The sequence below is a fragment of the Dasypus novemcinctus genome, chromosome 29 (genome assembly GCF_030445035.2).
Source record: "Dasypus novemcinctus isolate mDasNov1 chromosome 29, mDasNov1.1.hap2, whole genome shotgun sequence".
Lineage (NCBI taxonomy): Eukaryota > Metazoa > Chordata > Mammalia > Cingulata > Dasypodidae > Dasypus > Dasypus novemcinctus.
This window is the reverse complement of record NC_080701.1, coordinates 2,815,514-2,887,602: the sequence shown is the minus strand read 5'-3', so window position 1 is coordinate 2,887,602 and position 72,089 is coordinate 2,815,514. Positions and strand designations below refer to the sequence as shown.

The 72,089-nt window shown below is 42.6% G+C and overlaps 1 protein-coding gene across 4 annotated transcripts; it reads right to left on the bottom strand.

Annotated features, from left to right (window-relative positions):
- Positions 1–27,002: 27,002 nt before the first annotated feature.
- Positions 27,003–57,262, bottom strand: ZFP42 (ZFP42 zinc finger protein). 4 transcript variants are annotated; one of them, XR_011647743.1, is made up of 3 exons: positions 57,010–57,262; positions 28,804–28,877; positions 27,003–27,608 (listed from the first exon to the last, which is right to left on the bottom strand). XR_011647743.1 is itself a non-coding variant. In XM_071212611.1 (2 exons), the coding sequence occupies exon 2, from the start codon at positions 53,261–53,263 to the stop codon at positions 52,370–52,372; it is 894 nt and encodes a 297-aa protein (XP_071068712.1). In that variant the 5' UTR covers positions 53,264–53,356; positions 56,194–56,300; the 3' UTR covers positions 49,805–52,369. The 4 variants fall into 4 exon arrangements, 2 of the variants coding, with proteins under 2 accessions (XP_071068712.1, XP_058145774.1); XR_011647744.1 differs by lacking the exon at positions 57,010–57,262 and adding an exon at positions 56,194–56,309; XM_071212611.1 differs by lacking the exons at positions 27,003–27,608; positions 28,804–28,877; positions 57,010–57,262 and adding exons at positions 49,805–53,356; positions 56,194–56,300.
- Positions 57,263–72,089: the final 14,827 nt, after the last annotated feature.

Here is a 72,089-nt window from a genome sequence, read left to right as displayed (position 1 = left end):
GGGTCAAATGGGAAAGTTTGATTATGAAGGTGTATTAGATAAATGTCTCGATATTCGTTGTTCCTGAATATGAAAATGCAGGGCTGTTACATAGAAAATGCCCTGATCTTGGGAGATGCTCACGGAAGTATTTGGGGGAAATGTCGTGATGCTGCAGCTAAGCCATTCTGCCCCTGCTGAAAGTGTGGTTACATATAGTGTGTGCGTGTGTGTGCAGGTGTGAGAGGCTTGTGCAAGCACATTAGAAGCATGTGCGTATGTGCAGAGGGAGGAAAAGAGAAAGACGCTGCAATGCAGCAAGATGGTAACAACTCGTGAATTTGTATAGAAAGTTCATGTGTATTCATGGTACTAGTCCAGCAACTTTCTATCAGTTTGAACATTTTAAAATAAAGTATTGGGGGCGTAATTGAAGGGCCTGTGCCTCCCATACACGTCCCTCAAATCAAATTCTTTCGAGAATCAGAAATATTTTGCTGTGTGTTTGTGGCTAAATTACTAAGGCTCTGCCAGATACTGGAGGAAGGATTTTTGAAGTAAAGAAAGATTAAGAGAAGCTGAACTGCGCTAGTCAATTTCCGTCAGCCCGGCCTGGAGAAGGAAAATGATTCATACAAACCCCCCTTCCTTTCTCCCCTCCGTCCTCCAAAAAATAAAACGAAAGAAAACGCAGGAAACCGAAGCCTCAGTTTGAAATGAAAAATGAAAAACAACTTCCTGCACACATTTTCCAAAAAGTTCCAGCTCTTTCATTCACTTGTTACATTTATTGTCTCATTAACGAAACATATTCTTTCCCGCGACACACGTCAACCTCACGATATTGTTCACTGTTACACTTACACTTCGCAGATATTTTAAATGTTTCTGCTCTGAATTTTGTCCTGATTGGACCTAGCATAACTTAGCTGTAAATGAAATGAACGCGATGGCGCTCGCCCTTCATTTCTCATTCCTCTGGATGTTTTTCAGTCCTGGAGCTTTTTCCACCTCGAGCTGTGACGCATCAGGGTCTAGAACCTCTGCGTCTTGTCGGGGCTGCCCGTGTGTGGATGGAAAACTCCAGGCTCTGCAGACCAAGGCCTGGGTGTTCAGGCAGTGATGTCCATTCCTCCGGCCAGGGTGGAACCAGCGCCCCAGGACAGGAGGGCTCCTTTCCAAATGACGTCAGACAGACGGTGGAAGTTTAGCTATGGGATTCTTCACAGAAAACCTCCAGAAAGGACCTCGGTTTCAGATTTCATGAGCCATCTTAAAATTTTTTTCATCTGTATACAAAAGTTGCAATATTTCAGAAAATCAAAGGAATGTTACAAATTTTGCAAATTTAGCCCTCTCTATTCCCTGATGGCTTTTTGAAACAATTTTTTTTCTGATTACAAAGTTAGATTTTTTCCATTTAAAAAATTTGTATTAACAGGAAAAATAAAAATGGGAACTTCCACATAATACCACCATTCTGAGACAGAACTGTTAGTGTCTCACCAATGTATTATTCTAAAATCTAGTAAATACAGGAAAAGAATAAAGCATTTATCCAGCCGTTGTGTATGAACCATCCCTCAGGAAAACTAACAGATTAATTCCAGGTCAAATCCTTGACGTATTTGTTGTCAATCTTTCTAATTCCTTGGTAATCAAGTTACATATTGCCCTCTACAGACTGCTTTAGCTGTGTTCTATAGATACCAGTATGAGAGGTTTTCATTGTTTTCATTGTTCAAGGTCTCAGTTCTTCAAAATGACCCTCACTTTGCTCTTGGGTGCCTGGCTCTTTTTTTTTTTTTTTCAATTGAGGTAACATATGTACAATGTAACATCTCCCCCTGACAAGTTCCAGTTCAGGGCTGGCAACTGCTTCCCAGGTTGTGCTTCTGTTACCACCATCCACTGCCAAAGCTTTTCTATCACCTACAACAGACTCTGTCCCCATCGAGCAGGAGCTCCTGTTGCTCTCCCGTCACCCACCCCCGGTACCGTGCTCAGGCACTTTTTAAAAAAAAAGAATTTATTTATTTCCCCCCACCCCCTTGTTGTTTGCACTGGCTATGTCTTGTTTGTCTTTGTTTCTTTAGGTGTAACGGGCACTGAACCTGGGACCTCCAACGTGGGAGGAGGCGCCTAATCGCTTAAGCCGCCTCTGCTCCCTGCTTTGTTGCGTCTCTCGTCATGCTTTTCCTCTTGTGTCCCTTGTTGCTTCATTTTGTTTGTGTCAGCTCACTGTGCCTGTGTGTCGCCCCAGCTTGCTGTCTTCTTTAGAAGGCACCGGGAATCGAACCACAGGCCTTGTGTGTGGTAGGCGGGAGCCCAATCGCCCAAGGCACATCTGCTTCCCTTAGGTGCTTTTTTTTTTTAAAGGTTTATTTTTTATTTATTTCTCTCCCCTTCCCCGCCCCCCATTGTCTGCTCTCTGTGTCCATCGCTGTGTGTTCTTCTGTGTCCGCTTGGATTCTTGTCAGCAGGCCCTTAGGTGCTTTTTGATAGCATGTTGTTAATTTTCTAGACAATCTTTTTAAGTCATCATGGCTGAAGATTTTAAATTTATTTCTTTATCTTAAACCCATAGTCTGATGATATTGATCTTTGAAATACCTTGAGGCTTTCTTTCTGGACTTGTACATGGCCCACTTTTTAAAAGTATTCTCTGCGTACTTGAAAGTCTAACTTGTTTTCTCTTTTTGGTGGGCATAAATCCTTCTAGAGCTAATATTTCCGACACTATTTACTAGGGGCTCCTTTGTAAATGTAGACTCGCCTTGCCTGGGTCACGTCCTACGGTGCCGGCCAGGGCTCCATGCTGTCCACTGCGCAGGAGCTACGTCCAGGGAAGGCTGGCGCCCGAGCGTGGCAAGTCTGCAGACCCACAGGGGTGCGGCAGTGGGCAGGGGTGAAGCCCATCACAGGGAGGGGCTGCGTCTCGGCCACACAGGCGGCTGCGTGCCGAGGAGGGGCCTGGGTCCCCAGAGGCGCCGTGTGCATCGCAGGGCACAGCGGAGCCCAGGACGGGGCGGCCAGCAGCCAGCCCAGAGGCCGGCCTTCAGCAAGGGAGCGTCGCCCGACGGCCACCTGACCCGGACACTGCCCAGCTCACACTGGCGCGAATAGCCCCCCTGGTTGACCTTCTGCGTTTGGCGGTGTTGGCTTGGGCAGCCTAGAACGTTTGGCGGTGTTGGCTTGGGCAGCCTAGAACGTTTGGCGGTGTTGGTTTGGGCAGCCTGGAACATGGACTGACTTTACTTGGGGAAATGACCTCTGCGGCTATAATCAGTTAAGGTAAAATAAGGTCATCGTGGAGTAGGGGAGGCCTGTAATTCACCCGGTGAAGAGGGGAAAGGCCACGTGGAGCCACGGCAGATGGGGCCACGCGTGCCAGCAGGACCCCCCACCATGGCCAGCCGGCAGAGGCCAGCGAGGGTCCCTGAGACTTCAGGGGCGGCGGCCCTGGGTGCTGGGCTCTGCCTCCAGCCTCCCATGTGTGGGCCTCTGTCACGGGAGCACCGAGAGGCCGGTGCAGCTCCTGCTCTGAGCGCGCAGGTGGACGCCAGGTGCCCAGGGCAGCACCCCTCTGCCCCCATGTCCTCCCACAGGGAGCCTCGTGGGAAGACAGGCTCAGGCAGCGAAACCTCCAGCAAGGGCCCCTGCAGTCCTCACGCAGCACAGAGGGTCCCATGAGCAGGGGAAGGGACCCCGAGGCCGGCGTCCCGGGTGGGGACGGGCAGGTGGTGGCTCTCCACGCCACCCGGGCCAGGAGAGGCAGGTCACTGCCGTGGGGAGTTTATCCCTGGGCGGGGAGCTGCGCTGGGAGTACCTGGTCCCTGGCCGGGGGGCTGCGCTGGGAGTACTGGGGCGGCTTGTTCCTGCTGCTGGGTTTAGCGTCAGGCCTTGTCCCCAGGCTCCACGCCTCCCCAGGGCTGTGGGTGGAAAAGCCTGGAACACCAGGCACACTGGAAGAGCAAAGGACCCGGAGATGTGCCAGAGGCTTCCGCAGCCACGGACCCAGCGACGCTCACTGAACAGTAGATTTACCCCCTGGACCTGCTCTCCCTCTTGTCTGATCTTTAAACATTTTTATTCTGAAATTGTTTCAAATTCACAAGACAGTTGCAAATGTCCACCACAGCTTACCTTTTCTCGGAAAAATCTTCGGTTTGCAGGATAAGTCAGGCTTACTGTGGCAGAAAAAAATCCTAGCGCTGTCTTGTTCTAACTGCAGCGAGCAAACATGATGCTTTCAAGGTCCTCTAGATTGAGGTCGGAAAAATATGTTTAATCTTTGCAGGAAAACAACCATAACAATTTCACCACAGAGAAAGAATGCTAGAGGGCGAAAGAGCTCAGTGGTTGAGCGCCTGCCTCCAGGTTCAGTGCCCAGTACCTCCTAAAAAAAATTCAAACTAGAATGTGAAAGAACTTCCTGCCCAGAGTATGCATACATACAGGTGTTCAGTGATAAGAAAATAGGCAACACGGGGTAACCGATGACTATGGAAATTCCTAGTCACTTTTCTGAAGGAGCCCATACAGCAGGGAAGAGGTTTCTGGACACATGGGAACAGGCTAATAGCTCATGATTCTCATTTTAAACGTTGGTAGTGCAGCCTAAACTGTCTCTTAAAGAAAAATAAAAGCACATTACCTCTGATACCTGGGCTGCTATGTCCCTCTCCGCCCTAGATTGCATATCTGACAATATCAGTTATCTTTTGCTGTGCAATAAAACTTTCTAAAACAACCATTGCTCACTTAGCTCATGATTCTGAGGGTCACCAGAATGGGCTGGGCTGAGCAGGCACCCTTCCTGCTGGCGTTGGCTGAGCTCACGCGTGCGTTTGTCGTCAGCCCGGCTGGCACTCATTTAGCAGGTGTCTGGGTGTTGGCCATCTATTGTTCTGAGTTTTTTTAAGATTTTTTTATTTATTCCCCACCCCCACCCTATTGTTTTGCACTCACTGTCTGCACCCTGTGTCTGCTTGCTGTGTGCTCTCTGTGTCTGCTCGTCTTCTCTTTAGGAGACACCAGGAACGGAACCCGGGGCCTCCCATGTGGGAGAGAGGCACTCAATCACTTGAGTCACCTCAGCTCCCTGCTTTATTGTGTCTTTCCTCTTTGTGTCTCCTTGTTGTGTCATCTTGTTGTGTAAGCTTGCTGCTCCTGCCCCTTGCACTGGCTCACTGTCTTGATCGCCTTCTCCAGGAGGCTCTGGGAACCGAACCCAGGACCTCCCATGTGGTAGGCGGGAGCTCAGTCGCTTGAGTCACATCTATTTCCCAGCCATCTATTGTTGTTGTTGTTGTTTTTGTTTTTTATTTCTCTCCCCCCTCCCTCCCCCAGTTGTCTGCTCTCTGTGTCCATTCACTGTGTGTCCTTTTGTGTCCACTTGTATTGTCAGCGGCACTGGAATCTGTGTCTCTTTTTTTTGTGTCATCTTATTGTGTCAGCTCTCCGTGTGTGCAGCGCCACTCCTGGGCAGGCTGCACTTTTTTCGCGCTGGGTGGCTCTCCTTACGGGGCGCACTCCTTGTGTGTGGGGCTCCCCTATGCAGGGGGTACCCTTGTGTGGCACGGCACTCCTTGTGCACATCAGCACTGCGCATGGGCCAGCTCCACATGGGTCAGGAGGCCCGGGGTTTGAACCTCGGATCTCCCATGTGGTAGGCAGATGCTCTATCTGTTGGGCCAAATCCGCTTCCCCAGCCATCTACTGTTGAGGAAATCTCCATTTTCCTTCCCTCTTCTCTTATCCTCTCAGAAAAGAGCCCAAGTTTGTTCACATGCCAATTCTCTGTACTATCTTTGCAACTTACCTTTCAGGTTTAGTAAATCTAATACTATTTCAAAACAAAAAGATTATTTAAATGTGAGAAAAAACTGTATCAGAGCAGAAAGGAAAAAAAGAATGTATTTACTTTCAGTTCTGAAACTCAGTTCGTTTCCTAAACTAGTGCAAAGAGAGATTATCCAAAGAATAAACAGCACCTTGATTTTTACATATAAAGTGAGATATAAGCTGTCTTAAATTTTAAAAAATCATAGAAGCAGAGACTATGACCTTCTTAGGAAAACAGAACAGGGTTTTAAAAAAAATGATGTAACATTTTCCAGTTATATTTACCAAGAAGTTACAAAACAATAAAGGACTATAAATTGATGTCAATTTACAGAAGTTAAGTAGAACTGGTGGGAGACTTGGTGGATAGGGGATTGGTATGAGAGGGAAACATTCTTTCTTTTTTTCATCATAAACCATTCTGTGTCTTTCAAATTTGTATCACATGCCTGCATGTATTACCCACTTTCAAAAAAACAATTAACTGTTGGCTCTGTTTGGAAATAAATATAGCAAATACCCTGTATGTGGATGAAATCCCATCTTTCTCAGCCAAAAATGGCAGAATTGAGATTGGTAAGCTACACAATCAGTGGCCAGGTAAATTAAAAGGGAGAGCAGAATGCATTTTTATGCCTGGCAGAATTTCAAAATTGTCACTACCTCAAGGTCTAACTCATTCCAAATAATATAGCCAACTTTTTTTAAAGCCAAAATAAAACTTCTACAGTCTAGAAACTTTCTATCATGAACATTACCAATTAGAGTAAAAAGGCAATTTGATGGTATTAATATGGTGCTTTAGCAATTAAATGAATTTCATAGTCACAAAATAGATCTATCCCAAAATATCACTGTAATGGCGTGGTGATCTCTCAACAGCAAACTGAAGATCAATGTATACTCAGGCTTCATGTATTTTATAATCAAAAAGGTTTGCCAATTTTCATTAGATTTATAAGAATGTTATGAATGGAAAGATTTTCCAAATTGTCCTAGGTATGATCTTATGTACAGAAAAGTTTTCCAAGACCTTGCAGAAAATCTGTTAGTGTGTAAAACTTCAGTTTCTGAGCAGGTGCTAACCTCATGGCTACTAAATGTCTACGGTTCAGAAGTTCTTAAGATGATGACAATAAGGGAACTGCTAATCTCTCATGACTATTGACCATCATCGAACTCAGAGAATATAGTAGGAATCAGACCAAACAAAGTTAAAAGTTTTTAAGGACTCCTAGGATCTTAAAACTGGAATGGATTTCAGAGATGAATCAATTCCCTTTTTTTCCACAGATGATAAAGCTAACTTAGACGTTAACCTATAGAAAAAAACTGACCGTTCATGATCATTCAGCAAATATTTGGTAAAATAGAACTAGAATCTAAGTTTCTTACCAGGATGCTTTGAGACGTATGTATTTATACCTATTATCTAAATATACAGAAATCATTCACTGATATTCCCAGTAAACTTAACATAAAATATTCTGAATAAAAGAGATATGGAGGTGAGCCAATATGATACAAATGAAATCATGGGAGAAATTTCCAGTCCTAAGAGAAAGGAACAGGAATTAAGAAAGGGAGAAAGAAGACATTTATCTTTTTTAAAAAAAGACAATAAGAAGTACTTAAAAATTTAAAAAAGACATTTATCTACCATCTCATAGAACGAGCCTCTTGATTCCATGACAACTTTGATCCAAAAGTAGGTCCTAAACATTGGCCCTCATTCCCAATGAAATCTCTATTCAGCCATCCAGCGTGGACTATATTATTCTTGATTCAAGTCCATTCCACCCATGCCTCCCACTTCTTACCATGGCTGGATCCAGAAGTCAAGGCTTGGAAATAAGGGAAAAGTGGAAGGCATTTGGATCCAGTTCCAGGAATGATGACAATAATTCCTCTTATTAATAGAAACCCAGGTAATACAAAATAAGACTGGGCTTAAGAACATCTCTTCACCAAATCCTAATTTTCCTGGACCATTGCCATACCTGGAATCATGTTTTTTTTTTTTAATTATCTTTGGCTAAAACAGTTCTTTCCTATCTGGAATGAGTAACAATATTTATAAACCATTTTCACCACTGCCATCTTGCCACAGTCATCCTTAATTATTTGGCTTCTATTCTGAGCTAGTAAGCAGAGTTATCCTTGAATGTTTAACTCAAAAATGCAAACCACGGATCCTGCTAATAAATAGATATACTCATGAATAGTGGTTTCTGAATGGAAGATGCTCATAAAGGACTTCTGAAGTATTCATTAGGGATTTTTTCTTTTAAGGAAAAAGATCTTCCCAGAATTTCTTGTTGCCCTCCTCTTCAATTCTTTAAGAACAAGAAAAATGCACTCAACCATCTCTTAGTAATTCCCTCTCTAGCTTTACATTTTCATTGTAGGGGGTTTGATACTGCCTTTTTATATGTCCATTTTGACTCAGACTCAAGAGTTAAACTTTTTCCTCAAATAAAAGAGGTTCTTTTTTCCCAATCATAAAAATAAACAGAACCCTTCTAGTTATAAATGGAGGCTTGGTTTCATCCTTTTTCATCAGTACAATTTATGATGTACTGAAATGCCACCAAAGCATAATTACGAGTAAAGAAGATGAGAGACTTCAAGGAAACTTTGGACAAAAGGTAATAATGGTTGAGAACTTGAGTCTAACTGTGAAATAAGGCATTGTAAAAAGTCCTTATCTCGAAGGAGTTTATCACATCGTAGGCAAACAAATCTAGTATTAAATGACAACCAGGGAGCAGCTGTGGTTTAAGTGGCTGAGCGCCTGCTTCCCACACGGGAATTCCTGGGTTTGGTTTCCCAAGCCTCCTAGAAACAAACAAGCAAACAAATGAAATGAAAAAAACAACCACTCATGGGAGCCGACGTGGCTCCCTGGTTGAGCACCGGCTTCCCACATGTGAGGCCCTGGGTTTAACCCCTGGCCCCCGTACCTAAAATATAATAATAATAATAAACGAATTGCATTGCAAGCTCCAAGAACGCTGCCAGTTCAAAGCACTGAGGACTAGAGTAGAAAATAAAGTTTCCTGCTGAAGTGAGTTTTATCCCTCCTCTCTCCCATTTGCACTTTTCATAGATAATGATTTTCAGGAAAATTATATTCTTTTACCATGAGTCATGAGAATGCTACAAAGAAAAACCCCAAAAAAATAAACAAAGGTGGTTTATGAATTATTGTAATTTTGTTGGATGTGATAAATGTGTTTGTGTTTTTTTTTTAATTCCTTATTTGTAAGTGATACATATTGAAATATTTACAGATGAAATGATTTGTTTGAAATTTTTAGTAAAATACTCCAAAAAAAAGTTTTTGGCACAATAGATGAGATAAGTAGAGAATATTGATCATTAGCAAAGCTGGTTAATAGGTGCAGGTAGAGTACCATTCAGGCTAATTTTCTGTATGTTTTACAAAAAGTGAAAGAAAAAAAAATCTACAGCAAATGTCTTACTTTATGCAAGCTTAAAGTTAGGAACAAAAATAGGACGTTCTCTGTTACTGTTACTCCTTTGACATCTCTAGAATTAGGCTGTGGAAAAAAACCAGTGGCCTATGCCAATTTCTATTCACCCCTAAATTGTTTATGTATATATATATATACATAGCAGCAACCTAAAATATGAAAACTGGCAAGGAGTTGTGGAGATTGCTAAGTGATGACCCAAGTTCATCTTCTTTTCCTTCTCATGGAGTCTCTGCCTTGCTCTTACTTGTCATTGCAATAGGAGAGGAAGTGGTTAACGTCACATGTGGCTCTGGTCCTCAGGCTTACGTTTCCTTCCCACGAGCCACGAGGCAGAGGTGGTGACAACCAAGGCAGCTGTTCACAGGACAGCAGGGGGGTGGAGGCTGAGGATGGAGGATCCTGAGGCCCCGAATGGCCCCGTGGAGCAGAGGCTCTGGATTGCTCACAGCGCGACTGTGGACATACTTTACTTAAACTGAAGAGTGGGGGTCAGAATTCGTTTTTAGCTTCACCTTTTTGTATCTCGATCACTGGGCAAGAATGTAAGTGCACAGAAACACATCTCCATAAAAAATCTTTGCAATAATTAATATACAGAGGAGCTAAAATATCTTGATACCTACACTAACATATTTGAGTACTCATATAGAAAAATTAAATATTAATTCTTAATGTCCATAAATTTCCTAGGCTGTGTGCATGCATCCATTTTCACATATGCTTCCAAAGACATCTTAATGTATAGCAATTTAAAGAAGCATACTTTGCAGTAATATTTTGGTGGTATTATTTTGATGTTCATTTAATAGTGAACTCTCAATCTAACTTTAACCATGTAACTGCGCTTGGGAATTGAGTTATACCTACTTAATGTTCTAATAAAGATCATTTGAAATTTGGAAAAAAAATATAACCTTTTTTGAGTAAAAGCTTTTTAAATTTGTAAAATCTGGAGAAGTGTATACCAAGTTTACTCTTGGCAGATAATCAAACTTAACTGATAAAATGTTTGACATGTCTTCTGCTACAGTGGGTCAGTCACATAAGGAGAATAATTTCAGAAGGAGAAGAACACCTTCAATTAAACCACCTAATTTCAACTGGAGACTAATTAGCCTGACAGCAATTATTCTGAAAACCCTTTTACATTTCCGCATATAGGAAGGTGCTTCTCATTGGACTCGTCTTGCGCCTATAAGGGGCCTGGGATATCTGGCTGCCCCAGGTACCTACAGGAGTAAGTCCGTCTTGACTAGACGACACAACTTGGAATTGAGAGGACAGTTTTACTGGACAAAACTGTTCGGAGTATTTCGCTATAGGGTTTTAAGTTGATGACATTATCAGACAGGCTTGATTCTCTTTTCCTTGGAATCTCATTAAAATAATGACAAATGTCAGAAGTAAATATTAGGTGGCAATTAGGAGAAATAGTGTCTAAACCGAGAGGTCCATCAGTGAGGCTCTGCTAAGAAACAGTAGAAGGTCCGTGAAAGGCTCTGGCGCAGCATTGCTGCAGGAGGATGCGCTGAGTGTTAACAGGAAGGACAGGACACACCGTCATAGGAAAACAGCGAGCTGCAGAACAGGGGTCTCCCACGCTGCGTGGGCGTTAAAAAAGGAGGAGGAGGCTATTTTCTTCCCATTTTTGAATTATGTCTGTGAATTATTATAGTCCTGTAAACTAATTTAAAAAAGAAGTTGTGCGAAGACGTATCTACAAGAAGAAACATTTAATAAGAAGACTCTCTACTGTGAATGCCCCGGCCAGCGGGGCAATGAACGGGGGCTCGTGGTTGCGTGGAGGAGAATGGTGAGACAGGAGACGCGAGGAATGACAGCGAGACAGGGTGAGGATCAAGCTGTAAAATTTTATTGAGGGGAACAAAGCATTTATACTCTTGGGAAGGGGAGGGGTAATAGGCGGAGGTGGAAGTTAGGGATTGGTTATGGTTGCTACTGACGTGTAGGGTGGGTTTCAGCTTCCCCGCCTTGCGCCTGCGCACTGCCTTATCAGTCTGGGCAGTGGCGGGAAGACGGAGAACAAAGGCCTGAAAGGGAAGAAGAATAAGGAAGTGACAGGACAGATTTGGATTCTGCCATGTTGTGGGACCTGGCATATTGTGAGGAGCTAATTATAGTTTGCTCAAATGAGAGGGTTGGCTCTTCTCTGGCAGCCGTGCTACTGACTCTCGCTGAGGTCGGCATACATTCTTTTTATCGCTCCCAACACTCTACCACCAAGTTAAGTTTATTTTGTCAATGCGTATCTTTTAAATGAAATTGACTGTAATTGGGCTTTTACAGAAATGAAAAAATGGAAGGAGACAAAAAGTAACCTAGTTTCATGGTCTCCTGGGAACTTTTTCAAAAAAGAATACTTCAGAAACTGCCAATTTCTTTAGAGCACTCACTTTCCCTGATGTCACAGATGACATAACTAGCCACTCAGAGCTTTATTTTTCTTTTCATATTACCATTTATCACAGATGAATCAGACTTTCAAGACTGGTTTAACCTCATCACAGCCTTTCAGTTTTTATCGTTCCTCACTGTTTGCTTGTTACCCAGCAGGCTTTGAAAGGAAGGACTTTCAGATTTCTTTATGACACAACGGCTCACCTCCCAGGACACTTCTCAGGCTGAGCAATTGTCCTGCCCGGAGGGCACTAACAGAAGGCTGGGCTGAAAGACTGAGATCGCCTTTCAATCCTTGAGTCACGTCTTCCTAGAAAAACGGGTCCTTCTACCTGGAGCCTCTTCCTAACACCCCAGGTGTTAGACATCACCATATTCTATTTAGAATCAAAGATACCTGAGAGAGTGGCCATTATTTATCATCACAGATACCATCCTGTGCATTGTCGTTCACCCAGGCGAGGAGAGAGCAGGACTGTTGTAGCCGATATTCTGAGGCTGTTTCAACACTTCCTGTGGATATGGGTTTCCTGCCAAGAGGTTTTTGCTTGTTTTTTGCCAGGAAGTTTTTGCCAGGAAATGGGACACCTTGGGGGGGGGAGGGGAAGGAGACCAGGAGGAGATGGCCGCCATCTTGCTTCGCCACATGGCAGCTGGCTTGGTGAGAAAGCACCTCGTATGGTGTCTTGAGCTGCACTTTTTACGGTCTTGGAACTGTGAGCTTTTGTCCCACATAAAATCCTCTTTATAAAAGCCAACACATTTCTGGTACTTTGCCTCGGCACTACTTTGGCAAAATAAAATAGTATCTCACTTGAGAGTCATCAAATATTGTTACCTGGACTTTGTTTCTAGAGATTAACATTCTTTTTCTAATTTGTCTAAAAGAATTGCTTATTTCTAGCCAATCACAGTAAATCAAACAATTGTCCAATTTGTCTTCAGTGATCCACAATTGGCCGAGTCGAGCAGATTTATTTGTACTGAAGAATTTTAAACTAGTCTGGGTAATAAATTCTTTTCAGCAAACCTGAGGAATGAGGACAACACTCTCCAGTCCAATCTTCAACATCAAAACTCAATTTTAAAACATGTTCACAGTTTTTAATTTGTGGGAGGAAGGGTGCCCGGCTTGCCACAGTAGCAAACGGTGCGGCAAGAAGTGATACCGCCTCTGCCCACTGGGCCTAGATAAGGTGACCACGCCTGACTAGGCCTTTGCTGCTAGCGGCTGGCCGGCGCTGCCCTCCCCCTTTTTATCTCCCGCCTAGCCCAACATCCGGCCAGCTCTCACTCCCCCTTTCCCCTTCCCTATTCCAAACCTCTCAGCCAGCCCTCGCTATTTTTTCCGCCAGTCCTGCCCATGTTGCCGGCGTACAGTCTGCCCTCTTCCCCGGTGACTGCTTACCTCGGGGCTGTCTATCAGCTTCAGCTTGTCCACTACTACCCCGTAGCTAGCTCTCCCTATATCTTACTCCTCCCCCTACCCAACTCTATATAACTAAGTGTACTTCCGTAATAAAGCGGACCTGTTCTTGCGCTCAAGCGGTCTCCGTGGTTTTTTCCCCAACCGCGTGTCCCCCACGCCTGGAGAACCGGTGCTCCCCTCGGGAGTACCCCCTGCCGGCGGTTCGGCAGGAGCGAGCCCCCCCCCCTGACTCTTGGGCTGAGCGAGGCTAAGCCCTCCAGCCCGACGGCATTAATTAATCACTCAGATCTGTTGATTTTTAACTAAACATTTCCTATTTGAACTATTATAATGGCCCTGTAACAGCCTCTCCCATTCCAATTCATCTTTCTAAATTTCTTCCATTATGTCATTGTCTGACTCCGAACACTTGAATAAACATTTCTATTATCTTTGAAAGCAGTTCTTTTAGAAGATGAGGCTAGTGGAATATTAATGTATCAACAATCAAGGGCAGGTTAAGTATATTGAGGAATTAATGATTTTGATGAAACTGAAGGCTAGCTTCTCTTCCTTTCCTTGTCTACCATCTGAGTTGGGTTTTTTGGTGAACTCCTTGCCAAATTTCCTTGTAATGGGCTTTAAATGCATCCTCAAACTCTTTGACACCTCTTCCTTCACAGGGGGAGCCCGCTGCCCTTCCCTTTGAGCAAGGCTGGACTTAGGGGCTCGAGTCTGACAAATGGAATACAGTGACCGTGGCGCCTTCCGAGGCTGGGTGGTGGAGAGGAGCACGCTGGCTTGGCTCTCTTGGCTCGCTCACTCCCTGGGAGAAGCCAGTCGCCCTGTCATAAGGACGATCAATCAGCCCTGTAGAGAGGTCCACATGTGTAGATGAACCAACTTTCCAGCACCGTCCTGCCTGCAGTAAGAGCAGCCTGTGAGCAACGTGGAAGCTGATGGCCCAGCCCCAGGGGACATGCAGGCGGTTTCTGCTCCCCATTCTTTTGGTCCTCCCTCTAGAGCCCTCGATGAGCTGTCATCACCGTGCCCTGCCCAAATTCTTGAGCCACAGAAACTGTGAGATAACAGAAGTGTATTACTCTAAGCCAGAAACCTTTGGTGTCATCTACTGCACAGCAGCAGATTACTGATACATTCTTCCTAACTCAGGTTGCCACTGCGTGCCTGGCAGTATGGACTCCAAAATAACTAAGGCAGTTCTTGCCTTCAGTGGTGTCTTGGCCCATTCAGACACCAGGTGTGCGCATGTCGGTGTATATATTTTGCAGTGAAAACTTCTTGTTAAGAAAAACAGGGAACTATAATATGCGTACTTTAAAATTTTAAAAACCATGTGTATTATTTCTTCTAAAAATAATGTCACTAGTGGCATAAAAATATGCATGCCCATTATTAAAAAATGTGTCAAAAATAAATTTTAGAAAGAGGAAATAATCATAAGTTATAAAGTTATACAGTTATACAGTTATAAAGTTAAACATTAGGGAAGAGTTTAACATATTAGTTAATGAAGGAATCAGTAAAATATAACCAGTTCAAAGTAGAATTCAAAGTACCACAGATATATGTCAAATAAGGATTGTTGTAATGAATTTACAAATAGATCCAACAATTGGCAAAACCGATCGATATCCATAGAGCAGTGGTCAAATGCATTCCACTAAACATAATTTGCAGTTCTACAGCAAGAGTTATTTGTGCTAGTATGATTCTGTTTTTCATGACATTGCCATTTTTCAAAGATTTAAGGCCAAATCCTTGTTGGATATACCTAATTTCTATTTGCCTATCTCCTCAAAATTAGATTCATGATAAATATTTTGAAAAGAATACTTCCAAGGTAATGCTAAAACCAATGTCATTTTTGTTGGATGTGTAAATGGTATCTATTTTGTACTGTTAAAAACAATGCTTCAGTGACTCACGTTTCATACTTGTGTGATCAAGTATTTGAAATAGTAGGTCTAAACTTGAACAGGTATGCATATCAAGTGGTGATGTCATTGAAATTGCAGATTATCATAAATTGCAGGTATCTCTAGATACATTAATGAAATAAATCCTGGATAAAGCCTAGGACACTATATTTTTCCTTATCACCCAAGATTGTTCAATTGCTACTGGACTGAAGAGCACATTTGAGAAACACTGATTTTGAGAAAACCACCAAAAATAGGCTTTTTCACTTACATTGTAGTATGGTGTCAATGATATGAACTGATTACGATGGGAAAACTTATAGAGTTGGACTAGAATATACATTACTCCATAACTTATATGTGAGTTTAGAAGGGGAAGCTGACTGTATATAGAATGTTTAGTAAGGTTGATTATAAATATGTGTTAATGGATAGAGTTGATAGTAACACATAAGGAGTATAACTAACATTGCTGATTTATTATATAAAAGTGATTGTGGCTGAAAGGGGTAGTTTAGGGAGGTTAATGTTAATTGAAATATAGGTAGAGGATAATCAGGGGACTATATACTACAGTGATTTTGGTGGTAGATGAGGATTGTCAAGAATTTCCCTCTATTACAGGGTGTCAAGAATATGGTGATACTTGAGAAAAATACAAGTAATTTAACTTATAGCCACAGTTACCAGTAATATGGTAATATTTTTGTAGCAAGTGCAAAGAAGGAACTATATCATTGCAAAAGGTGTCAAAAAAAGAATATTGGATTCAGTTTTAGAGATAAGAGTATGATCGAGATTGTTTTTTGTGTTTTGCTTTTTTCATTTTCTTCATTAAGAAGGAAACCTTCGTCACATCATTTAACCAATCTGTGCTCATGTATTCATCTTTTGTAACACTAGAGAAACAATTGAGTTCGTTTTTAGGATTAAATAAGGTAATTGCCTGGACAAGATTTTTTAAAGCCTCCTTAATTTGTTGAGCTGCCTTTTGTCTGTTATTTCATTTTTTGAAGTTGAAATTAAGTTTAAAAAAGAAGAAGAAAGAAAGGATGGATTGGAATGACCTCACTAGAAGATTAAAATTTGATTTCTGTTTTTCCAAAGTCTCGCCTCCAGTGGAATGAATCACTGGCATTACTTAGCAAGCACTTATGGAGGGCTTACTGGGTGCTAGGCAGCTTGCTCAGTGCTTTACAAATAATAATTCATTTAATCATCCTAATAACCCTAGAAGATAGGTATTATTATCACTCCCATTTTCCAGATGAAGAACCTGAGGCATAGAGAAGTTAAATAATGTTCAAAGACTTGTAGAAAGTAGGTGAGCAGTTGGAATTCAAAGTTCAGAATCTAACTCTTAGCCACTATTCCATAGTTTGACAAAAAAACTTAAAGTTTCTGTTTCTAAATTTTACTCTAGATATCAAGCAATATCATTAATTGGAAATTTGTAAAACTATCTCTTGTTATTTATTTTTTAAAATAGACTTTTTAAAAGCAGTTTTATGTTTACAGAAAAAGTGTGCATAAAGTAGAGTTCCCACACCCCCACTTGACACACACACACGGATTTCCCTATGAATAACTTTGCAATAGTACCAGTGTGACAACTGATGAAACCATATTTTTACACTATTATACTCCACAGTTTACATTAAGCTTCACTGTTTTATATAGTTCTATGGCTTTTTAAATTTTTATTCTGTTAACATATATACAACTTAAAATTTCCCCTTTAACAACATTCACGTATACAATTCAGTGGTGTCAGTTACACTCACAGCATTGCCCTTCCATCACCATCATCCATCAGTAAACCTCCCCTCCACCCCAAACAGATACTCTGTACCATTGGAGAAAGGTTTTTTCAAGTCATTAGCCCATTTTCTAATTGGGCTCATCTTTTTGATTTTGAGTTGTGGGACCCTATATAGTCTGGATTTTAACTATTATCAGATGTGTAGCTTCCGAACATTTTCTCCCATTCTCTAGATCAGAGGTTCTTAACCAGGGATCCATGGGCCCCCATGGGGTGTGTGAAAATATTTCAGGGGGTCTGTGGCCTTGAATTGGAAAAAAATCAATGTATTATCTTTATTTTCTCCGACCTTTAGCTGAAATCTAGTATTTCCTTCACTTATGAATGTATGCAATAAATTACAGTAGTGTTCATTTCATATTACATACAATTGTTGCAGATCTCAAAAAATCGCTTATGCACATCCATACTTTGAAATCTCGGTAGTTGTTAGACGTGATGTTAATTGTCATAAAACTATCGGCGGCTACATTCTGAGAAGGGGTCCATGGTTTTCACCGACTGGCAAAGGGGTCGGTGGAACAAAAAAGGTTAAGAAGCCCTGCTCTAGATTGTCTTTTCACTTTCATAAAAAGTCCCCTGATGCACAAAAGTTTTTAAGGTTGGTGAGGTCCACATAACTACTTTTTCTTTTATTGCTCATGCTGTAGCTTTCTCTCTCTGTTTCTGAATTTCATTCTCTTATAAAGGACTCCAATAGTGGGGTGAAGACTCGTTCTCACTGAGGTGGCCTCACCGTCACTGAAGCAGCCTTGTCAGAAGGTCCCACGTACAGGGGTTCACACCCACAGGAGTAGATTATGTTTTCGAACACATTTTTTCTGGGGCACTCAGCTTCAAACCACCACAACTGGTGAAAGTTCTAAAGATGGTGTGGAAACAGTTGGCAAACCTGGTTTAGGAGCAGTGATTTTATCAGCACTTCTCAAATTCAGTGTAGCAGTACGAGAGCTGGATTTGATCAACTGTAAGCTAGATTGTAAGTAAATTGGTATTAACAATCAAAAGCCAAAATTACAAAATATATGTAAGTTAGACCAGTTATCCTTATAATACTTTGTCCACTTAAATTTCTTGACTTGGAAAAAAAACAGAATAGTTTGAGCTAGTACACATGCATTGGGAAAAAATTGATCTACATGATGCTGTGTAAAGGGATTGGGGAATGACTTTTAGTCCTTGATCCCACTCTCCTCCCAACACACACCTACTTCCTTAAACCCACCCACATGCTTGTTTGAGATTTCATTTTTTTCTTTGGTTTAAGATTTTAGGCTTAAAGTTTCTATGTATTAAGTCAGATAGGAATAAAAAATTGTGAGCAACATTTCCACAAAATGAGTTGAAATTTAATAGATGATGCGCTAAATTAAAATTTAATTAAAAGTCAAAATATTACTCAGAAAGTGCAGCTCTTGGTGGAATATGACATTGGGTGGTCAGAGAGCAGTGGGATTATTCTTAGGATCTTGGGAGGGACACAGGTTGGAAGATGCTGTTGTAAGAAGGATGTGAAAGATGGACAGCCTGCTTGGCATGTAGGTCGTGCGGGACACAGCACTGAAATCCATTCTGGCCTTGGCTTTGAAACATGTCTTTGGAAAGTTCCTTAACTTCCCTATTCCTCTCTTTTCTGGCTGAATTGCTTGTTTTTATAACAGGCGTCTCATTCACTGCTGGTAGACATATAGTTTGGCAGTCATTCTGGCCTTCAGTTAGACAGTACGTGGGTCTTGACTTGTGTTTATAAATCTAGTATCATGCCATGATACTAATTTTCCAGAAAGAGCTTTTTACCTTTGCTATTTATTATCAAGGGAACAGACTCTGAAAAGTTTAATATTAACTTGTAGATTTGTTTCTGGTACAGATGTAAATGATTTCTGCCTAGTAAAAACACATTAACCAGTTCTTTAAAAAATCTAACCGCGCTATCTTGTTAATTTTTTTTTTCTAAGTGCCTACAAATACCAAGTTCACTCTTTGGACTCATAGGTAATGGAAAAGAAAATCCTAAAGGTTCATCTGTGCAAATCGGAAAGGTTTTACTAATTTTAGCAAGTGCTATGCTAAGGCAACAGTGCGCATTCATATCATTTGCTCTTCTTAAAGATCAAAGTTAATGGTATTATATTGTGTCAGATTAGTATAGTGAAAGGGAAGGCGGCTGGCCCAGTAGACAACATGGCGGACAGACAACATGGCGGACGGGCAACATGGCGGACGGGCAACATGGCGGACGGGCAACATGGCCATGAGAGTCCACCCAGTAATCTTTGTAGAAGAAGGCTTCTGAACGACCCTGCAAAACCCCAGCCAGAAGATTCTGTTGGGTCAAGGGAAAGCCCTAGATACCCTCAAAAGGCCTTACCTTTGGCACCCTGAGAACGGGCAGGTGGGGCAACAAATCAGAACAGCAAACAGCTGGGGCCCCTCCCCAACATTATGAAGGGGGAAGAAGAAAGACTTTTAAATGCCCTGACCTGGAGCCCCACCCACACATCTCATTCCCCATCATGCCTGTGGTCCAGGCATCAGACTGTGTACTTTTCTTGTTTTTTTGTTTCTTAATAAACTCTTTACTCCCTTGCCTATCCTATGGCATGTCCTTAAATTGTTTGATGTGACATAAGCCAAGAACCCTAGGAGCCCAGAACCCAGAGCCATCCCATAACAATATTTATTGCAATGGATAGCAAGTGAAAGTGCATTTTCTGCATATGTAAGTTTTACTCTGGAATTTCCTACCTACTCTGTAAGGAAAGTTAAAAGAAGTGGCTCAAACATTTTTTGTTTTCTCAGCACATTGAATATTTCTCCCAAAATTGCATTTCCTCCAAGCAGTAAACATTCCCGAGGTATAAACATGTACTTATCTTTCTTTACCTCCTGCAACAGGTACTTGACTTTGCCCTTGGCTGCATCTTGAAGGCTTTGTCAAATAAAACCTAGCTGGCCTTCATACTTGCAATAAAACAACATTGACATTAGCACTGTAAACTCAAAGTAATGTGTATAACATTTTATTTCCTCTTTATGATAAAAACAAGTCATTTTTTCCCCCTTTCCTTCAGTGTTGGTATAAACAAGTGAACTTGACCTCAAGTATATGTGTGACTTGAAAATATAAAGTAATATGAAAATCTAAATGTACTACTCATTTTCACTAATTTTTAAAGACTCAATAAACAAACAAAAACAAAACAAATGGATAATCAAAGATAAAATATTTGGAAAAGATAGTTTATATTACAAAAGGATTTTTTTTTTCAATACTTTTTGGAGGTACTACCTGTTTTAACAAAAAGACTAACCCAAAATCCATCTAATACTGTATTAATCAGGGTTCTCTAGGGAAACAGAATCAGCAAGGGATATCTGTCAATAGTATGCAATTTTTCTGTAAGAGTCTCTCGTGCAGCCGTGGGGACGCACAAGTCCAGGTTCTGCGGGCAGGTGCAACCAGGGGCTGCAATGAAAGTCCAGTGAAGGTTCTTGACAAGTTCTGGGGGACATTGGCTGTCCAAAGATGAGCTGGGAAATTCTCCCTCAATGCTGGAATCACTTCTCTTTTTCAGGGATTAAACTGATTGGGTTAAGCTTCACTCATTGCTGATGGCAATCTCCCTGACTGATGTAATTATAACCAGCTACCTATGATTTACCACTACAGTAAAGTCCATGGTGACTAAAGTCCATAAATGCCCTTGTATTACAGTCAGCCCAGTGCTTGCTTGACCGAACAACTGGGCACAACTACCTGGCCGAGTTGACACAATAGCCTGACCATCACAGACACAAATACTTCAATGAAAACTATGGTGGCTAGCAGTAAGCACCTATATCATTTAGATCTTCACTTTAGGGCATAAATAACTCAGTGCATAAAGGAAATTTGAAAGATAAAGGGGAAAATATGATTATCTTTATCTGAGCCCCAGAGAAATGATTTATCATGAATGAATCTTAAAATTAGTAGCTCGGTAGAATCCCTGTGTTCAAAAATAAATTCTCCTTACAGAAGAATTTACTTAATAGCAAACTGAAACAATATTTGCATACACATAGAAAGGTGGTACACCGGCCATAACAGAACCAAGAAAACCTGCATTTTTAATGAATCCTAGGTTAAAATTTACGGAAGGTATATTTCAGAATGTATTTTGTTATTGAAATGGAGAGTATTGTCCCCTCATTTGTATCATGACTATGTAATTACATATAAAAGAATCAGAATCTTTCGCTCTTTACTATTATTAAACTAATTTGCTCCTCACCAGATTTTCAACCACACTGTGGAATTTCAGAAACACTGTGGCATGAAGACGTGTCCACAGTGAGAATTGTCGGAGAGTCATGTGTGGGGAAAAGCACCCTGAGCTGGTGTGGGGATTCGAATTGTCCTCCCTGCCTGAGCCCCGTCGCGTGGCTGTGGACAGTCCTGTACCCTCCGGGCCGGGGAGAGTGGGATGAACGAGAACATACAAGACCAAAATAAAACTGTACCTGTGTTTATGCACATACCCTAGACCAGGCTCACGGGCGGGCCTGACGGTGCCGGGGAAATGGCTGTAAGCAGCTCGCCTTCACCTGGCGCACACGCTCCAGCTGCATCAGCAGGTGGAACCGACGAGAACTCGCTTCTCCAGGATGGGCAAGGAGCGTCGGGGAAGGGGCCAGGCTTGAACTTTGTCTTCAGAAGCGTCGATGTGGATAACCGACCTGCAGTTTTAAATATTACTCAATAGGATACACTATCATAATTGCTTGAAAGTGAGGCCTTTTGTCCAAGTTGAAATGAAAATGTAGAATTGTGTCCCTAGTGGTCTAACTAAATTTTCCATTACTGGAAAATCCCTCCGATTTCAAGGTTCAGCCTTTCCTATAATTAATAAACAAACGTAATCGGGGTCACTTGCTTTCCTTTAGTAATTCAGTCAGCTCCTTTCTATCAAATATCCATTTTCTGTCTGGGACTTAGTCTAAGAGGCTTGAGAAAATAGGCATAGGTGTTTTACTTCAAATTTGCCATTTTGATTAAATCCGAATTATTTCCAGTTTTTGCAAACATTCTCCTTTTTTTAAAAGGTTTGTTTCAGGTTTAATTTCATTGTTTCAATAGGTTCTTAATCCTCTAAAACTCATAAAAATAAATATTTATGAATATGTAGCACTATTGTAAAGGTGATTGCACATGTTATTTGATTCTAATCTCACAAAAATATCCTATTATAGAGGTACTGTTACTATTCTTATTTTACTGATAAGAAAACGGAATAGTTGAGAAACTTGTCCCAAATCACCCAGCCAGTAAGCAGAAGAGCCAAAAGCTACAACATGAATCTGGGAGGAAAGCCTTGAAGGCTTCGTAGATTCTGGAATGAAATGGCTATTGGGCCTTCACTTTTAAAGGCCCAACGTTAAATTTTCAGAAATGTCATAGTGCTTATGGGTTTTTAAAAAAATATTAAGATAATTATTTTATGCAGATAAAATATAACTTCAATATGAATACCAAACATATGAAAATGATTTCAGGGTTTAAGTGCATAGGGTTTTGTATATATGTGTGTGCATGTGTGTATATATATAGCCTTCATTATCTTTTGGGCGATCAGAGGCCATTTGTTTCTTCAACCTTGTTTCCGTAATCTAGACGTGGGCATAAACAACGAAGATATTAAGCCTTCAAGGATGAGTCTTTGATGGCAAAAGTATATTTGTAATTAACTTTAGGAAAAGCTTCACATTTGTGTGGTAACTTTAAAAAAATTCTCAGGCCATCACACAGTATTCAATTTAATCCTAAACCCAAACAAAATAAGGCAGGAAGTATTGTTTTTGTTCTACAGATGAAGAAACTAAAGCACAAAAATGAAGTATATACATTCCTCAGTTAGAGGAAAGGGCGGTCAGAAACCCAATTCTCTAGACTCCCAGCCTGAGCCCTTTTTATTCTTCTTTCAAGAGCTTCCTATCTTTGTCATCGGTTGCTTCATTTTATTTTTGTTTTAAGGCACATGTTAGAAGAAGCCGGGACGGCCCCCGCGTCGGCTGTGTGCAGGAGGTGCGGGACTAAGTGGGGTGCCTGCCTGGGAGTTCACGCGGCTTCCCACGTGTTGGGGACGTTGCGGGTGGGTGGTCCAGGAGGCGAGCAGGGCTGACCTGCCAGCAGGGGCAACCAGGAGGCCGCCCCCAGGCCCACCGGTGTGAATGCGGAGCAGAGCGCTGCTCTCCCCCACTCTGACAGGAAAGCCGAGACAAAAACCTTTCAGTGGGGAAGACCGGCCTCAGACCCCCTCGAGAGCTCTGAGCTCGCGGCAATTGTCATGGGTAAGCGGCTGGAGGAAGCTTCTCCGAGGGGCTGGCACACCATTTGCATCTGAATCCCCTGCGGGCAGGTGGACTTCCTGGGGCCACCCTGACCTCCTGAATCAGAATCGCCGTGCCGGAACCCAGGATTACCCTGCATCTGGAGAGGAGCCGGGGAGCAGAACGAGCTGAGGCACGTGGAGTTCCACCGTTAGGAGTCCATCTCCACTCCTCGTGTGGGCTCTGCCCGGTGACGTCCTTCCAAAGAGCAGGAAACAGGCCGGGTGACCTCACGCGGAGAAGCCTGGCGTGGGAACGACCAGCTGCTCAGGCTAGTGGGTGCCCTCGGTGAGAGGTGACGAGGAGGCCACCGGCTCTGTGATCTTCCTCCCCCCAAACCCATTACCCCAGGTAAAAAAAAACAGGCAAACTCCAGGAGGAGGGTGTTGCACAAAAAACAAAAAACAGTACTCAGAACTGTCAAGTTCCTCAAAACCCAGCTGAGTCTGAGAAGCTGTGAGGCCAAGCAGAGCGGAGGCAGCCAGGGCAGGCCCCTTGGTGGGGCAGTGGAGGGAGAGGACACAGGCAAGCCCGAGGGCACGGGAGCAGACGAGGGACTGCAGGTGACAGGAGGCATGCTTCACCAACCTGAGTGCGAGAAAGAGGAGCTGACAGTGACGGCGGGCCCAAGTGTGAAAGTAAAACTCTAAAACCCCTAGGAGAAAACAGGACACATCTTTGCGCTCCTGTGTTAGGTCAGAGCAGAAAGTGCCCAATAAAGTTTTATTGGGACACAGCCCACCCTTTCATTTTTGTATTTTTTATGGCTTTCAGGCTCTGAGGGCTGAGGAGTTAAGGAGTTACAACAGAGGCCACGTGGACCACAAATTTTAGGAGATTTGCGCTCTGGCCCTTCACAGGAGAAGGCTGCCACCTCCCAAGCCACAGGGGTATTTTAAAACGAACGCCAATGCCCAGTCCACTCCAGCTGCTCCCAGGACCCCCCGGGCAGCTCCTGCCACTCCCCCCCCCGCCCCCCCCCCCCCGCCCCCGTCAGGGCTCCCCGCACTGGGATCCTGCCAGCCCCGCAGGCGGCCTTGCCCTGCTGGCCACACACACCACACACGCGGGGGCCACCCCCGCTCTGCGTCCCTGAGCCAGCCTGCACTCCTGAGGCCTCCGTGCCACCGCTCAGCACCTCGGCCTGCCGCCCCATCCGGGTCATGCTGGTGCCTTCTCCAATCCCGGATCATCTCCTAACGTTCATTTTAATTTCCTTTAAAAGTCATCCTCCAACTCTCACCCTTCCAGAAGGTAAGCGCCACAGGGGCAGCGACTGTTGCCTGATAAAGTGCTAAGAACCACGTTTCACGGTGGGAATGCTTCTCGAACATTTCCAGGGGTTTACTGTTTATGGAGACATTATCGCTCATTCCTGTCTGCTTTATCTCTAAGTACAACAACTTGGCTTAATGAGAGCTTCCATTTCCTACAGGCCTGCCTAGAAAATACAGATGGAGAGGCCCATCTGCGCTTATTGTTCCACCTCTGAAGAACCCTGAGCCATAAATTATCACCACAGTATCACAGAGAAGAAAATGAGGACTTGACGGTAGGTGGTAATTTGCTCAGGGCCACATAATTCATTAAATGGTAGACGAAAGACCCAAACTTTCATGTCTTTGCTTAGCTCGGTTATTCACACTCAAGGACCACTAAACTCTAGGCCCTGATCCCCAGTCGCCGCTGGCACAGAGGAGAGCTGGGGCGACGTAATTGTCCCTGAAACATGTGCCAGTCGAGTCTTACTGAGAGTCTCTCATTCCTTTCTGATGATAGCTGGAAAATGAAAGTATTAGGCGCACGGTTCTCCTAAATTAATTATTCACATTTTGAATAGATTGGTAAAGTAACTATTAGTTGATTAATGGGTTTATTAATTAGACAAGTGCAAAATCCCTTTTCCAAAACCACTGGGGCCAGATAGGGCTTAGATACAGAACTTCATGGCTTTTAGGAATGTAAAACAGTATGTATTCCGTCTTTTGGGCCTCCTAAGGGTGATTTGGGGCAGTATCCTGTAATTATAAACAGTAATATTTCTGCAGGAAAACGTGTAACGGTCCTTACTTAATGGAGGGAATAAAGACCATAAAAAGCTCCGCCTGAGTTCTGCCTCCAAATCAGGTTCAGAGAAGGACCTGCCCCAGCTCCCTGACCTGCCAGCTGTGTTTCCCCAGGCAAATTGTTAAACCATGCCATGCCTCAGTTTCCCTATGTGTAAAATTAGCTGTTAATGAGGGGGTGAAGATGTTTCAGGTAATATTTGTATAGATGCGAAGCACTTAGAATTTAGTAACTGGCACAGAGTAAAAGTGCTCAGTCAATGTTGGCTCATATTATACATGTTCTGTGTTCAGATGAGAATAATCAACGGGATTTTTTCAAGGAAAAAAGCCACAGTATGCAATTCTCTGTCAAAATTACAGAATAATATAACTCTTTGTGATATAGGACACTTGTCTTATTTATCTTAATTTGTCATTTACAGAGTAATACCCAAAACAGTTAGGATGTTTTGCAAACTGCTCGGTGTGCCGCCGCACTAAGAATCTGCGCGCTTCTCGCTATCGTGTGAACGTGGTCTATCACTTGTCTTCAGTCCGAGCCACCACCGTGCCCGAGGCCTCAGCAGGGCGCTGCCTTCCGGCCAGGGCGGGAAAACTGATGAGGAGCGGCGTTTCAGTGGGCAGTGCCACCCGGGCAGCAGCGGCCGGGCGTGGGGCCTGCAGGGAGCGGCTCTGTCCCAGGCCTCCTGAGGTCACAGCGTCTCCAGGAGGAAGCACAGCGCCCGCCCAGAGCCCTACCCCCCGCCTGGCTGCTGCCCCCTTCCAGCACCCGATCCTCCAACTGTGACGAAAAGGCCCCACGGGCGGCGGGTCTCTGACAGTCCCCTCTGCCTGGCCCTTCTGCGCCTCCTGCGCCACCTTCTTCCCTCCTAACTCCAGCTCGTCTTTCATCTCTCAGGAGGCGCCAGTCCCCCCAGCAAAACCTCCCTCCTGGCCCAGGCTCCACGCCCAGGCGAAGCTGCCCCAGGGCCCCCTTTTCTTCTTTCCTTTTGGAGGTACCGGGGCAGGGACTGAACCTGGGACCTGGCACGTGGGCAGCGGGCACTCCACGGTGAGCCACACCGCTCCCACCCCTGGAAGCGTGCAGACTTCGGGCACAGAAGCTCCGTCCCACTGCAGCGACATGGGCAGAGGGTCCCCGTCTCGAATTCAATAGACACCGCAGCTGCCCTGCTCCAGGGCGCCCCAGGGCTCGGTGCTGCACCTGGCACGCGGTGGTAAATAGTTGATAAATGCAAACCTCCCAGAGGTTCTCCCACGTGAACGCTACCCTGTAGATGGTGATAATAAAGTCAGATGCTGCGTGTGAAAATGCTGCCGTGTCTCAATGCACAGTGGGCAGCAGGAAGAGATCTGCTCTTCCTTGAAGTCACAATAGCATAGTTTTTGGTTTTGAGGTAGTTCAAGCTACTATTCTCCTTCTACGTATCCAAGTACCTTTTACCCATTAACATTTGTTTCTATTTTTATATGGCTTTTGTAGGGGTTGTTTTTTGACTGTTAAATGGGTTGTAAAATATGCTGAAGAGTTAAATGCCCTTTTTAGTAGGATTAGGTGACTCTGACTGGCCTTTTAATTTTTGACTGTCTCCAACAGCTTTTTTTTTCAAATACATTTTGCTTAATAAAACCCCAAAACTCCTCTGTGAAGCACATTTTCCATTATATTTTAATATGCATTTTTTTAAACAGAAAATTGAAGCCATGTACTTCCGACATGCTTACAGTTAGGATGCAATTAACATTCTACTTCAAGAAGTATCTCAGTAGTCAATTATTGTTATACGTATGTACAAATGTAGAAATGTTCCTCCTTTCTCCAGTGGATGCTAAAACTAGTGGGTAAAAGTTTGATGAAAGACAGGATATATGCACAGCCCCACAACTACTTATTAACGACAAAGTGAAACAGTAACTTTCCAGTTGAAAAACAGAGCAGACACCACCTCATCACCTCGGAACACACAAACCCATGTGTGCTTTTTTTTTTCTTTTTTTTGCAGTGTCTGAACCAGGGACTGAACCCGGGACCACATCTGTGGGAAGCTGGTGCTCAACCACTGAGCCACCTCGGCTCCCCTGAGTTGTTTTTCATGTTTGTTTGTGTTTGTTTTCAGGAGGGACCTCCCGCGTGGGCAGCAGGTGCTCAGCCACTCGAGCCACGTCCGCTCCCCGACGTGAGCTTTTTGATAGGACGCACTGTGAAGGCCGTAAATCGTTCTCCTTCTCGTTCTGCCAAAAAGGCACAACCTGAATGTGATCAAAAGGAAACATCAGACAAACCCAACCTGAGAGATTTTCTACCAAACAACTGGCCGGCACTCTTCAAAAATGTCAAGGCCTAGCAACACAAAGGCTGAGAATCTATTCTCTATTAAAAGAGACAGACTTGAAATGAAATGCGACACCCGGTTCTGGCCTGGACGCTAACCCCAGGGGCGAGGTGCGGTAGCCCGAATGTCACTGCGGGAGAAATGGACGGAAATTGAAATGTGGAGTGCAGAGCAGGGTGTAGCTTTTTATCACTGTTAAGTTTGATAGCTGTACTAGGTTTCTGTAAGAAAATATTGTTTTTCTCATGGAAATACCTACTGAGGTATTCAGGGGTAAAGGGATATATCTCTAACTTATTCTCAAACGGTAAGAAAAAAAACAACCGAGATGGAGAAAAGGGTGAGAGAATGACAGAACACAGGTGACAAAATAGAAAGGGCATATTGGAGTTCCTTGTTCTCTTCTTGCAACTATTCTGCGGTTTTAAAATTATATAAAAATAACACATTGCCCCAAGGATGCTCTCCTCTGAAATAAACCTTATTAGACACCCAGATGAAGTTGTACTCAGTGCTCATTGATATCCTTGAGAAAGCAGGACTGTTCATTAGTTGCTGGTTAAGGAAAACTCTAAAATTCGGGGACCTAAGCCAACAAAAACGCCTTCTTGCCCTGCCCTGCTCCACGGCCGGGCTGAGCCTTCTTCGGCTGGAGGCCCTGGTGCGCTCTCCTTCCCGAAGGCCCTTCGCTGGCTGGTGTAGCCCAGACTTCCCTCCGGTGAGGAGCTGGTCGAGAGGGAGAAGGAAAAGCTGCTGTGCTCTCAGCCCCGAGCTCGGGCGTCCGGGGGTGTCCTTTCACCGAGCTCAGTTTGCAGAGGCAGCCGTCCTGCCTGGGTTCAAGGGGAGAGGAAGGCGGGTCTGCTGTCCCCGTGAACAGGGGCTAGTGACGAGGGGCGGCTGTCACAGCCGCGGTGAGGCCATCAGCCACAGGGCCAAAGAAACCCGGGGATGGCTTTGAACACACTCCCTGGGACAACAGTTAGGTACATTAGCACATGAAATAAATGTCAGAAGAATTTTAATTTGAATAGAAGTTAGCATAATTTGCTGGGTATGTGAATTCAGGATCATCAAGCCTAATTGCAGATTAGAAGCAGTTAATTATAAATTACCTTTTCATTACGAAGGTGTCGGGTAGGCTCTTCCTGGCTGAGCCTCTCTTTGGATTTAAACTTGCTTGATGTGCCTTTAAATTAAAGAGAAAAAGGGACGTCTGTGTGTGGGCCCCCGCGTGGAAGGAAGGTGGGGGGCTGTCCTCTGCTCCGGTGTTGTCCTCTTGCTCCCACCCACGGATGATTTACAAGAACTCGCCTTCCTCTGCTGACAAGTGTGACTGCAGTTACCCTCAGCGCCAACCCACGGCTGCCATTGCTCCCACCCTCACCACTGTTAGAGGATAAACGTTCTGCTAAAGCTTAATCATCCTAAGACCTGTCGGAACTTGTAAATTTTCTAATGTCCTGCCCTCTCAACTCAGAGTCATTATACATAAATTAGATGAGAGCACACTTCAAAGATTTTTGAGTTTCATGCAATGATAGTGTTGCAATTTCATATCATTGAAACTTCCATCCTATCCAGGATAAATATTACAGAATGCTCATAAATGCAGGAAGGGCCGTCTTCAAAGAAGGAATGGCATTTCCCTTTTGTCTTAGGAGTCCAAACTTAAAAAAAAATTATATATCATTATGAAAATTTTCTAGCATGTAAATTAGAAAAAATATGTATCGTGCCACTATGTGCCCATCATCAAGGTATGAAATTTTATGTCTACCTCTTCCCTCCACTTTCACCCAGACTGCTATTGTTTTTTTTAAGCAAATCCCAGATGACATAACTTTATCCATAAAAACATCATTATGCATTAGTAAGAAATAAAGACACAAAAAACCCCCAAAACTATAATACCATTTTCACACCTTGAATTAATAATAATTTCTAAATATCATCATATAGCTAGTTGGTATTCAAAATCCTTGGGTAGTATCAAAATATCTTTTTTTTTCATTTTCAAAACTATTTATTGAAGCATATTATTCATATATGAGCGTACCTAAACAATAAGTGTATAGTAAAAGCTGTGAACTTATGAAACCAACATGCGTAACATCATACAGAGCTCCCATACAGAAATACCTTTTTCTATTTGGTTTGTTTCAATCAACACCTAAATCTAAATAAATTTTACATATTGCAGTTGGTTAAGAGCTATTAAATCATTTTTGTCTTTTTTTTTCTTGCCATTTACATTTTGAAGGAGCCAGGTCATTTACACTGTGTACATTTTCCTCCCTTTCCACTGTTTATTATTTGTCTGATCATACCTTCTGGAGTCCTTTACTTTGTTCCTATGGGCCCAAGATTTTCTGAGGAAAGAATTTAGGGGCAGTTAATTATACTCAAAATGTGAATCACTGCATAATTAGGAATTGTGCAAGCGTGATTTGATGGTTTGAAGCTGTATCTACCTCAGAAAAGTATGTTCTTAAAGTAAATCCATTCCTGTGGGCGTGGACCCATTGCAAGCAGGATCTTTGGGTGAGCAGGATCTTAACTGAAGATGTGACCCACCTCATTCGAACCTTAGCGTTTTTCTTATGATATTTTTACTGCAGATGCTACCATCTCCATAGCCAGACCATCTCCACACACCCACCTGCTTTATCCTACTTTCAACTACGATCCTTCGGCTCTAGCTGATTCCTAGCAGACAACAAACCCAAGGATTTGTGACAAGTCTCTCAGGAAAGGGTTTCATGTCCCTACTGTAATAAATAATTGGCTCAGCTTTTAAATTTTTCACACATTTCTTTTTACTGTATTTGAATCTGAATGAATGTTTTTCCATTTGAACTAATCAAAGTAGAAATTCTAATCTTTAAAATGAATTAGATGCATATAAAATGTAGATTTTGACTTTGGAGACTGCAACAATTATTGCATGTGGCCACTCTTTTGAGAGTGGGGGTGGGTGGGGGGGGTGGGGGGGTGTCACTTAATAGGATTTATAGAAGACAGCTGTGTTCTCCCACCAGCTTCTGCATTCACTTTGTTTTGGTATGTTAACTTGAGTGAAGTATAAGAAAATACAGCCTTGCACAGATTTGTGGTTAGAAAAAGGAGGAACATTTTAACAGCTATTTCAGACAATTGAGGGTATTCTTTGATTTTACATTCAAACTCTCTCAGTGATAGTTTTTCAAAGGTTAACTGTAACCCGAAACTATGAAATCTGAAATAATGATAAACTTTTCATGATTTGTTTCAGTAAACACATTGGCTTGTCTTTCACTTTGAATGGGTATTTTTCTCATGCATGATTTTGTAATATAATGCATTGGTCATTTGGAAAATCTTGGCTGTCTTGAGTTAGGCAAATCTTCCAAACGCTGGCACATCTTATTAGATAAAATTTTTTTAAAAAGAAAGACCACATTAATGAATTGCACCATCAGTCTCGTCTGAAAAGTCTTGAAATATGGGGGACCGATTCTTCACAGAGTAAATCAGAGAAAACCTTAAAAGATTCCTCTTCAGCAAAGACCGAATGAAGTGATATGGTGAGGCAGCCAGTCAGGCAGACCTCTGAAAGTTTTCCAGGTGAAAGTAATAGGCAACAGCAGGTTGGGGTTCCATGGGAATGTGCTGAGCCACAGGAAGACATAATTTAATTTATGTTGTAAAATAAAAACTCCAACTACTCTATGGGGAAGAGACTATGAGGGATCAGGTTTGAAACAGGGAAAAAAATCAGTTATTGCAATTAATGAGGTCTTGGCTCACTGTGGTTCCTGTGGACTTGGTGAGGACAGATCAGAGTCTGGTTTTTTCAAGATCAGTTATGAATATGAAAGAACAAGGAGTTGATGCCTCCAAGGACTTTGACCTGAGCAACTGCTGGGAATGGGAACACTTAATCAGAGAGTGGGTTTGAGGATAGAGAATTAAGAGCTTACCTTGGACATGTTTAGTTTGAGATGCCTGGATACCTCCCAAGTGGATATTTGATAGGGATTTACATATACAAGACTGTAATTCAGCCGAGAGATCAGGCATTTACATATACAAGACTGCTTTTCAACAGAGAGATCAAGGCAGAATAGACATTTTTGTGATTCATCAGTATAGACATGTTATTGAAAGCCAACTAGAACAACTAGAGGATGACTCAACAAAGAAGCATTCCAAGAGTTAAGATGGGGTGATTAATAGGATCCAACAAAGGAAGTGAGAGAATTAGCCCGTTAGTTAGAAAAAAACCAGGAAAGCATGGTATCCTGGAAACCAAATGGAGAATTTTAAGAGAGTAATCAATTACGCCAAATGCTCCTAAGAAGTTGAGCAGTAAGTACTGGACTTAGAATTGACCAATTAATTTGGTAAAATGGATATCAGGGATGACCTTGATGAGAATACTTTCAGTGGAGTACTGAGGAAAAAGTCTAATTGGAATGGCTTCAATAGAAAACGGGAGTAGAAGTGAAGAGGAAAGTACACTAAACTCTTTCAAGGAGTTTGCTCTGAACGGGTGGGTGTGAAAAAAGGGGAGGTAACTGAAAGGGGCTGTGGAACCAGGCACCTTCACTCAGCTTTTGTTACCAACTCTCCAATTCCCAGGTCAATTTATTATTTCATATATCTGCTCCCCACGTGATACAGAACAGTGTTCACTGCTGCAGGAAGAAAGAATAGCTGCTTGCTCACCATTGTCGGCGGAGTTCACAGCTATTAGCTTTATTTTTAGAGTTCCCCATGCAGAACTGCGCTGTATCTTACAGCTTTTGAAAAGTTAAAAATGATTTTGTTGGGCCATGTCACTTAATTTCCAAGTCCTGTTATAAATTCATTTGGTTATTAACAACTCTACTGTTTAGGTTGACTTTCTTTTCTATATTTTGAACTTGTACTATGTGATGGTTAGGCTATTCTGTCAACTTAGCCAGGTAATTGTGCCCAGTTGTTTGGTCAAACAAGCACTGGGCTAACTGTAATACAAGGGCATTGATGGACTTTAGTCACCATTGACTTTACCGCAGTGGTGAATCATAGATAGCTGGTTACAATTGCATTAATCAGGGAGATTGCCATCAGCAATGAGTGATGCTTTATCCAATCAGTTGAATGCCTTAAAAGGGGAAGTGATTCCAGCACTGAGTGAGAGTTTCCGAACTCTCGTCTTTGGACAGCCAACGTCTCCCAGAACTTGTCAAGAACCTTTCATTGGAGCCCCTGGTTGCACCTGCCTGCAGAACCTGGACTTGTGCATCCCCACGGCCATATGAGAGACTCTTATAAAACTGCATACTATTGACAGATATCTCTTGTTGATGCTGTTTCCCTAGAGAACCCTGACTAATACAGCTTAGTACTGGGAGTGGGGAAGGAGCGTAAAGATACCAAGCCATAAAGCATAAGTTACTCCTCTCACCAAAGTCTGTTTTCACGTGTCAGGCAAGATGGCTGCCGACATCTGCGAGGGTTCAGTTTTCCTGGGTTCCTCCCTTCCTGGGGCTGCTTCTCTTTCCTCTGTGAGCTTACTTCCTGGGGCTCCAGCTTAAGGCTTCAGCATCAGACTCCAACATCAAAACTCTATCATCAAAAAACCCTCAACTCTGTCCTTTGCCATGCCTTTTATCTGAGCGTCCTCACCCAGCAAAGGGTGGGAACTCAATGCCCTGCTGACACAAGAGGTCTACCTGATTCAGTGACCTCTGAAACCAGTATAACCGCATATGCCCCAAGGAAAAGACCAGGTTACAAACATCATCCAATATTTCATTTTGGAATTCATCAATAATATCAAACTGCTACCTACAACTTGAGGGAAAAAAACATTCTTTTTTCTTATTTATTCTTTTATTCTCAGTACTCACACAATTTCTGTTACTATCTCAATACTAAAAAAAATTATAAAAATCATTGAAGTACATTAAAATTAAGAATTCTGTTCAGCAAAGCTACCTTTAAGGGAGAGATGTGGGGGCATTTTCGGGACTTGGAGTTGTCCTGGGTGGTGCTGCAGGGACAGTTACTGGACATTGTATGTCCTCCCATGGCCCACTGGGTGGACTGTGGGAGAGTGTGGGCTATGATGTGGACCATTGACCATGAGGTGCAGCAGTGCTCAGAGATGTATTCACCAAATGCAATGAATGTCTCGTGATGATGGAGGAGACTGTTGTTATGGGGGGAGGAGGGGGTGAGGGGGATAGGGGGTATATGGGGGCCTCATATTTTTTGAATGTAATATTAAAAAAATAAAGAAAAAAAAAAAAGGGAGTGAATATTAAAAGCCTCTAAATAGGGGAAGCTGTTAAGATATTTGCCATAAGTCCACACACACACATCTGACAAAGGACTCCATCACTCAAGAAATCTCTTTGGAGGAGTTTTCTTTCCCATTTTGGAAAGCTGTTTGAAAAGAACTTTTAAAGCTGATCATGTGCATACCTAAAGAATGAGCAACTCTGCTTCTAGTTATATACAGAAGAAACGAGCACATTTGTTCTCCAAAAGGCGTAAGAACATTCAGAGCAGTACTCTTCATAATAGGCAAAATCTGGAAACTTCCCAGATGTCATGAAGAGTAAAAACAGTATTAAAAGCAGCAGAGTCAGTTTCCAGTCAACCGAGGTGGGGGCGCAAGGCACTCTAGGAGCCTTTTCCCCCACAGAAAGTTTGAGCATCTAGCAAAACAAAAGGCTAGCTTCCTCAGAACTGTGAAGACATTCAAAGCGTTGCAGAGGCTGGGTGAGTGCCAAATCAAGAGACACAGCTTTAAAAAGCAGTAGGAGAAGCTCAGGCACACTTAGGGGTCCCCCCCCGCCCTCCCAGGTGCAGTGTGGACCAGCCAGAACCCCCACTGGGGGTCCTTGGTCCTATCCCAGAGGGAAGAGCATGGCTCTTACGTGCCTATTGCAGTGCCCGTGTGGTTTTGCCGGTCTATCGGGGGACAGAACCAGAAAACTCATCTCTGGCTCACCGACCCAGAACTTCTCCTACAGGGAGAAGCAGCTTGCAGACAGTAAAGCAAAGTAAGAAACAATTCATTTGAAGCAACCTGAAGCAAAGGATTACCTGCTTTAAGTCACACAACACGGTGCTGGAAGGGGAGAACATCTATTTCATAGGGAATAGAGGGGGTATTTGAATATCTTTAACTGGGAAATTCCTAAGGCCACAAGCAAGCACAAGTCCAGACAAGATGCAGGCTCTGAAAAGGCAGAAAGCGTCCTGCACTTCACACTGACCTTAGACTAATCTTGTTCAGAGGGTTAAACTCTGAAGGAGAGCACCAGCCAACAAAAAGTCCATCTTCAAAGTCCAAGAGATTTTTTTTTTTTTTTTTGCATTAGTTTTTCTGTATTTGTTAGCTTCTGACACTCAAGGAAATATCTGTCCTATCACTAGCTGGATACAAATTTAAGGAACAGGCATGGCAGGGACTAAATCCCAGAGATAACACATTAAATTTTTAAAATATACAGTGTGCAACAAAAGATTCCAAAACAAAGGAACAGGAAATGATGGCCCATCCACAGAAACAAGACAAAAATACAGGAGCCTTCAGTGAAGAAGACCAGCCTTTGGTCATATAGGGCAAAGATTTTTTTTTTTTTTTTTTGTATTTTTTTTTAATTGATTTTGTAAAAATATTACATAGGGCAAAGATTTGAACCAAACAGAAACTCTGGAATTGAAGACCACAGTAGCTGAAATGAAATGTTCTCTAGAGGTTTCTAACAGCAGATTGTAGTTGGCAGAAGAAAGAATCAGATAATTTGAAGACAAGACAATTAAAATGATTCATGCTGAAGGGCAGAAAGAAAAAAGAATGAAATGAAGTGAAAAGAACCTAAGAGGACTGTCAGACACTATCAAAGATACCAATATATGCATTATGGGAATCCCAAAAGGAGAAGAAAGGGCAAAAGGAATATTTAAGTAATAATGGCAGAAAACTTCAAAAATTTAATGAAAGACATGAATATGCACATTTATGAATCCCAACAAACTCCAAAAGGAATAACCTCAAAGGGAGCCATGCCCAAACACATCATTGAATGCCAAGGAAAAGGAGAGCATTCTGAGAGCTGCAAGAAGAAAGCATGTCTTTTGTAAAAGGGAGCCCTAATAAGATTGAGTGGAAATTTCTCACCAGAAACCTTGAAGACAAGAAAGCAATGGGATACAATACTTAAACTACTGAAAGAAAACAATTGCCAACCAAGAATTTTATATCTGGAGAGACTGTCTTTGAAAAATGAGGGAAAAGATTAAGACATTTTCAGATAAGCAAAAATTGAGGGAGTTTATCACCACCAGACAAGTCCTACAAACAATAATAAAGGAAGTTCTTCAAGCTGAAAAGAAAGACACTAGACAATGTACTGAAACAGCATAAAGAAACAAAGATCTCTGGAAAAGGTAATATATGAACAATTACAAATGCCAGTATTGTTGTATTGCATTTTGTGGTATCTCCACTTTTTATTTCTTATAGCTTCTAAAATGCAAATGCATAAAAAGGAATGATAAACAATGGATTTGGACATACAATGTATGAAGATATAATTTGTAAAAAGTACAACAAAAGGTAAGGGATGAATGAGGTGTAGGAAGAGTGTTTGTACTACTGAAGTGAAGTAGGTATCACATCATACACGAGTGTTATAGATTTAGGATGATAAACTTAAGTCTCACGGTAACCACATAGAAAATATCTGAAAAATATATACAGAAGGAAATGAGAAAGGACTCAAAAAAATACACTATGAAAAATCAAATAAATATGAAAATGGGCATTAATGGAATAACTGAGAGGCAAAATCACATATGAGACTCAAAAAGATCATATGGTCAAACAGCAGAAGATAGTCCTGTATTATCAGTAGTGAACATAAATGTAAATGGATTATACTCTCTAATAAAATAGCAGAGATTGGCAGAATGGATTTTTAAAAACTGACCCAAGATTATGCTCTTTAAAAGAGACTCACTTTAAATTCAGAGACAAGTAGGTAGAAATTGAAAAGATGGGGGAAAATATACCATGCAAAAAATAACCAAGAAAAAAGGAGCAGGGGTAGCTATACTAATCTCAGATAAAATAGCCTCATGAAACCGTTGTGAGGGACAAAGAAGGTCACTAAATACTGAAAAGGGGATCAAGTCAACTAGAGCATAACAATTATAACAATTATAAAATAAATATGAACCTAAGGGCAGTCCCAAAACATACGAAGCAAATATTAACACATTTGAAAGGAGAAATAGACATACCTGCATTAACAGTAGGAGACTTCAATATACCACTTTCTGTAATGGATAGAACATCTACTCTCAAGATCAATAAGGAAATAGAAGACTTGAACAATAAGTAAAACCAACTAGACCTAACAGACATAAATAGAACACTTATCCAGGCAGCAGAAAAATCTACATTCTTCTCTAGTATACATGGATCACAAAATGAGTCTCAATAAATTTAAAAACATTGAAATCATACAATGCATCTCCTTTAATCACAATAGAATAAAGCTAGAAATCAATAGAAAGAAAACTAGAATGTTCACAAATATGTGAAAATTAAATGACACACTCAAACAAATAATAGATAAAAAAATCACAAGGGAAATTAGAAAATAACTTTAGGTGAATGAAAAAGGAATCACAACAAGCTAAAACATGGGATGCAGGAAAGGCAGTGCTGAGAGGGAAATTTATAGCTCTAAATGCTTACAGTAAAAGAAGAAAAACCTCAAATCAGAGAACTCACCTCACCCTTAGAGGATCCAGAAAAAAAAGAGCAAACTAAATCCCAGACCAGTATAAGGAAGGAAATAACAAAGATTAGAACTAAGATAAATGAAATAGTGAAATTAAAAAAAAAAAATCAACAAAACTGAAAGTTGGCTAGCAAGACTGACAAGGAAAAAAAGAGAGAGGATGCAAATAAACAAAATCAGAAATGAAAGAGGGAACATTGCTACTGACCCCTGAGAATTAAAAACATTTATACAAAGATGCTATGAACAACTACATACCAACAAAACTTAGATTAAAATAGTCAAGTTTCCAGAAACACACAAACTACCACACTGACTCAGAAGGAAAAGAAGTTCTCAAAAAACTAATGAGAAGAAATTGAATCCATAACCAAACACCTCCCCAAAGAAAAAGCCCAGGACCTAATGATTTCACTGATGAAATTCTTCAAACATTTCAAGAATTAACACCAATCCTGCCCACACTCCTCCAAAAATTTGAGGAGGAGGCGATACTTCCTATTCATTTTATGAGGCCAACATAACTCTAACACTAAAGCCAGATATATATATATATATATATATATATATATATAAAAAGGAAAGTTATAGAACAGTATCGTTTATGAAAACAGATGGGAAAAAAAATCCAACAAAATAAGAGCATACGGAATCCAACAGGATATTAAAATAATTTCATACCTAATAGAGTGGGATTTATCCCCGGTATGCAAGGGTGGTTCAACATAAGAAAATCAATTGATGTTCTATACATTAACGGAATGAAGAAAAAAATTCTTGACCACAATTAAAGGTTTGGTATTTATTCTGAGAGTACTGAGATGAGAAGCCTTTGAAATTTTGTATTTCTTAAAGCAATTTTATTGAGATATATTCACATACCATACAATCCATCTAAAGTGTACTATCAATGGCTTTTGGGATAGTTAGAGTTGTGTGTTCATGACCACAATCAATATTAGAGTGTTTTCATTACTCCAAAAAGAAATTCCCCTTTACCCCTAAGTAGAAAGTCTCAATTCCTCTATCCTTCTTCTGCCATACAGATCCACTCCAGCACTGTTTCCTGATAAAAAAATACGCAGAGAACTAGGAAGGAAACTTCTTCAAGGTGGTAAAGGGCATATATGAAAAGCAGCAGCTAACATCATGCTCAGTGGTGGAAGGTAGAAAGCTTTCCCTCTAAGATCAGAAACAGGATCTGGATGCCCACTGTCACCACTTTTATTCAGCATTCTACTGGAAGATCTAGCCAGAGCAATTAAGCAGGAAAAAGCAATTAGTTGGATGGGACATTCCCACATACAGAAAATCTTGAAAAACCCATAGCAAAGCTCCTAAGTCTAATAAATGAATTCGGCAAACTGGCAGGTTATTTGATATACATGCAAAAATCAATAGTACACATTAGTGTACAAAATCAATTGTACACATTAGTAATGAACAATATGAAAAGTAAATCATGAACAAAATTCCATTTGTAATACCAACTAAAAGAATCAAATATATACAAATTAATTTAACCAAGGATGTAAAGTGCTTGCTCACAGAAAACTACAAAATGGTGTTAAAAGAAATTAAAGAGAACTGAAGAAATGGAATTCTTCATGGATTTGAAGACTAAATATTGTTATGATAGTAATTCTACCCTAAGTACTTAAGAGATCCAGTGCAACCCCAATCAAAATTCCGACAGTCGTCTTTGCAGAATGGAAAAGCCAGTTATTGGGGAGTGGATGTAGCTCAGTGGTCGAGCACCTGTTTCCCATGTCCAAGGTCCTGGGCTCAATCCCCAAACCTCTTTCTAAAAAAATTAAAAAGCCAGTGATCAGCATAAAATAACCAAAACCATATTGAAAAAGAAGAATGAAGTAGGAGAATTGACACTTTCTGATCTTAAAAAGTGTTACAAAGCCACGGTTATTTAAAAAAAAAAAAAGCACAGTACTGGCACAAGGACAGATATATTGACCAATGGAATTGAATCCAGAGTTCAGAAATAAACCCTCAGGAGCAGATATGTCTCAAGCAGTTACATGCTTGCTTCCCACACGGGAGGTTCCAGGTTTAGTCCCCAGTTCCAGTTCCTCCTAATAACAAAGAAAACAACAACAAGCAAACAAATGAAAAAACCGGCTCAGGGGAGCCAATGTGGCTCAGTGGTTGAGTGCCAGCCTCCCACACAACGAGATCCCAGTTTCAATCCTGGGCCCTGGTAACTCAAAAAAAAAAAAAGAAGGAAATCCTCATAGCTCTGCTCTACTCATTTCCCCTGAGATGGCTCCCTCAGCTGTTTGCTCCTTATTTCTGCTCGTTGTTTTTGCTCATTGTCTGCTCGTTTTTTGTGTGTCTGCTTTAGGAGGCACAAGGAACCAAAGATGGGACCTCCTATGTGGGAGGTGGGCACTCAACTGCTTGAGCCATATCCGTACCCCTCTACAGATTTTTTTTTAAGATTTATTTATTTATCTCCCCTCCCCCCATCCCTGTCTGTTCTCTGTGTCCCTTTGCTGTGTCTTCTTTGTCCGCTTCTGTTGTTGTCAGTGGCACAGGAATCTGTGTTTCTTTTTGTTGCATCATCTTGCTGTGTCAGCTCTCTGTGTGTGTGGTGCCATTCCTGGGCAGGCTGCACTTTCTTTGGCGCTGGGCGACTCTCCTTATGGGGTGCACTCCTTGCGCGTGGGGCTCCCCTACATGGGGGACACCCCTGCGTGGCAGGGCACTCCTTGCACACATCAGCACTGCACATGGGCCAGCTCCACACAGGTCAAGGAGGCCCGGGGTTTGAACCGTGGGCCTCCCATGTGGTAGACGGACACCCTAACCACTGGGCCAAGTCTGCCATCCCTCTACTGATTTTTGACAAGGGGGTTAAGTCCACTCAATGGGGGAAAATATTCCCTTCAACAAAGGAACTAGAAAAACAGGATACCCATATGCATAAGAATGAAGGTAGATACCTAACTCACACCAAGGACAAAAATGAACTGAATGGAACAAAGACCTAGATATAAGGTCCAAACATAAAAGCTCCTAAAAAAAAAAAAAAAAGCATAGGAAAGCATCTTCAGGACCTTGTATATCCTAGACTTTCCACCAAAGGCACAAGCAACAAAAGAAATAGATGTAAATGGGACTTCATCAAAATTGAAAACTTTTGTGAAAACAAGGACTTCATCATGAAAGTTAAAAACTCAACCTACAGAATGGTAGAGGATATTTGAAAACCATATATCTGACAAGGGAATAATGTCTGAATATATAAAGAAATCTTAGAACTCAACTCTAAAAAGATAAACCACCCAATTAAAAAAAATGGGAAAGAAAGACTTGAACAGACATTTCTCCAACGAAGGTACACAAATGGACAAAATGCACATGAGAAGACGCTCAACATCATTACCCACTTGGGACGTTCAAAGCAAAACTAGGAGACACCGTTTTTTACCCATCCGAATGGCTACTATTAAAAAATGGAAAATATGTGTAGAGGAGGTAGAGAAAGAGGAGCATTTGTTCGTTGTTGGTGGGAATGTGACACGGTGCAGCTGCTGTGGAAGACGGTTTGGCAGCGCCTCAGAAAGTTAACTGCAGAATTACCATGAGCCAACGATTCCACTTCCAGGTATATACCTAAAAGAACTCAAAGCAGGGATTCAAATAGATGTCCGTACAGTGGTGTTTGTAGAAGCGCTGTTCACAATGGGCAAAAGGCACGGGCTGTTCGAGTGTCCATCGACAGATGAATGGATAAACAAATGCGGCATGTGCCCACCGTGGAGTGGCATTCATCGACTGGAAGGCATGAAATTCTGACACACGGGACAACAGGATGAACCTTGAAGGCATCCTGTTGAGCACAATGAGCTAAACACAAACGACGAATATTGTAAAGCTGTTCTTAAATGAAACAACTAGAATATGCAGACACACAGACCTGGAAGTAGATGGCAGGACACCAGGGCAAGGTGTGGGCCCTGGAGGCTACCGAATGGGGAGTCATGAGCAGAGGGGGCGTTGGAAAAGTTTTGGTAAGGGACAGCGGTGCTGGCAGCACAACACTGCGAACGCGATTAACAACCTTCAATTGTATATTCAATGTGGTTGAAAGGGGAAATTTTTGGTTGCATATTTGATACTAGAATAAAAACTTAGGTGGAAGGGTAATGTACAGGAATTCTGCACAGTAAGCTTGATTGTTCTGTAGGCTCACAACTTCTCTAATAAAAAATGTATATTAAAAAATTTAAAAGACAACAACATAGGATAGCACAAAACAGTGAACCATAATGCAACTGATGAACTATGTAGTCAGTAGTATACTTAGAAAAATATAAACTCATTTCATGAATTACAACAGAGATACCACGTCAATTCAAAATGTTAATAGTTGACTGTCGGGGGGGGCGGGTTATGGGACTCTGTATTTTCTGCATGGTTTTTTAATAAGCTGGCAATTTGTTTTTAGGAGGTACCAGGGAATGAACCCAGGAGCTTGCACATGGGAGGCAGGCACTCAACCATGTGAGCTTGAGCTATATCCACTCTGCTACAATTTCTTTTGTAAAGAAAGAAGTCAGTAGAGTGGTTAGCTTTTTTTAAAGATTTATTTTATTTTTACTCCACCACCCCTCACTGTTTGCACTCTCTGCCTGCTTGTCTCCTTTTTAGGAGGGACGGGAAAGCAAACCCGGGGCCTCCCATGTGAGATGTGGGAGATACCTAATTGTTTGCGCCACCTCTGTTCCCAAGTTGTTTGCATTGAAAGAAAGAAAATTGAATGAATGAATGAATGGTCTTACTCTATATTGGGCACATCTGCTACTTCTGGTGGATACATGTCTCAGATTTGACCTTTCTAAAGTTCACTCATTCAACATACAGCGAGTGCCTGCCTAACTACCCTGTGTAAGGAACAGACATCAGTAAAAAATACATACGCTCTCTCTTCATGCAATTCACAGTGTGGTTTAATCCCTTTAAGTAAAATAACAGTTCCATCACCATTTCCGTGTAAGTCTTGACTGTAATTCATTGACTGAATGCTCTGTGACCCATTGTGTTTTTCAGCTATTTCCTTTTATCAGGAAGTCCCCGTATCCAGATAAGAACTTTTCATATTTAAGAACATCCTCCTAGTCTCTAGAGATTAAGGACTTGAAATTTACCGGTTCAAAGATACTTTAATTTGACCAGAAAGTCATCTTTAAATTCTGAGAAAGAAGAACACTTTATTGAGACCACATTTCTTCTGAGATTGTTTGTTAACGAGAACAAGTGATTTGCAAAAATGCGTGCTCCAGAGTTTCTTTAAAGACCATGGGAGGAGCAGTCAGTTCCCGCATTTCTTTTGGAAGGACACTGGAGGGACATCGTTAACTACTCCCCTTTCTTTAAATGTGAGAAACACGTGGCCAGTTAGATCTAGTGCTTCCTCTTCATTGTTCTGTATGAATAATTAACCTTTCTAAGTGCTGACATCAGTAAGGTTTTGATTTCCCCCTTTCTTCCAAGGGAAACATAAAATAAAGTGTGGGACTGAAGCTGCTTTAGAGTTTTCTTTTTAATCATTTTGAAAGATAGTTAATAATAAAATATGAGTGTTAAAATCTGAAATGTTGGTCCTGAAAGCTATTATTTTGTTTATTCTTTCGCGATCACGATTTTATTATTAATGTGGGCTTCTCTAAAGCAGTAATGTTTGTTAGAGCAGTCATTTAGAACAATATGGTCACCAATCTACTTTCATTAGTCACATGGGAGCACTACAAATCAAGTTATATGATCTTTGCAATTGAAGCTTGCTGGATGCCAGCTGTGTTAATTTCTGTTAATTATCATCCTTTTAAATCTCATTCTTTCTTTAAGTAAGATGTGCACTTTAGGACTTTTTGTAGTTGAAATTGTTCTGCTCATCCTCCTACGGGTCTCCTACAAGGTTTTTACCCTTTAAGTTGATTTATCGTGTAACCTTGGAAAGAGGAGAGGCATGAGCCTCTGCTGTTCTAATAAACGGCTTGTCAGCTATTGTACAGCTATGGCTATTTCTTTGACTAGAGAAATTTCTAGATAGCAGGCTTTGGAATCCCTAATTATTTTAAGGATTTGGCTGGACATTCTTAATGATATCTATCTCTTGTGCAAACAATTTCTTGATTGCTAGAGAATCATATTTTGTCTACATATTTTGATTTTTGTCATAGACTTACTTGTATTTGGAGAGTTGAAAGTGTGACAAAATCATTTTATAGTTATCCTATGAAAGGATAGTCTGAAAAAAAATCATAGGTGTGTCTTAAAATTGTAATAAATGTGTAATTTATTATACATTTATTGTAATACAAGTGTAATTCTACCCCAATTATGAGAAAATTTGGAAAAATTAATATGGCAATTTTCCCAACGGATATATTTATTTTTCCTGAACTTTCGCTGGTACAAGCCCCCTGGGTAAAAAAATAACCACACACACAAAATATGACTATCCCAAAACATGTTCCCACTGACAAAAGTGGAATATCACCAATTTTCATCTTTTTATAAATAATGAATCTAGGCATAGAGCAACAGTGGCTGCTCATCCCACAAAAATAGGAAAAGCATACATTATGTGTTTTTGATGAAACAATTATAACATCATCTATAAAGTAGCCTTGGAAAAGGAAAAAGAACACCAACCCAAGCCTTTAAAATTTCAGAAAATTCAGGCACCTGTATGGCAAACAATAACAGGGGTATGCAATAAACAAGTTCACACTGTAGAAAATTCCACAAGACAAAATGCCCAGTTTCTCCAATGAGTAAACTGCATAAAGAAGTGGAGAGGGGTAAAAGGAACCTAAAAGGGTCTTAGAAGACATATTAACCAAGGGCAATGTGTGACCCTTATACAATCTTGTTTAAAGAAAACATTTTAAATGACATTTATGAGAAAATAGGAAATTGAAACATTGATTACTTGATGGTATTAAGGCTATCTGATTAAATAAATTAAATGTGAAAATTGTGTGCTCTGTTTTTTAAAAGAACCCTCTGAGAGACACATACTGAAATACTTATAGATAAAATTACATAATATCTGGGGTTGTCTCAAAAATCAATATGGAGATAAGTGGATAGGGATGCAGCTAGGGCGGGGTTAGTTATGAGTTGGTGATAATTGTTGATGATGGAAAATGAGGTTTATTATATGCTATCTACTTTTGTGTATATACAAAATTCTCCAGTGAAGGGCAAATACAATCAATATTTCTACAGTTAAAGAAATCTCATTCTGAAAGATAAAAGGAATACATAGTATATTCATCCATTGGACAAATTCGAAAGTTGCTGTTATTTTCAACCTGGCTGTTTTTATCCCAATATAACTCCTAAAATAGCTTCCCATAATGTGACTATATGTGAGTTTATTTTATATTATAGGTTTTCATTGTTTTCTATTAACAATTTCATTTAACTAATTGTTAATAGTATTTTAGTGAATGCTTCTCTTATGATTTTTTTCCTGACAAATTTAATTATAAAGAATTTTAATTTTAACTTTAAATACCTATTGAGTAGTTGCAGGGTGCCTAAGAGTTACCTCCTAAGAGTCTCCATGTTGCTCAAATTTGGCTACTCTCTAAGCCAAACTCAGTATATAAATGCATAATCCTCCCCCCAGTATGGGACATGACTCTTGGGGATGAGCCTCCTTGGCACCAAGGAATTACTACCAAGCACCAGTTGGTGATGCAACCAGAAAACGACCTTGAATAAAAGGGGGATATGGTAAAGACAAATGAGTTTACATCGTTCAGAGAACTCAAATTGAGTCGGGAGGTCATCAGAGTGGTAACGCTTATGCACATTTCATCAGGATCTCATAGACAGCCAAAGTAGATACTATCCCAAATAGTGGGGCTCCTGAGGACTATAGAGACACCCAGGTCCTATGGTCATGATAGATGGCTCTGGAGTTTGGTACCTTGCCAGTGGGCCCTACTTTGGAGTTTGTGCTCCTGACTGTGACAGAGTTGGACTCAGATGTGACTTCCCTACACATGCCTATTCTGTCCCTTTTATCGGACCTATAGTTAGTGCTAGAGTTGGAAGTTATATGTCCAAGAGATTTGAATCTCTGGGCTATCCATCTGCCAGCTGGGTCCTGAACCTTAGCAGAGATGCAACAATTACTCTTCACTTCATTGGACTCACTAAGGACAACTAACAAGGAGGCAAGGATGGACAACCAACCATCACACCAAGGAACTGAGAGAGTCTGCAACTGCAAGCAAGAGAGTTCCATCTATCAGCCATATGGGATTGAAGTCCTTCTCAATTAGAGGTGGAGTGGGCATCACCATCCCAGAGTCCTTAGGATTGGGCCATAAAATATGGACTAGAGTGGACTTGCCATTATTCTACTATAGACTTAGCATGATTTTAGTAATGGAAGAAATTATATCATTGATGTGGAGGCAGTGGCTACTGGAGTTTCTGAAGGCAGGACGAGGAAAAAAAGGTGTAATGTGGGGGCATTTTCAGGACTTGAAATTGTCCTGAATGACTTTGCAAAGACAGATACAAGACATTATATATCCTGCCATAACCTAAAGAATGGACTGGGAAAGAGTGTAAACTATGTTGTAAACTATCATCCATGTTGTGTGGCAATGTGTGCAAGGAGTACCGTGACACGCAGGGGTGTCCCCCATGTAGGGGAGCCCCACGTGCAAGGGGTGCGCCCCATAAGGAGAGCCACCCCGTGCGCAAAAAAAAGTGCAGCCTGTCCAGGAGTGGCGCTGCACAAACACGGAGAAGCTGACACAGTAAGATGACACAACAAAAAGAAACAGATTCCCGGTGCCGCTGACAACAACAGAAGCGGGCAAAGAAGAACACACAGCGAATGGACACAGAGAACAGACAACTGGGGGGCGGGGAGGGGAGGGAAATAAATAAAATTAAAAATTAAAAAAGAACCCCTGCTTCAGTCTAAGGCTCCAGCCACCCTCAGTCTCTGGGAAGTGTCCACCATAGTTTATTTCCCGCTTACTCAGTGCTGTTTCGTGCTCCTGGCCTTTCTCCCACTGTTTCCTGGCTGGATTTCCACAGGCTCCTCTATGTCCCCACAGACTTCTGTAAATGTGAATGTATTTCTTTTTCTGAACCAAAGCTAAAGTAACCACCTGTATTCCTCCTACTGCCCAGGCCATAGTTTTATCATTAGTGTCCCCTAAAGCCATTTTTAATAGTAGCGATAGTAACATAATGGTGATAACCAAGAGATGACGTAGTAGCTCTCTTGCTTTTTACTCTGTTACTCTAATAATCTGTTTTAACCTGTCAACACGATTCAGTTGCAAGTCCTCAAGCACCTAGCAGCAGCCTGGCACTTTATAGGTGTTCAGTGGGTGTTTGCTGAGTTGAAATGAAGTAGCTCTCCACCCTCAGGGGCTAGAACTTGCCTCTCCGTTATCGGTTATCACTGTGGGCGTTGCAGCCAGTGCCCGGGCTTAACTCCTGCCTCCACACCTGCCCAAGGTGAGCTGAGCAAGGTACAGAGCTGCTTCTCCTCAGTGAAAGGGCTTCACGGCAGTTACTCTGTCTCCTAAGAACACTGTGTACATTAATTTTATTAACACAAGCAGAGGGTTTCGAACACTGCCAAGCACAGAGTAAGCACTCTGTTGTTAATAATCTCTTTTGTATATAAAAGGAGTGTTTTTTAGCAATAGAATTCAATATGACCCTACAATTGGCTTGTGCTTTTAGTAACAGAAAACGTCTGTGGAGCAGAGATGAGGTGAACTGGGCTGGAGCTGGATTTCCCCTCAGTCTGTCTGATTCCAGAGCGTCTGTTCTTAAACCCTGTTATATGCTGCATGATCTACTCGGTGTTCGGTGCATTGTTACTTTTGATGAAAGAAACTGTAAAATACTTATTAACACTACGCATTTGCATCAGTCATTTTAAAAATAGCTTTAATGAGATATAATTCACATACCACAAAATTCCTTTTTAAAGTATGCAATTCGTTTTTTTTTAGTACATTCAGAGTTGCACAACCATTACCATTCTCTAATTTTAGAATATTTATTTTCATCACCCCAAAAAGAAACCCCATACATCGTCATCCTTGGCAAACCCTTTACGTTTCACATAAATGGAATCTCACCACGGGCCTGGCTTCTTTCACCGGCAGGCTCTGAACGGTTTCCCTGCTGTAGTCTGAGGCAGGGCTTCATTCCTTGCCACGGATGAACAGGACTCAGTGAATGGATCTACATTTTGTTAATCCATTCAGGGCTGTTTCCACCTTTTTGACTATTCTGAATCATGCTGCTAAGACACATTTGTGCACAGGGTCTAGCGTGGATTTTGGACTAACTTGGGAATGTATACAGGAGTGCAATCTGAGTCATGTGTATCTCTGTTTAACATTTTGAGGAACTGCTGCTCTTTCCCAAAGTGGCTACACCAGTTCACATTCCCACCAGCAACCAGAAGGGGTCCAGTTTCTCCACCTCGCCAGCACTTGTCTTTTTTTATTATAACTACCCTAGTGGATGTGAAGCAGTAGCTCATTGTCGTTTTGATTTGCATTTCCCAAATGGCTAATGATGATGAGCATCCTTGTATGTGCTTACTAGCCATTATATAACCTTTCTGGAGAAATGTCTATTCAAGACTTTTGCCCACTTTTTAATTGGGTTGACTTTTAATTGTGTGCTAGTGACTTTAAATTTAGTGTCTCAATTGTGTACTTTACTGCTGCTTAGAAATACTTTAATCTAGCATTTATTCTAACATCCATTTATCACCTATTGTTTCCTGTGTGCTGGAAATATAAAGTCTAATAATTCATATCTCAGCTCTGGATTATTGCAGTAAGTAATGTCCTCTTTTCCTTGTCTCCACTGGCTTCTAATTGCACCCTAAGTGATTTTTTAAAAGTGAATTTGATCATGGCACTTGCTTACCCTTCACTACTTCCTTTATTGACCACAAGATAGTTCTAATTCTTTAAGATAAAAATCTTCAAAAGGTGTCCCTCACCAGACTCTGCCCCCACCTTCAATAATTCAGGGGTCTTTTAGTTAAATACTCAGACAATTTAATCTCTCCAACGGAATTCTGTAAGGGAAAATCCCAAAGGAATGTATGTGTAAATTTCTAACATTTTAGGGTTGATTTTACCGTTACGGTGAAAGTGAAATTTGAAGTCACGTTACTTGTGGATATAATGAGTGGACAAACTGATGTTAGTAATTGGGTAGATAAGATTCCTCAGTCAGAAACCTGAACCAAGTTTTAGGCAAAAATGGAAGGAATCCTGGTTTTTTTCCCATACGAATTCAGCACCACAGCAGCTGGCAAGTACGCTGGCTGCCTTAGGGAAGACGGCATGTGAGCATACATACTGAGCAGAACTTCAACATTTTTATTTAAAGACCATGATAATCAAGTGTCCAAAGCTTTACTTCTTTGATTCATACATGTGTATTTGATGGCCAACACTGAGTTGGAGGAAGCATGTACTTTATTTTTTATGAGGCATAGCTGAGATGTTAGCAGTAGAATAGTTTATCAATGCCCCGAGTATCATTCTAGCCTTTGATTTACTAAGGTCACAAAAATCACGCTGGTTTTATGGATATAACTTTATGCACATGGTAAAGCTCAGCTCGTCAGAGGTGTTTTCAACTCTGGTCTAGGACATCTAAGAAATTCAACTCTGGGTTCATGGAGGGAAGCAAAGACCTAATAAAAACCACATGTTAACCGTTAATGTTCATTTACAAAATCCTGCTTAAACTCTTGTACTCTCAAAGCTAATTTCATCCAATTGCCTTTTAATTATAGTCTCTTGCTCAGAGTTCCAAATATAATGGCTTTTTAATATAACTTGCACGGTTCTGTATCCAGTGTAGGATGTAATCTTGCAATTTATTCAGAGCCAGCGCATTAGGTAATTAAAATACAAGCACACATGGATTTCTGCACATACATATACCCACCAGGAAAGCGATATTAAGAATCTGACAACTCTGCTTTTGGACAGAATGCTGTAAATCCTCTGTCCAGCAACATGACTGTAGCTATGATGAAAAATCAAGTATCACTTTTTGGAAGATTTGTGCCCATATCAGAATAAAGGAAAAGGTTTAAAGTAGGTTTAAAGTAGGAATGTAAGTAGGATTGTTTTTAACTATCCAATCAGTCTTTGGTAGATAGGTGATAATTCTCAACACAGTTTAGTTCATTATCTAAGATATTGAGATATACAGACCCTCAAACTTGTCCTCTTCAGAGGAGGCGGAAGACAATAAAAGGGAATGAGATTTAAGACTGTTTTTATTAATAACAGTGACCAAACAAAATGCAACAATTTAAATTTTAAGAGTGGTGATTACGACTGGAGAGTAATAAGTGTCACTCCTGTTTTTTCTTTCAATGTCTATGAATTCCTTTAATGACAACTCTTATTTCAGAGTAACCAAGAAATTTTATATGTAAGTTTAAAAAAAATTTTTTTTAAGTTATTTTGGAACTCTATAAATTAGGTTTTGATAGCTTTTTTTCAGCCCAGCATCTTAACATGTAATACAAGGAAGTTATGGCTCTCTGGCCTTGAGATTTTCAGTTCCGTCTCTTTCGTATAAAAACATTTCTCTAGTATTACTTTCAGATTTTAATGTTTGGTCTTAAAAAGGGTTTGTAAAATACAAGTATCTGGAAAAGTGATTTCTCTGGATATGTGTTCAGATATTTTAACTGTATTCACTTTTAAGAAAAGTACAAAAAGCATATTCTGATTTCTGATACAAAACAAAGGTTTCAAGCCATATCCTCACTAGCTAGCTTCCTTCCCACTTTTTCCCCCCATTATATCCACACACCTTCTTCCTCCAACATTCTTAGCATTTTAGGGCTCCTCACTGGGGAAAAAAGGTTAGTCAAGGAGCATCTTTTTCATAAATCAGAATTTATGCTTTGGAATCCAGATACATAAGCACTCAGGTTGAGGTTTCTCATAGATTTAAGCTTTGGAATTATAAAACCTGAGCTTTTGGCCTTAATTCTGAGTTTTCTGGAAGCCTCAAGTTCCGTCCCTAAGACTTTGTCTAGTCTCAGCTAATCCCTATTTGATCTTCAGGGGTGCTATAGCCTAATTTAACTTCGAAGGAGGAATCCAGAAGACCATATCAAACACACTGCTGCCAAAAACTGGACAAACATACTCTCCATTATCCTGAGCAAATACCAAGTTCCCATCATAACCTCCACACTCAAGTATTGGATTTAGACTAGTGTATACTCACAAATGGATTATTTACCTACTGTTCCTTTAAACCAGACTCAGGACACACAGTCCTTTAAAAATGATGATCTAAAAGCTCTACCAAATACATTATAAAGTCAGTCTACATTTCCAGAAGAGCTACAGTTATAATTAGCTCTCATTGAAGTCAAATTACAAGGCTTTTAATTTTAACCCTTGATTTAAAGACTTTGTTTTTACATTTTGGTATTTCCAGAATCAATATCTAAAAAATTATGTATATTTTTCCTCTGGAAAAGCTGTTAAATATATGATGCCTATTACCTCCAGTGCTGTCTTAACCCCCGCCCCCCCCCCCCCCACCAAATGCAGAATTCTAACCATTTCTGATTATTTGCTTCAGGGAGGGTATGTATCCCAAGTTTGATAGTGGCATATTTCCTGTCCATTATAAGGAGATTCCAACCATCATAAAATTAATTCCTATTATTAGGGCTTAGGGATTTTATTCCTATCAGCCATCTCTTGAAAATTATCCCCCCACCCCCCCAATCCAGGTTATCTAATCATTTCGAATTTACTTCCACGGCATAAAAACACACCAGATTCTGTCCCATCTATTAAAAAAATTAAGAGAACTTTCTCTTATTCTATGGCTTCCCACTAGCTGTGGTCCTCTTCCCTTCCCTTTACAGGCAAGCTCCTTAGGATATCTGCACATTTCCCATGGAATAGAGGTATACCATAATTTATATAACTTGTTTTCACTTAATGGACACTTCAGACACAAGCTTGAATGTGCTTCAGTTAGCATCCTCGAACAGCTTTATTAGTTCAAATATTTCCGGAAATTCTAGAAATGAAACGGAGTCTGAAGAATGCATATTTGCAAACTGCCCTTCAAGATGGCTGGCAGTTTATACCTAAGTGATCATGTACAAGGGTACTCTTTCCCCTACATTCTCACTGATATTGAACTATCTTTGCAACTTCTTGCTAATCTCATGGCAAGTAAATGGAATCTTTTAAAGGCACACTTCTTTAATTATCTTTATAAATTTCTAAAATAGATTCAAACAGATTAACACTACCAAATAATCATTCCCATCTAATTATTTGATTTCAATATAGCTTTGGTACAATTAACGAGATAAAAAATACGTTTTGAAATGTGTAACTACTCATTTATTGGCAATCTAACTTCAATACCTAGGATCATTACATGTAACATTATATTTCTAAAAGCCACAAGCCAAACAATTAGAAACTACAAAAATTACAAATTACAAGTCACTTTCATATTTTCAGTAGCTGAAAATAAAATGCAATTCCCAGGAGTGTACATTAGGTATTATTCTTTTAAGTAAATTTATCACTGACCTTCCTGTTGGAAGGACACTTAGATTACAACACTCTTCTTAAAATGGTATCAACAAGGTATAAGAACATTTTGGTACCATTAAAAAAAAAACAACACCAAACAACAGAGCCCTATGGGGTTACAATATCGATTTTAAAATCTTTTCCCAGAAAACGATAACCAAAGAGGCGCATTCACCCCCAAACGCTTTTCTGCTAAGACGCTTATCCTGCTGGAGGATGACATTCCACCTCCTCTTTCAGCTACTCGCCATGGCCCTGGAATGCGTCAGTATGTGCGATTTCAGGTTATTTGACTGGACAAACCTCCGGATGCACCCTTCGAAGGGGCAGACGAACAGCTTCTCCCCGGTGTGGATCCGCACGTGCGTGCGCAGGTTGAAGTCCAGGGAGAAGCGTTTTCCACACCCCTCGTACGTGCACTGGAAGGGCCGCTCCCCGGTGTGCACCAGGAAATGCCTCCTGAGCTTGGAGCCCTCGCGGAAGGCGCGCCCGCACTCGGCGCACACCTGGTCCCGGGGGCCGTGGACCAGGCAGTGCTTCCTCAGGGCGGCTCTGTCCCTCAGCTTCTTGGGGCAGCCGCTGTGAGGACAGAGGAGGATTTCGGGCGCAGCGTCCTCAGCTTGCCTTGGCTTCTTTCTGGCAAATTCCGCCAGCTGCTTGGGATCCGACAAGTCAATTCCGGGGATCCCTCCGGGAGGCAGCTTCTTGCCCGTCATGTACTCCGAGTACTCGAGAGAAGCCTCTGCGGCCATCTGCTGGGGCGCCTCTGGCTTCACCTTCTTTTCCACGTATTTCAGGGAACACTGAAGCGAGTCGTCCTCACAATCCTGTCCAGAACACTCTTGGCCAGGCGCCTTCTGGCATTCCAGGGACTCCAGAAGAAACGGGTTCCCCTCCACCCCCGGCTGGTAGAATTCACCTCTGATGATGCACTCCAAGTAACAGTCAGGGAAGGCGTCCTCGCCCCCCACCAGCAGGGCCTCGGGGGGCACCTGTCCTCCACTGCCGGTCCTGTCGGGGGGCTGCACCTCCGCCCGCGGGGCCGGGCCTGGCCCGGGCTGGCCGAGGCCCTGTCCCCACTCAGCTGGCCAGCGGCCGGCCTTTGCCTGCCTCTTCAGCTGCTGGCTCATGCCGACCTGCCTGTCCCCTCGAAGGTGGGCACCGGGACGGCCAGTCACTGCCAGGGAAGTCGTCGTCAGCGAGCACCTGCTTTTCAAAGCGACCTTCGGTGAAAACAGACCCCAGTATTAGAGAGTGTCAGAAAATGACGTCAAAATGGCCTGAGCCTCTCTTCAACAATGAAAGGGTTACACTTCACTCAAGAAATTAAACCAATCATTCAAACATCTCTGCCTCCATGGTGCACACACTCGAATGAGCGACAGATTATATATATAATATATGTAACTGCTGTAAGGCGAGGAAGTGCCGGAGTAGGGGCTGGCGGAAGTAGGTGTTTGCAATTTTAAGTAGGGAGCTCAGGCAAACCTGGCAGTTGGTTAAAAACTTGGAGGTAAGGGAGTGAATTATGCCTGTTTTCATAAGGAACACTGTTGTGACATTCAAATTAAACAGTGCAAGTCAAATGCTTAGCACAGGTCATGGCACACGGCAAACGCTCAACACTTTGTGAGCTAGTGTAATTTTATTACCTTTTAATTCACTTTACAAACACACCTCGAATCCTTGCTACGCGCCAGCTACTGTTCTAGATCAGGGGTGAAAAATGGACCAGATAATAAATCTAAATGCAACACTTTATGTTATAACATGAAGACAATATTGTTCCTTTTCTAAGTCTTTTGATTAATGTTAAAATTGTGTGCCAGACAAATGAGCCATTGTTTTCATTGTCCTGATGTCCTGCTTGGATTTTTGAAAAGGTAAGAGTAGGGACAAGTTAAATGACATTTAGAAAATAAAAATTACATAAGCTTTAAAAATGTTAGGAAATGCCTTTTAGAAAGGGCAAGCATGAAAATACTGGAGTAAAAACTAACAGCTGGAAGATATTTTTAAATAGCCACATTTAAAATTAACACTTGAACAGAATCACGTTATTTAGAATTGGCAAAAATAGATAAATAAGCACGTAAAAAAGAAACATGTTTTTCACCTACCTAGGGAACAGTTTAAAAATCTATGATATACAAACTATGCTAGAGCATTGTCAAAATATTACTACTATATTCCTTATCTTACATTTGGTGTATTTTCCCCCAACCCATACTATTTTTTTAAAATGTATTTTTGTTACAGATATTGTAAATTTGCAAAACAATCATACAGATGTGTAGATTTCCCATACAGCCCCACACCCTGGAGAAACATTTGTTACAGATTATAAGATAGTATCATCAGACTGTTACCACCAATCATGGTCCACAGCATACATTTGGCACACCTTTTCCATACACGTTTCACACCAAAAGGCTGGTGTAGGGGTGATGCATGAGACCCCTATGTGATGTTATGTATGCTTATTTTATAAGTTCACAATCTTTACTATACACTTATCGTTTCTGTATGAATGATATACTTCAATAAAAAATAAAAATAAAAAGGGGGATGTACATTAAAAAAACAAAATCAAAACCTATGATCCACATTTGAATTTTTTAAAAAGTTAAGCAGCACAAGTGTTATTCATTCTATCCTTTTACAAGGCAAAAATAGGGAAACTCTATCCAGGAATATTTGCCTAACAAAATCTTCCTCTTGTAACTAAAAATAACTTTTGGACACTTTTAACAAATACAGATAGCATCTCTGGAGCAGAATTCCTAGCAATTGGTACAATGATGTCTGAATAAGATCCAAGTTAGCCCTCCCTCCAATATGAGTCCATTTAAAATGGCTGCAATTTGATTTGTTTCCTGCTCTTCCCTCTTCCTATCTCCAGGGCGCATAACAAACTCTGGGCCCCACTGAAGCACCTGAACGGTTCCTGGTGTGGGCACACCAGCGCCCCTCTCTCCCCTTCCCCTGAACCAGGGCAAGCTCTGGAGGATCCCGCTGCTGGGGGCCCCGTCCCAGGCAGGCCCCCAGCCCCTCCCAGCCCCCAGCCCCTCCTAGCTTACCTGCTGCCCTGGGCGCTCCCGTCTAAAGCCCTGAGGGGAGAAGGCACCAGCCGCAGGGGACCCAGCTCCACCTTCCCACCTGGGGGCCCAGCCCACGCTCCCCAGGGACACGGGCCTGATGGAAAGACACACCACACGGAGGCCCTAACCCCACCGTTCATGACCGGACACCGCCCCTGGACACGGGCAGCCCACTCCGTGGGTGGAAACGCCTACACCGGCCCGAGCTACCAGCAAGGGGACGGGGTGGGGGAGCAGAGCCTGGCGAAAACCAGGCCCAGGGCAGGGCCGGCCTCACACTCCTGGGCGCGGGTCCCAGGGGGCCTCCCTCACCCCACAGGGTGCTGGGTGCTGACCCGCCACGTTGCCAGAGGCGCCAAGTCCCCCTGAGGCCACCGCTAGGGAGTGCGGGTGGGGGCGGGCGGACAAAGGGGAGCCAGGAGGAGCACGGTGGGCCCCGACTGGGGAGCCGGCCCGGAAAGGGCGGGAAGGCGGCCCCTCCAGGGAGGAGGTGCGGGAAGGCCGCGGGGCCCTGCTGGGGCCTGGGGACGGCGCGCAGCGGCCTGGGTGGGGGTCCGGGGAGGGCACGTGGGAGCCCGGGTGGGGACCTGGGGAGAGCACGCGGAGGCCTGGGTGGGGGCCCTGCTGGGGCCCTAGGGACGGCACGCGGGGGCCGGGGAGGGGGCCTGGGGAGGGTACACGGGGGCTTGGGTGGGGGTCCGGGGAAGGCAGAGGGGGCCTAGGCAGGGACCGTGCGGGCTCTCCTGGGGCCCTAGAGACGGTACGCGCGGGCCTGGGTGGGGGCCTGGGAAGGGACCACGGGGGACCGGTTGGGGTCCGGGGAGGGCACGCGGGGGCCCGGGTGGGGTCTGGGAGGGGCGCTCGGTCGGGAGCCATTTTGCGCTGGGCCACCCGGGGCCCCTCGCGTGGGGGCCGCAGGGCGCGGGGAGGGAGCCCGCCCCAGCCCCAGCCCGACTCACCGCCCGCGTCGCGCCGCCGAGCTCGACTCCACGCGGAGAGGCCGGGCGGGGGCGGAGGCGCGGCCCGCGGGGACCCCCTCCCGATGGCCACACCCAGGCCGGGGCCACCTACGCCCGCGCGCGGCCCCGAGAGGCCTGGGGAGCCCTAGCCGGCCTTACGGAACTCCTGGGGGCGGGGCTGGGGGCGGGGCGCGGGGCGCGCTCACCTCCCACCTGGGCGCGCAGGTGCGGCCCTCCCGCCACGTGGGCGGACGAGCCGCGACCCCGAGAGCGCTCAGCGGCGCCCGCGCACCCCGGGGGCGCCGGGCAGCCGGTTCAAACGCCAAAAATGAGAAAACCGGGCTCACGCCCTGGACCCGAGTTCACCGGCCCCGCCCCGCGCCCGCCGCGCCCCGGCGCTCCTCCCCGCCCCGGCCGCGGCGAATTCCGACCCCTGCTCTTCCTTTTCGGCTTTTAACGTCGGTGGTCAAGCTCGGGAGGTAACACAGCTCACCACTGGCCACGGTCTAGCGACGTTTAATAGTTTAAGTACGAACATACCGTTAAAACAAAAACCAAATCAATGTTTAAAAGCCTCTTAAACCTTAGCGGGAAGCGTGCTTGCAATGCCCAATGCCTCCGGGAGCAGTTCTCCACTCTTGTGTTTGCTGTTTTAGCCTTAACTTAAATTCCAAGAATGTAAAGTAAAAGGTACCTGCCGACGGAGGAAGCAGCTGAGCTAGTTTATAAAAAGGTATGATCCCCGATCTCCCCCAGGAGGCTCCCCAGGGGCCGGCGCTGGCGGCTGGAGTTAGCCCGCGGGGCCCGGCTCCTTACCTTGGAACACCCGAGCGGGCGCGCTCCTGGAGGCCGGGACTGCTGCGCGCGTTTCCCCTGGTCTAACTGGTGTCTTCCCGTGGTTTCTCGAGAAACTGCCCAGTCAGGTTCTCAGGTCAGGTTTGCACCCACCTTTCTTAAAATTTGGGGGTTTTAGGAACATTAATGTTCAAGCTTTCATCTAGAAAGGTGACGTAAAGGACTTGGGCGAGCGGAGCCCTGCGTACAGCCCCTGCCCCGGCCTGGAAGGCGAGGCGAGGCGAGGCCAGCCCAGGGCGGGGGGCGGAAGAGCCTCCCTCGCCCCTCAGCCCGCCCCCGCGCTCGGCCCCTCCCCGGAGACGCTCCTGCGCCCCGCGGGGCTGGTTTACCGCCCCTCCTCCCCGGGGCGTCTGGCTGAACACCTGGGTTCCGCTCGGAACTGGGGCTGTCTGCAAGCTGGAGAAGTCGAAAACCGCCCAAGTCAAAACTGGCATTTCACTCTCTACTTCCACTGTACATTATTTTTGCTCCTATTTTGATTTAGCCTTCTATGGAAATCGAAATGAATTAATTCATCAATTGTGCGAACTCACCAGCCCACGGGAGGTTTATTTCTCCGAGTGATCTGGAGAGCCGCAGTTAAACGGAAACGAGTGGGCTTTTGAAGGTACCCCAACGAGGGTAGTGCTTAGTAAAACCTGGAAGGTCTTGGGTCGCTGGAATTTTAGTCGTAGCCAGTGTTCTGCATAATAACATTATGGCCATTTTTTGGAAGATCACATTTTGATCTTTTATTTCTGTGTTACAAATCCATATCTTCCTTAAAATGCTTAGATAGTGAGAAGTATAAATATAGGTTAACTCACCTCGCTTATCTGAGCTCCTCCCACAGAGCTAGGCCGGGGACGTGGTAGTAAATGAAGCCGTAAGCAGCGCAGGCCACCGAGCACACCCGCAGGGCCCAGGCCTCGGGATAAACCTAAAGAGCCTCAAAAAAACATCAGAAGCCGAGATAAAAAGTACTTTAAATGCAATATTTTAAAAATGCAAAAAGCCCTTTATGAACAAAATATCAAAATTAGAGACAGCATCAGAACCTACTGATCAAATAAGCTTCCTCCTAAAACTCAGCAGACGGCTGTTGTTCTTAGCAGAGTGAGGCTCAGCCGATTCCAGGAGCTGTGGGAAGGTTTCCGTGGAGCTGCTCCACCTGGAGAAGGCACAGGAAGTCACCCAGGTGGGAGGATTTGCCGGGGAAGACTCGGGCCATGACGAGAAGTCAGAGCTTCAGCCGTAGCCCGAGGTGTTAGAGGCTGGCAAACATGCCCCACCCACCGACTACTCATCTTAATCTTGCTCGCCCTGTTTCATTAGGGAGTTTGAGTTTATCTCCAGTTGATTAGCTAATATTAATCGAAAGCTTTTCAGGCATTGTTTCATTTTATCTTGAAATCAACTTCATAATTATTGTTGCTGTGATTATTATCATTTTAGTCTCTTGTTGAAAATGATAACCCTGAGGCACACAGAAAGTTTACACATCAAGAAGTGATTAAACTAAGAACCCGAGTGTGTTTAATTCTGTGAGATGTGTGATTATGGTGTAACATAGCATTTCACATTATGTCTTGGTGGTTTACAAGCTCCGTCGTTATTTTTCATAGTAAATTTCTTGCATTTTATATTGCTGTAATTTATAATGCCTTTTTACATACTTATTTGGTCTTGATGGCAACCTTAGGAGTTGGCCATTTTATGGATGAGGAAATCGAAAGTCGGTAATTAGAGGCCACACGGCTCTTAGTTTTTGTGGCAGAGTTTGGCTACCTGGACACAAAGTATAAAGTAAAATTTTCTGGGTTCGGCCAATGTTTAAAAGAGGCTTTTAAATGCGTTTTTAGAGTTTCCATGAGAGAAAGCTAGACAGGAGTACGTTTCTACTTGAAATTAGATCTTAGTAGAGTATGATTTTTTTTTTTTTTTTTTAGAAACTGGGGCACAGGAATTGAATCCTGGACATCGCATGTGGGAAGCCAGTGCTCAACCACTGAGCCACATCAGCTTCCCTAAATAGGTTTTTCATTTGTTTTGCTTGTTGTTGGGTTTTTTTTTTTTTGGAGGCACTGGCAACTGAACCCAGGACCTCCCGTGTGGGAGGCAGGAGCTCAACAGAGCCACCTCCACTCCTGGGATGTGATTTTTAATAGGCATTTAAAAAAAAAATCTTAATGGGAGCTGTTTGGTACTTAACCCTGGGAAGAATGAGACTTGTCATCACACTGTTGTATATTTTCAACAGTTTCTGTTTTAAGAAATGTTTTTATTTATTTATTCTACCCCCTCATTGTTTTCATGCTTGCTGTCTGTTCTCTGTGTCCATTTGTTGTATGCTGTGTCTGCTCATCTTCTCTTTAGGAGAACCAGGAATGAAACACAGGACCTCTGTGGTAGGCAGGAGCTCAATCGCTTAAGCCACATCTGCTTCTCTCTCTGTTCCTTAGATGAAAGCTAGAACCACATATTTGCTGTTCTGCTGCTTTTTCTCAGTGAGAATTCTGCAGTGGACCTAACTACGCGCAAGGACTAAAGGCTACTGCTCCTTGGACTTTGACATGATTCATGAGTGTTATTTTTTGGTCATTTCGTAATACTGTTTCTTCCTTTAAGAATGGACTATACGCACAATCTCTCTTCTTCCAAACATCCCTTGCCTTGCTACTAAAGGACCTATTAAAAATGGGACATACCTGGAGAAAGTTTTCAAAGCTTTGCTCTAACTTTAAATCATTTCTCATATTTTCCCGGCCAAAAAATATTTTTTGAGTCAAGTTCAGATGTCATAACCTTTTTTTAACTTTTTGTTTTGAAATCATTTTAGATGTATAGAAGAGTTGCAAGGAGGGAGTTGCCATGTATTCCTTCTCCCAGGTTCCTGTGATGGCAACATCTTACATAACCAATGTACGCTTATCAAAGCCAGGCAGTAAATATTGGTACAGTGCTATGAACCAACCTTAGACATTATTTGGATTTCACTAGTTTTTCCACTGATGTCCTTTTTTTCTGTTCCAGGATCAAATCCAGAATGCCATGTTGTTTTTAGGATATAGTCTTTAATGCACAGAGAGGCATTCTACTTTCTAATCCTAATTCTAACCAGAAAATGTATTTGTGCCTTGAAACACCCTCCCTAAGGGTGCCTCTACTGTAAAATCACCCCCAGTGCCTAATTCCTACTGTATACCTCTTTCAAGACTCAAGTTTAGAATCACCATGTATCAGAAAGTTTTTTTGGGGGGGGAGGGGTTGGGGGGTTAGGAACTCAATGCCATCTCTTCCTACATTGAAATTACCTTGACTTCTAGGAATATATTCTATACCACATAACCATCCACTTAAACAATACTTTTGGATGTCTTGTATCCCTAACGTGGTAAGTGGAAACCAAAAAAATGCACATCTGTACAGGATAAAAAGCAATGTAGCAGACTGAATCCTCTATATGCTAAATAGGGAAATTGTGGAAAAGTTTGGTTACTCTTTTGCATTATGTTTGAGGTGGTGAGAATAAATGAGGAACATTAGTATACAAGTAATTCTAGTTCTGCCTTATTTGGGAAAGAAAATGTTATTTCCTGTTTGTAAATAATTATGGGACATGCACTTACGTATAGAATTTTTAAAATTTTTTGGGTCTAAATCCATGTTTTTAGTCTGTGCATTGAAGCCAGTTAATGGGTAGTGAGCAGTATTTTGTCATGGCCAAAAAAGTATCTCAGAAAAGGACAAAGCAGGAATGAGGTATTCCTGCTTTGTCCTTTTCTGGATAGTCTGGCGCTTAGAACAAAATCCAAATTCTTTCCAGCCTTAGAAGGTTCCAGGTGAGCTGGGCTCTGCTTCCCTCTCCTGTCTCCGCTGCTTTCCTTTTTCCTCTCAAGCCAGTCCTGCTTTGCTCTTCCGTGGACGTTCCAGGCGCATTGGCACAGGATCTTAGCGCACGTGTAGGATCACAGGTGCGCTGCTTCTTTCTTCGGCCTGAAATTCTCTGACCAGATTACCACTAGCCTGGCTCTTAGCTCCTCTCTGGCCTCAGCTTAAGTGTACTGCCACGGGCCAATGTGTGTGTCTCCTCTGCCAATCTCCAGCGTATCCTGGTTGATTTTCTTCATGACGCTGTTTTCCATGCATGGTATTTACCGCCGCAGAGTGGGGAGAGAGTGTAGGTGAGAAAGAGGGGCAGCCCAAGACCAAGTCTGAATTGCTCTGTTTAGGACAGGGTGTGGGAGGGGCAAACAAAGTCGGAGGAGAGCGCGATATTTTGTCATGACATCACAAAATTATACATGAAATTTAAATTTCAGTATTCATAAACAATATTTTATTGGAAACAAGTCATGCCCATTTGCTTGCCTGTTATATATGGGCGCTTTTGTGCTACATGGTAGAGTTTAGTAATTGTAACACAAAACCTAAAATATTTACTGGCCTTTCACAGAAAAAAATTTAGAAACCCCAGAGCTAGCCGATCTTAGCTGAACAGGGCAAGCTCTTATGCAAAATCCTTGCTTACATGATTCTCTGGAACTGATCCAGTTGTTCTGATTTACCTCAGTTACCAAAACTAGCCCAGCTCTCGGGCTCCTTCTACACTCGACTCTCATCCCACGCGGCCCCGTGCATCTGCTCAGATGAATCAGTCTCACCCTGCAGAATCCATCTAATCCTTTCTCTGTCTCCTCTGATATCTGTGAGCTATTATCAGCAAAATGTTTTGTGTCCTCCACCACTCCATCTGCTAGTTCTAACAAACCCCAGGACCTGGCTTTTCCCGCAGCCCCTCCGGTCAAGGATGGTTTCCCCTCCACACCTGTCCCATCGCTGAGCCAGGTTTGGGGTAAGTGGCCTCCCCCGTCCTCACTGCTTCCTCTGAACCGTCCTTCCTCCACCTCAGTCACCCAGCCCCTCTGAAGCCTAAGCCTTCAGACGCCACCACTGCCCATTACTCGTGGTCAGTCACGGACCTCCACGTCATCCTTCCTCATTTCTTGAAGATGCTAACACTTGGGTTCCTCCTCTCCCCACCACAGCCTCTCTCTCCATCTCTCTCTCCTACTAATCTTGGTGATTCCGTGCCCCCATAGATGATGTTTCCAATAGCCTGGCCCTGATGCCCTCACTGCAGTGATCTTGTCCTCCGCTTCACCTCAGCCACCTCTTGATCTAAATTTATCATCACCCACAGTGCACCCCGCTCCCACTCTAAATCACAAGTGTCCCCACGGTGCCCTTCCTCTCCAGTCTTTCTGGCTCTCTTCGCCTAGTACTTTTAATCCAACCACGTGCCATACAGGGTGGCCCAACCACCTTGCCACTCTCCTTAACTGCTCTTGTCCTCATTTCTCATCTGAACCTCCTTAGATTCCATATTTGCTCTATTTTAAGTTCCCTTACACATACGGGTCATAATCCTTTAAACCAAACCCTTGAAGTCTGATGTGTTTCCAAATTCAGATTATTTCTCAGATTTTAGAAAGGCTGTATACACTTCCTATCCCAGGCTGTATAATGCAGTGAAACTGATGACTCTTCCTAATAAGTGGAATCGACAAAGGCCATAAATAACTTTGTGTCAAATGAGTTTTGAACAACCTGATGAAAAAAGCAAAAGGAAACTTTCTGTTTTGAGAACTCTTTTTGAATCTTGGAATTGCAGAGAAGTGTTGTGCACCTGAATCTTAAACTTCCGTGACCCATCCTCAGTCTATCTACTCTCATAGTAAAGCTGTCACTCTGGGTAAAATGCAACTTGCCTACTTCGAGTTGGCATCCAAGCCGCTGAACAAAACGCAACAGTGTGCTAATATGGGTTCACCATGAAATTAGAACCACTAACTTCAAGTGGACGCTCTCATGGCCTTTGGTCATGCCAGGCCGTCCTAATGCGTCAGTTCCCAACAAGAGCATTACCGCCCCCTAGGGACTTAGAAAACTGGAGATGTTTTTGGTCAAGTATAGCCATTCCTGAGAATTTACATGTAAAGATATGTATTATTTCATTGTTAATTATTTCCCTTGTATTCTTTTACATTATGATCAGTGAATTATATAGATTTTAAGAATATGTATGTAGGAAGTTTAACTATTACTTTATTTTACAATAGTACCAGGGGTGTTAAAAAGGGAGCACTGGGCCTGATAGGATGGACAACCATTCCCCTTTACAATTTAGTTTATCACAATTATTCCATATTCTTCCCTCTCTTTTATCAAATCAATCCTATCTCTTTCCCATTCCTAACTATCAGCTAAGTTTCTCATTGTACTGAGGAACGAAAGCATTTGGAAGAGAACTGCCATGGACTCCCCACACACAGTTCATCAGCATCCTTCCCCAAGTACGTTGCTTCCCCTCCAAGTACAGTGCTGTCCGTGCTTCGGTCCAGGGCCCCCTTCATTTACCATGGGATGCCATTCTCTCTTGACTACCCAAGGACATTGTTCCATCAATCACACCCTCTTTCCTTCATCTTCAGTTTTCTCTGTGCTCTGGCATTATTCCCATTGACATACACACACACTTGCTGTGACAGTAACAATGTTAAAAAGAATTCCCGTGACCCCATACCTCCTTCCACTTACTTTGCTTGCCTACCCCATTTTATAGAAAATTCCCTTTTATAGAAAATTCATGAAAGTCTTTCTTCCTTTTCCAAGCAAATTATGGTCTGCCAAGAATTAACATCAGTGTTACCTGGGAGTCTTGCAGACACGCTGACCTTCAAGTCCCATGTGGACCTTCTGCATCTGAGCAAGATCCCCAAGATTCACAGCGGCATTAATGTTGGAGAACCACGGGACTGTAGACCAGGTCCTGCATCCTTACCCCCCGCATGGGTCTGTACGACAGGTCTTCCAGTCTTCTCCTTGCATGGCTCTGCTGACTAGGTCCTCCATTCTTCTCCTGTAGAACAGGTCTTCCATCCTTCTTGATTTTTCTCTCTTTTTTTAAAGATTTATTTTTTATTTATTTCTCTCCCTTTCCCCCCCCACCCTTGATTTTTCTCTTGAATCTACCTCATTAAATCTTCCCACTCTCTACTGAAACCGCTCTTTTCAAGGTCACCATTTACCACCGCAATGCTAAATCCAAAGTCAGTTTTCACATCTCACCTTATTAGAGCTATGCACCGAGTGCCATGGTGGACATCTCTCTCTCTTGTGCTTCCTCGCTTTCAAAACCATTAACATAATTTGCAAAGGCTCAGTCTTTGGGTCTCTTTTCTTCCCTTACTTACTCCCTAGCTGATCTCATCTAGTTCCGTGTCCGTCGCTGCCCTCTGTGAACTCTGGTCTTCATGTTACATGTTTCAAGGTTTAGCTTAACACTAACTTCTCACTGGAACATTTACAGATTCTCCTAGCGGAGCTTTTCCTCAAAGCGATCATTCCCATCAGTTTGTACCTCTAGTTTTTCACTTCCTCCATTTTACTTTACATTTTAATCATACACCCCTTAAAGATGGATCTGTGTCATCTCTATCTCGATATATTCCCAATTCTTTCTTTTGTATATTAAAAATGTTGTTTCGCATTTAACAAATACTCAATGAGTGCTTACCAAAATGAATTTTCCCTCCCTCTCCATAACGAATGATGGCTTAAAACTTCCACGTGTACTTTCTTCCTGGGCCATGGAAATCTACACCTGTACTCTGCCCTTTATCCCCATGAGTAACCCTCACTTAGGCAGTCTCATCAACCTTATCAAGGTCAGAGAAAAATTAATATGATCACCAACTGGATTGCAAAGTGGCCTTCAGGAACATCGAGTGAGATCTGCTTAGTGCTGCACACGCTACAGCTTGGAAGGAGAGAGTCTACAGAATAAATCATGGATGCAAGAGCATTAAAATGCTCTTCATTCAGGTCTTTGCATGGTTTATTCCTTCTCGTCGTTTCCATCTCAGCTCTAGTGGGAGCACCACTAAGAGTCTTTCCCTAATCACCTTTTCTGACTTAGTGCTTTTCAGCCACACTCTATCCTTATGTTGTTTCATTTCGCCATTTACTTATGACTATCTGAAATTGTTAATTTTTTTTCTTAATGCTTTTATCATCCATCTCCTGCCCTTTTGGAATGTGACCACAGCTGCAGTAAATGTGCATGTCCTGTTTACTATGTTGATCACTATAAACTTGCCTATCCTGTGTACTGTGTTGATCACTAAACAGTACATAGAACAGACCTTGGCACATAGTATGTGCTCAGCAAATATTTGTTGAATGAATGAATGAATGAGGACAGCCTGACAACTTTGGAAAATATCTTTGGTCTTGAAAGCCTGGTAAGACTTGAATTATGAATTTTATATTAAAACTTGGGGGAGCAGATGTGGCTCAAGCAGTTGGGCACCATGGGAGGTCCCAGGTTCAGTTCCTGGTGCCTTCTAAAGAAGACAAGCAGGCACAACGAGCAGAGACAGCAAGCCAACAGTGAGTAGAGACATAGAGCAGACAATGAGCAGACAAAGGAGCCATCGGGGAGGGGGTTTGAAACTTGATGATGAGATAAAGGGAAAAGAGAGGGGCATTAGTTCTTTTGATTGGCTACTGACAGCCTATGAAAGGCTTGGACAGAAAGTCTTCCAAATCTTGAAATGGCAAATGGTTTAGAGAGCCAAGTCAAGATGAAAATTTTACATGTCATGTATTTTAAACATTCTCTGATGGGCTGATCTGGCCATCTATTTGGCGGAAATGATACACAAGTAGATAGTATAATTTATCCTCCAGAGCCTGTGTTTGGAGGTAAAAACCCTAAAGAGGGTTAAGAAAACCTTGTAATTCAGCGTGGATCCCAGCTCAGCAGCATTAGCTGACACCCTGCCAGGAATGCAGAATCTCAGGCCTCCCCCCAGACCTCCCAAAACTGAGCCCAAAATTTAACAAGATGCAAGGGTTGTTCGTGTGCACCTTGAGATTTGAGGAGCCGTGCAATAGAAACCATGTCTAAGACTGAATTAGCAAGGTTCGCTGAAAAAGTAAGTAACTGCACCTTCTAAAAATTGACACTGAGGGTATGTATAGGTCAAAGATTGACACTTGGGATAGGGGGTGTCTGAGCAATGAGTTCAAAGGAACATGTTACCCCAACAAGGCTAAAATACTATTCATTTTTACCTTGTGGTCAAAATATGCAACTTGGGTTAACACACATCACTGAGTCTAGCCGCTAGTCTAAGGCAGCCCAGGTGTTTGGCATTAACAAAGAGAAAACTGGTAGAATCTTTTTCCCTGACTTGATTATAATGAAATAGCTAGCTATTTTTTCACTGAGATTTTTAATTCAGTGTTTAATGATGCTTCATGAATTTCCTCAAGGTTTTTCAGTATTTTGTGGGAGAGGGTGAGCCAGAAGGTGGCAAGTCTAGCTCCGTGCAGTAGTTCAGCTTTAGCCACAAAGGAAACAGAGGAAGGAAAAAACTTGGATAAATGTGGGAAAAAATTGCCTGAGGGGAGGCAGTATCAAGTGAGGATTGTTGAAATGCTGTCAGATTCCTATATATATATTTATATATAAAAGGGATTTGCTTTTCCTTTGGTGGGGAAGAACGTAAATCATTTTACAGATGTTTTTTGGGAAAGGAGAGAAGTGCTGAAATTCTGTTCTAGTTGACCTTTGGAGTGGGCAGGGGACTCATATCCTCTAATAAAAATTTAAGAAGAAATAGATCCATGCTTATTCCCTTAGATGTGGGAAGTTATGGTGATTTACTAATGCATTATATTGCCATGACATCTTTATGAAGTCACTTTAAGTGTTCCTATATTTTTAATTAGAAGTCATTTAGCCAACCCCTCTGTTCCTTGGCAGGAATGCACCTAAATGGCTCAGGGATGAAAAATGAATTAGTGCGTGCTGCCCTCCCCTCCCCACATCCCAGATCGGCCAAAGAGAGAACTGCTCTCTGGATGTCGAGGATAGACTTTCCCAGGCAGGCTTTGGAGAAATGGAGCCTCAGAATCTCCAACAGTCCTTCTGCTGTCACCGTCTAACAGGTCCCCGTGTATGGGTTTGGTTTTAGTAATGGTAGTTCGCTGTTGTTCAGCCCCTGTAAAACTGATTGACGGTAATCAACAAGTCCTGCAGGTTTTGAATCGAAAGGGCAAGCATCAAGGCTCTGTTTCGGTTGGAAGCTTCACTCACGCCCACTGCTGCCTTCTCCTGGGTGAACTGGGGTAGGAGGCGGGGAGGCTGGGAGAGGAGAAAGGCCTCAGAGCGGGCGCAGCCCTTCCCAGGAGGAGCACAACGGGAGCCTCTGACTTTCCTCAGGAATCGTCAAGGTCCAGCGGACAGAAGGCCAGACCTTTACCAAACATCAAGCCGGGACACCAAGGGCAGTTACGAGAAGTGGAGCTCGCACCCTCCGCTTTCCAGAGCAATAAGCACGAAGTCTCTCTCTACCATAGGAAGGAGAAAAAGGGAGAAGAAGACTTCCCTACAGGCTCTCTTTCCTCGAATTGCCTGCCCACTTTCTGTAGGCTCTTCCTTGTTGGTAACTCAGTCCAGCTGGGAGGGAGGTTGTAGCTGGCGGTCCCGGTGCCTGCACCAACCCAACCCTCTGCGCGTCCAGCCGCGGGCCAGGTCCTCCTGTGAGCCGGGACTTGTCTTTGCAAAAGGCACCACCTGCCCAGGACCTTCCTCCTGTCCAGACTTGGGGGGGGGGCACTTTCTCATCTGTCCACCCAGCGGGCACTAATTTTAATACTCACAAATCACTGCCAGGCTGTTTGGAGGTGGGCCCTGGCCTTTCGACTTCTGGAAGCAAAGCATCCGAAGTAGATTGTTTTGTTCTAGAATTCTAGAAGCTTCTAAGTGAAGCCTCTGACTGGCCTGTGCAGAGCTGTCTCTCTGCAGCAGAGAAGAGGACGTTTTCATGGTGAGCACGATGAAGAAGCTTCGTCTTTGAATTCCTGGTTCCTAAAGAGGACACTGTCCTTTTACCAAGTTTCTACTGAGCTGCTTGACTCCCGAGAATACGGGCCTTCAATGAGCTCTTCTTTTGCCTGTTTTCTATTTTCTTTATTTTTAAATGGGTCATGAGGTTATGTATTCGACTTTTCAAAAGCTCACATTTGAAATTCAAAGTGTGCGAGCGATTGTGCAGTGAACTCTTGAGGGACGTGGAGAGCCTTGCTGCTCTAAGCGTGCCCACGGCCTGCCGCATCAGCGCCACCTGCCAGGAAGGCAGCCCCTGAGGCCCTGCTCCAAGCCGCGCTCCAGCAAAGTCTGGATTCATGTGCACGAACAAATCGAGAACTGTCATGGATGCGTAAGTGTAAAAACTGTGGAAGTGAGGCCAGCCAGCACGTCTTCTCAGCACCAACCCAGGAGGCAGCCTCGGCTCCTCTGCTCCCGTCAGCACCCATCTCAGAGCTGCCCGATTACAAACAGGAAGCCTGTGCTCCCGGGCGGGGGGCCAGCGGGGCCAGCAGGTGCCTGCTCGTGTCTAAGGTTCACGGACTGGGCTTCAATCCTTTCACATCGCTGGTCTGAGCAGTGGCATCCGGGCAAACTCATCCGATAAACCGTCCCACTCGGAGGGTGGAAACTGCGTAGCGTGATGCTTCTCGCTCCCCTGGTGGGAGTGCATGGGGTGGGGGTAGGATGGGGGTGGCGCTCCCCCACTTTTTCCTTAACATGTTAAGGTCGATAACATTTCAAGTTGGAACTCAGGATCCAACACGTCTCCACAAGGAGGACAGGACTACCCAGGGCTCCACCTAGATGCTAGGGTGCCGTGGCCTTTAGCGGCAGGTGAGTGTGTGTGTGTTGTGCCGTGCCTTAATAGGAACTAGTTTAATTTAATATTGGATGTTTTTGTTAATTTGAATAATTCTGTAGTAAATATAAGTAAATGTATTAGTCAGCCAAAGGGGTACTCATGCAAAATACCAGAAACGGGTTGGTTTTTATAAAGGGTATTTATTTGGGGTAGGAGCTTACAGATTCCAGGCCATAAAGCATAAGTTACTTCCCTCACCAAAGTCTATTTGGAGCAAGATGGCTGCCGACGTCTGCGAGGGTTCAGGCTCCCTGGGCTCCTCCCTTCCAGGGTCTTGCTTCTCTCTGGGTTTAAGGTTCCTTTCCTCCCAGGGCTTGCTTCTCTTTCCTCTGTGAGCTTACTTCCTAGGCTTAAGCTTAAGGCTTCAGCATCAAACTCCAACATCAAAAAACCCTCAACTCTGTTCTTTGCTATGAGTTTTATCTGTGAGTCCCCACCCTTTAGTGGAGACTCATCATAACTCAATCATACCCAGGTACAAATCAGATTACAAGACTAATCCAGTATCTATTTTTTGGAATTCATAGCCATTTTAAACTGCTACAGTAAATCTAAAGGCAAATTATAACTGGTTTCTACTTATTGGATCCAATCCACTGGAATGAATATAACATGATTTACTGAAGGTATTAGTTGTAGCTATAAAAGATTGTTTATGCAGATATGAGCAAATATATGCATATTCTTCTTCCTTTTTCCGTATGGAAGCAAACAGTGTCCTGCACCTTGATGTTATTTAAGTAAGTATCTTCAAGATCATTCTCTATATAAATTGTCTTGTGTCTTCAATTTTTTTTTTGATTAAAGAAGTTGAGGGTTTACAGAACAATCATACATAAAATACAGAATTCCCCTATACCACCATATTATTAATATAATTCATTAGTACAGTATATTTGTTGCAACTGATAAATTCACATTTTTATAATTGTACTAGTAACTATAGTTCATGGTTTAACTTAGGTTTCCTTGATTATGTTGTACAGGTCCATGGTTTTTTAAAAAGAATTTTATTCTAGTAACAAACATACAACCTAAAATTTCTACTTTTAAACACATTCAAATATTTAATTCAGTGCTGTTAATTACATTCACAATATGCTACCATCATCACTATCCATTACCAAAACTTTTCTACTGTCTCACTTAGAAACACTGTACATTTTAAGCCTTAGCCCCCTATTCTCTATCTCCACTGCCCCAATGAACTATATTCTAGATTAAGACTCTATGAGTTTGCTTATTTTAATTATTAAATATCAGTGAGATCGTACAATATTTATTCTTTGTGCCTGACTTACTTCATAAGGTTCACCCATATTGTCACATGTATAGAAACTTCATTTCTTTTTAGAGTTGAATAATTTTCCATTGAATGTATATACCACATTTTGTTTTTCCATTCATCAATTAATGACTCTTGGGTTGCTTCCATTTTTGGCAATTGTGAATAAAGCTGCTATGAACATTGATGTGCAAATTATCTGTTCAAGTCTTTGCTTTCAAGGTTTTTGATTATATATCTAGTAATTCAATATTTAACTTTGTTTAATTTATAAACTACTTTGGTTAGAATTGACATCTTGACAATATTTTAATCTTCAAATCTATGAACATGGAATGCCCTTCCTTTTTTAGGTTTTATTTGATTTCTTTTAGCAATGTTTTTTAGATTTCTGCATGTAAGTCCTTTGCATCCTTGGTTAGATTTATCTGTAGATATTTGAAGGTTTCAGATGTTGTTGTATATGGAATTGTTTTCTTGAATTCTCCTTCCAATTGTTCACTGCTAGTGTATAGACACAAAACTCACTTTTGGGTATTGATCTCTACCCACTAGCCACTTTGCTGAAATCATTTATTAGTTCTAGGAGCTTTAAAATTTTTCAGAATTTTCTGTGATGTAGAATCATATCATCTGCAAACAGATAGTTTCACTGCTTCCCTTCTAATTTAGATGCCTTTTATTTCTTTTTCTTGCCTAATTGCTCTGGCTAGAACTTCTAGTGCAATGCTGAATAACAGTGGTAACAGTGGGCATTCTTGTCTTGTTCCTGATCTTAGAGGAAAAGCTTTTCAGTTTTTTACCATTAAGAATGATTTAGGTTTTTCATATAGGCCCTTTATCATGTTGAAGAAGTTTTCTTCTATTCTTGGTTTCTAAGTTTTTTTTTCCTTTTTCTTTTTTTAAACATTTATTTTATTTATTTCTCTCCCCTTCCCCCCCTCCCCCTATTGTCAGCTCTCTTGTGTCCATTTGCTGTGTGTTCTTCTGTGTCTGCTCGCATTCTCGGTGGCACCAGGAATCTTGTGTCTCTCTTTTTTTTTTGTTGCGTCATCTTGCTGTGTCAGCTCTCCATGTGTGCGGTGCCACTCCTGGGCAGGCTGTGCTTTTTTTTTTTGCGCAGGACAGCCCTCCTTTTGGTGTGCACTCCTTGCGCATGGGATTCCACTGTGTGGGGAACACCCCTGCGTGGCAGGGCACTCCTTGCACATGGCAGCACTAAGTGTGGGCCAGCTCACCACACAGGCCAGGATGCCCTGGGTTTGAACCCTGGACCTCCTGTATGGTAGGCGGATGCTCTATCAGTTCAGCCAAATTTGCTTCCCCTAAATTTTTTTTTTCAAGAAGTGGTACCGTATTGGTCAAATGCCTTTTCTGCATCAATTGAGATGATAATGTGTTTTTTTTCCCCTTTCTGTCTGTTAATGTGGTGTATTATGTTATTTGATTTTCTTGTGTTGAACTACCCTTACATACCTGGATAAATCCCACTTGATCATGGTGTATAATTATTATTATTTTTTAAAGATTTACTTTCCCCCTTCCCTCCTCCTGCCCTGCTGTTTTTGTTGTCTCTGTTGTCTTCTCTTCTCATTTTCTCTCCTCTAGGATTCACTGGGATTCGATCCTGGAGACCTCTGATGTGGAGAGAGGTTCCCTGTCAGCTGCACCACCTCAGTTCCTGGTCTCTGCTGCACTTCACCTTGACTCTCCCCTTGTCTCTCTTTTGACGCATCGTCATCTTGCTGCGTGACTTACCTGCGCAGGGCACTGGCTTACCACGTGGGCACTCTTGTGGGCACTGGCTTGCCGTGCGGGCATACTTTCTCTTTTTTCTTTTTACCAGGAGGCCCCAGGGATCAAACCCAGGTCCTCCCATATGGTAGACAGAAGCTCTGTCAGTTGAGTCACATCTGCTTCCTAATGTATAATTTTCGTAACATGCTATTGGAATCAGTTTGCTAGTATTT

Coding starts and splice junctions, on each gene's coding strand:
- ZFP42 (XM_058289791.2), bottom strand. CDS start 53,263: ATGAGCCAGCAGCTGAAGAGGCAGGCAAAGGCCGGCCGCTGGCCAGCT.